We start from the raw sequence: 72,089 nt of genomic DNA on the forward strand, positions 1-72,089 counted from the left end.
ATCAGGGCGCAGAGAGAGACAAGAATATTTTCAGCATGGTTACAGTACGGTACAAGTATGAACAAAAAGATAGAGTCATTAGTGCTGTACAAATATAATCAAACAAATATAATCAATAGGATGTAGTCAACAATTCCAATGGAAGGTCAGGGGGCCTATACAAAAGGATAGAGTCAACAAATCAGGAAAATCACAAGGTCAAAGAAAGGGTGCATTAGATAATATATACAGGCAGAGATCGACATATGTAAGTGGCAGCAAACCTTAGGAACTATGTACAAGGGCATGGGGTGCCCATGATTTAACAATCATTTTCTTTGATCCAGTTAAGTATGTTGTGTCTGAAGTGTGGATATGTTTGATCTGGCCTTATGGCAGGGGGTAGGGAGTTCCACAACTGAGCGGCTTTCACTGGGATGCTGCATCCTCCAGTTTTAGAGAGTTTGAACCTAGGTACTGTTAAGGTGTTAGAGTTGGCCATTCTTGATGGACGGTTAGATGAGTGTCTCTTAAATCTTTCTATCAGATAGCGTGGGGTGGCATGGTTTAGGCATTTGTGTGTAAGTGAGGCCGTTTTTAGAAGGATTTTGTCCTTAGTGGTGAGCCAGTTGTACATTCTCCTTGTCTCTGAGATATGATTTTTTTTTGCTATACCCAGGGCTGCTCTGAGGGAATTGTTTTGGAGAAGGGAATAGTTTCTTACCTGTAACTCCATTTCTCCAGCATTGGTATCTTTCATGGATTCACATGCTTTGAATATTCCCCGTCGTCAGGCTGGGAATCCCCGGTTAATATTCCCCGTCGTCAGGCTGGGAATCCCCGGTACATTATATAGACCCTTTCCCGTAGGAAAACTTTTTCGACGCTTATGCGTCCTATCCACCTCGTTTTGTATCATGCGTGCCCGTGCCGTCAGGACGTCATGATATAAATACAGGCCCCGCCCCCGCGCTCCCTCAGATTTCGGCCCCCAAAGTAGTGGGGGAACCGGTTTGCATGATCAGGGGAGGCAGGTGGGCGCATGTGAATCCATGAAAGATACCAATGCTGGAGAAATGGAGTTACAGGTAAGAAACTATTCCCTTCTCCAGCATTGGATCTTTCATGGATTCACATGCTTTGAATAGATTACATAGCAGTACTACCCCCAAGAGGAGGTGTGCATGCAAACCCCTATACATTCTTCGCAAAAGGCCGTTCCCTAAGATTATGTATACATCAGTAATAGTTTACATAGGGAAAAACGGACCACATACAGTCATAAATTCCACAGGATGCCACCCCGCAGCCAGGGCTTACCTTACTGGAATAGGTGTCGAAGCACCGCCTGTCCCATCCGGGTGTCTTCGGCATGTTGCTGCGACAGGCAGTAATGGCGGGTAAAGGTGTGTGTAGTCGCCCAGGTAGCCGCCATGCAGATGTCCCCTAGAGGGACTCCGGCCCACAGTGCCGTCGACGATGCCGCTGCTCTAGTTGAATGAGCTCTTGGCCGTCGTAGAAGAGGCTTCCCTGCCTTGGAATGGCAGTACGAGATGGTAGATGACACCCATCTTGAAAGTCCTTGCTTTGAAATGGCTTTTCCTCTAGCACCCAACCCATAGGCCACAAACAGCTGTCTCGTTTCTCTGAACGGTTGCGTACGATGAAGATAAAACTTGAGAGCCCTTTTTACATCCAATGTGTGTAGCATGCGCTCCGCTCCCGAGCATGGCTCCGGAAAAAACGTAGGCAACACGATAGAAGAGTGTTTATGAAACACCGAAGGAGCTTTTGGTATGAACTGTGGGTTAGTGGCTAGGACTACCTTGGTCTTGAAAAATCGTAAGTATGGTGGGTCCACCATTAGAGCCTGAACTTCTGAGATACGTCGGGCTGAAGTGATGGCCACCAGGAAGGCCAATTTCCACGACAGAAACTTCAGAGACGATGATGACATTGGCTCAAACGGAGGTTTCATAAGAGACGTTAAGATCAGATTGAGGCTCCACTCCGGTGGAAATTTCTTCTCTGGAGGGAAACTCCGAAAGAGGCCTTTAAGGAAGTGCTTAATCAGGCGGTCGCTGAACAATGGTGCCGAGTGCCGTCGACGAGTAAACCTGGAAATGGCTGCTAGGTGTACTTTTATTGACGACACCGACAGGCCCATTTGAGCTAATAACAGCAAGTATGGAAGGAGCTGTTCCGGCCTAATCGATTGCGGGGCCAAACCTGGTTGATCCTCACACCATTGACAGAACCTTTTCCATTTGTACGCGTATGAGGCGTTTGTGGAAGGTGCTCTTGCCGCTTGCAGGATACGTCGACAGTCCTCCGGAATCGTTAGCCGACCAAATTCGGCGAAGTCAGGAGCCAGGCCGTCAACTTGAGGCTGTCCGGGTCGTGATGCCAAACGACACCCTCCTGTCGAGACAGAAGGTCGGGGGTCTTCTGGAATCTCATCGGTTCCGCCGCCGCTAAGTGTAGTAGGTCTGAAAACCACACTTGTCTGGCCCAGTATGGGGCCACCAGAATTACCCGACATGGGTACCTGAGGATCCATTGCAACGTCCTCCTGACAAGGGGAAAAGGAGGAAATGCGTACAGGAATTTGTTCGTCCATGGGAATGAGAACGCATCCCCCAGTGAGCCCTGCTGAGGCCATCTGCTTGCGTACTGATGGCATTTCTTGTTGTTCTTCGTTGCAAACAGGTCTATGGAAGGGTGTCCCCATTCCTTGAATACTTGTTGAAGTTGTTGGTCGTTCAGCACCCATTCGTGAACTTCGTTCATTTCTCTGCTGAGGGCATCGGCTTCCACGTTTTTCACTCCTGGTAGGTGAAATGCTAAGATTTGTATGTTGTGTTGAAGGGCCCAATGCCAGATTTTCTGTGCCTCTGTCGATAGGGACCTGGAACGTGTCCCTCCTTGTTTCCTCAAGTAGAACATCGTAGTGGTGTTGTCCGTCATGACACGCACCACCGAGTCCCTCAGTTGCGGAAGAAAAGACTTCAGAGCCCATCGCACTGCTCTCAGTTCTAGCAGGTTGATATGCAGGGAGGACTCCTGCAAAGACCACTGGCCTTGTACCTGTAACATATCCAGATGAGCTCCCCATCCGCTCAGCGATGCATCCGTCACCACCGTCTTTTGGAACTCTGGTTCCAGTAGAGGCATCCCTCTCGTTAGGTGAGTAGACACTTTCCACCAGCCGAGTGCTTGAACTAGTTGTTCGTCGACGACCAGTCTGTCGGACCAGCGACCTCTGCTCTGTGCCCAACGGTCCGCTAGAAATTCCTGGCAAGGCCTCATAAACAGACGGCAGTTGTTTATTAACGGAATGCAGGACGACATGGTCCCTAGCAGGGACATGTACTTGCGCACAGAGACTCTGGTACCGCCGCTCCATTCCGACGCCTTGTTTTGAAGTTTCTGAATTCTTTCGCTGGATGGTTTCACCAAGCTTGTGTGCGTATGAAACTCCGCTCCTAGAAAGACCAAGGTCCTCGAAGGCTCTACTGAGGACTTGTTGAAGTTTATTGCGAAGCCCAGTTCCTGTAAGATGGACATTGTGGCTCGTAGACTGTCTCGTGTTTGTTCCTTGGATGACCCTCTGATTAGCCAGTCGTCTAGATATGGATAGACATGATGACCATCCTTCCTTAAATGGGCCGCTATAGGGGCCAAGCACTTGGTGAACGTCCTGGGGGAGGACTTGAGCCCGAACGGGAGGACCTTGAACTGAAAATGCTTTCTCCCGACGACGAATCTTAAATATCTCCTGTGTCGTGGGCGTATTGGGATGTGAAAATAAGCATCCTGAAGGTCTAGTGAAGAGAGATAGTCCATGGGTTGCACCGATCTGATAACCTCTTGGAGTTTTAGCATTTTGAATTTTTGGCTCTTTAGCCACTTGTTGAGTACCCTCAGGTCGAGAATGGGCCTCCATTTGCCGTTTGGCTTTTTGACAACAAAGAACCTGGAATAAACTCCTTGGCCTTCCTGTGCCACAGGAACTCTCTCTACCGCCCCTTTTCGCAACATAAGCTCCGCCTCTTGTCGTAGGATTTGGAGGTGGGGCTGTGTCGAGAATAAAGGAGGAAGACGCGGAGGCTTGTCTTTGAATTGCAGCGCATGACCCATGCGAATCGTGTCTAGGACCCATCGATCTTTGGTGATGCATTTCCATCGGTCGAAGTGATGAGAGACTCGACCCCCCAGGACGTTCCGAAGGCCGTCATTGGTTGCTGGTTTGCTTGTTCTTCGTTGACGACGGACCTGAGCCTCGCCGCCTGGAGGCTTGATAGTCCCTGCTTCCACGTGCCGACTGGGACGCTCGTCTGAACCCTTGTGAAGAGTACGAGGGCCTGTTAAATCCACGGTCCCTCGAGGCTCCAAAGCGGGAGTTTCCAGAAGCACCTCTGAAAGGGCGAAAAGAGCGAAAATTTCTACCCGTTTGAAGGGCGCCGAGGGACCTAGCAGTATCCGTGTCTTCTTTCATCCCTTTCAGCGCTTCATCAACCTTTTCGCCAAACAGGTGCTCCCCTTCGCATGGCATGTCCAGGACTTTGTACTGTACTTCAGGACGGAAAGTAGTACATTTGAGCCACGCTTGTCGACGAAGCACTACTCCATGGTTGATTTGTTTGAAACCAGACTCTGCTAGGTCCACTGCGATATTAATAGCGTGGTTCGAGGCCTCCTCGCCGTCCCGCACCAGTAACATAGCTGCTTTTCGGTGTTCGTCTGGCAGGTGTTCTAGGATAGGGGCTAATTTGTGCCACATTTCCCTATCATATCGTGACACGATCGCTAAGGAATTGGCTGCTCTTACTGTCGTCGCTCCGACCGAGAGCACCTTCTTTCCAAATGCGTCCTGCCTCCTAGCCTCGCTTTCCGGTGGCGTTGAACATTTTTGCTGGACCCTGGCCTTCCTAGCTGCTGCCGCCGACACCACCGAGTCAGACAAAGGCTGTGATGTTAGACATTTTGGAGTGGACTCCGGAGCTTTAAACTTTTTCTCGATCCGTCCCTTTATGGCTGGTTCCGAGAACGGATGGCGCATCGTTTTGAGACCTTCTTGCCACACGTGGTCAAGGATTGGGATGGCAAATACCGATTTTCTCCTTTGACCCATATGGTCAAAAAGGAAACAGTCTTTCCTCTGCTCCTCAGGAATCAAGCCGAATTCGGAACACGCTTTCCCCATCATTGCATGGAAGGCTCCCACATCATCAGGGGGAGATGGCTGTGTCTGGCTCCTCGTAGACTCCAATTCTACATCCGAATTCCATGTCGGGTCCCTCGACGGTGACAGGGAGATGTCTGACCCAGAGTCATCATGTATAGAGTCGGACTCCGACAACTCACCCTCCTCCTGAGCTCGAGGACGATCTTTTACCGCCTGGGGAGCCGATGGGTGATTCGTCGACGAGCGAGCCGTACAAGTTTGCTCGTCGACGGAAGGTACAGACAGAAGTGACGATGACGTCCCAGGTTGAGGGAACTGGGTATCCAGCCGCTGTAGTAGCTTCTGAAGAGTATTAAGCACATCCAGAGACAAAACTGTCTGGGGGTTCAGCAACGTGGATGATATAGGTACCATACCCCCGCTCGCACTCGTCGCCGTCGTCGTCGACGTGGAAGGCCGTAAGCCTAAATCCAATGGCTGCAGAACCATGTCACCTTCCCCTTCCGCCGAGCAGGCCGTGTCTGGCTGCAGTAAGACCTCAGGGGGGATCGGGTCATAGACCTCAGGCAGCCAAGCCATAGACTGAGTTTCCGTCGACGAAGGAATCCCAACCGCTGCTGCTTGAACGGTAATAGGCATCGTCAATGACACCGAGGTCGACGAGGAAGTCGTCGTCGTCGAGCCTTTAGACTTCGTTGTCGATTTTGATGCCGACTTCCCGGCTGAAGCTTCTCGACTCACGGAAGACCTGGGACGGTCCCCTGAGGAGGATTTAGACAGCGCCAGCCTCTCCGTCTTAGATGATGAGGAGGAGGAGGGCTTTTTATGAGATGAGGAGGATCCAGCATGTTTCCCCTTATGCTTGTCCTCAGGGCGAATTTCTGCTGGCCGCACCTTCTTCGATGGAGGCTCCGACTTGCTCCTGGAGGCCGTGGAGCCAACTTCCGAAGCCGGGTAGGCACCCGCTCCGTCATTAAGCCAGTCGACCAGCCTTCTTTTACGGTCCTTAAGGGTTTTTTGGGAGAAACCCTGGCATATCTCACATGTATCCGCCGTGTGGTGCGGGTGGAGACAGTAGATACAGTCCATGTGGCCGTCTCCTTCATAAACCTTTTTGAGGCCACAGGTTGCACATGGGCGAAATAACGCCTTTCCAGACATAATTCTCCAGATTTGAACTTCGCTTACGCGAAACAGACAAAAAAACAATCTAGTTATCACTAGTAGTAACACGAAGATCCCACTGCTTTGAAAGACGGTTGAAATCTGAGGGAGCGCGGGGGCGGGGCCTGTATTTATATCATGACGTCCTGACGGCACGGGCACGCATGATACAAAACGAGGTGGATAGGACGCATAAGCGTCGAAAAAGTTTTCCTACGGGAAAGGGTCTATATAATGTACCGGGGATTCCCAGCCTGACGACGGGGAATATTAACCGGGGATTCCCAGCCTGACGACGGGGAATATTCAAAGCATGTGAATCCATGAAAGATCCAATGCTGGAGAATCTGCATTTTATTGGTGGTATACTTATTGGTTCCTAGATATAGGGCGTTGCAGTAGTCCAGTTTCGAAAGGATTAGTGCTCTGGCCAAGGTGATGCAGCTGTACGTGGAGAGGAATGGCTTGGCTGCTCTAATTAGCTTACAAGTGTAAGCAGTGGCGGATGCCATGGAATGTACCTGTTTGGTGAGGGATAAGGTGGAGTCTAAGTAGAAGCCTAATATTTTGACTTCTTTGGCAACTTTTATGGTGTAGCCATCGATGTTGAAACTGGTGTATTTATGGCCGAGTTTATTGAGGTTGTGGGAGGTACTGAGGATTATGAGCTCGGGTTTGTCATCATTCAGGCATAGGCCATGGGAGGCCATTCATGCCTGGATGATGAGGTACACTTTATTCACCAAGGCCAAATCCTTATCATAAACTCCCGTCAGTGGTATGAGGATCTGGGTATCATCACTAGATAATGGGTCACATTAGATAGCTGCATATAGGTACAGTGCAGTCCCAACGCAGAGCTGGGTAGGTCACATTAGGAAGATACATATAGATGCAGTTCAGTCACAGCGCAAGGTTGGATGGGTCATATTGGGCAGTTACATATAGGTACAGTTCAGTCCCAATGCAGAGCTGGGTTGGTCACATTAGATAGCTGCATATAGGTACAGTTCAGTCCCAAAGCAGAGCTGTGTAGGTCAAATTAGGTAGATAAATATAGATGCAGTTCAGTCACAGCGCAAGACTGGGAGGATCACATTAGGTAGTTACATGTAGGTTGGGTTCAGTCTCAACGCAGGACTGGGAGGGTCACTTTTGGTAATTACATAGTATACAGTTCAATAATGACACTCGAATATACCGGCTAGGAAAGCCTCACCTCTAGATACAAGGGGCTACATCAAGCAATTAAGACAAGATGGCAAGTACATGCAAACTGGGAGAGCCTCTCCTCATATTGCAAGGGGCTGTGCAAGGGAGCGTGAAGTCATGTTGGTCCGGTAATGTGGGTTAGCAGGGCTTCTCCTCCTATTAGAGGGGTTTCCTTAAGGCGCAAAAGTAAGGTCATTGTATCAGTAGAATAGGTGATGAGTAGATGCACAGCTGTCACAACCCCTCGCCCCTTTATGTAAGAGGTTGCAGGGAAAATCCCAGACATCGATGATAATCTGCAGAACATCTTTTCAAAGACAGTGAAAAGATTTGGGTATTAAGTCCACAAAGTAACATTTACCTTGTATAGTTCTGAGTAAAACAAGTATTATTATACAAATACAATGTATGTAACTGTGTCATTTATTAAAGCCTTTGTAATTAAATATTTCTATGCAAATGTCACATACTAATAAACAGAGTTTAGCAAAGAATTCAACCATTGAGGTTTCCTTCTCCAACAAGGAGAAATATTGAATCATTATTTGCTCATGGGCTAACCCACTGCCAACAACACCGCTGGATCTGATTGGGCAGCAGCTGCTTTTAGCTGCCCAATCCATGAGCTGGAAGGCGAAGCCGGCCCTCCACTGAAGGCGCGCACTGAGGCCCGCCACTATCCTCGCCAGTGCCTCCATGCTGCTAATTTCTAAAGGTAAGCCCATGCGGGCATCTGTACCTATGCCTGCAACGAATTCCGGCAATGCCTACAACTTATTTACCTTCCGTATCTGAATTATCTGATTTGGCTCAGAAACCACTGCTTTATTCTGCCACCCTCAGAAAGATTGCCATATTTGCTTCTGAGTTTGTGCTCCTGCCTTTTACTGATTTCACACGGAGTGTATCCCTGATTGAGAATGCACTCCAAAATAGCCGACGGGATTGCACTGGAGTGCTAACCCACTGCCAACAACACTGCTGCATCTGATTGGGCAGCAGCTGCTTTTAGCTGCCCAATCGACGAACCGGCAGGCGAAGCCGGCCCTCCACCAAAGGCGCGCATTGAGGCCCGCCACTATCCTCGCTCTCCTTCACCTGGAAGGAGCCTCCTGCATCACGGAGCATTTGGCTGGAGCCAGTGGCTCCATGCTGCTAATTTCTAAAGGTAAGCCCATGCGGGCATCGGCACCCATGCCTGCAACGAATTCCGGCGATGCCTGCAACTTATTTACCTTCCGTATCTGAATTATCTGATTCAGCTCCGAATCCACTGGTTTATTCTGCCATCTTCAGAAAGATTGCCATATTTGCTTCTGAGTTCGTGCTCCTGCCTTTTACTGATTTCACACGGAGTGTACCCCTGATTGAGAATGCACTCCAAAATGGCCGACGGGGTCGCACTGGAGTGCTAACCCAATGCCAACAACACTGCTGCATCTGATTGGGCAGCATCTGCTTTTAGCTGCCCAATCCACGAGCTGGCAGGCGAAGCCGGCCCACCACCGAAGGCCCGCACTTAATGCCCGCTCTACACCTGTTTGTCCTTTGAGTGCCGGTGCCGCCTCTACATATCGACCTTCTCAGCCGCCTGCTGCCCTACAATTGAACCAACCAATGCCTATCACGTCGCCTGACATCCGACCACAAGCAAACTTCAATCATCACGTAAGACTGATTTATAGACTGTCCTTCGTAACGCTTGCCCGTACACTCTTTACGCTGTCCCATATGACTAACTGCCCATCTCCCATACTACTCATACCTTGTATAAGGTCTTCAGCGTACCGCAGGCAAACCAAACCATACCACTCATCTAGCACACAGATCTCACTTTAACCCATACCCATACTATTGCACAGGCTGTGTTAAACGACCATCCCGAGTACCGGGAGCGACGGCATAATCAGCCTACGTCTATGGCCAACAAACCATGCCGTACAGTCAAATAATTTGACCTATGTACTCATTTCTAGCTCTATTGAACACTTGCCAATGCCACTTGATTGTGATTGAGATTATACCTGTACCACGTTCAATCTGTAGTAACAAGCGAATGTACTTGTCCATTGCATGATCACCTACAGCTATATCGAGATTGTACCTGTATATCATTCCTTGTTTAACTTGCAGTAACAATCGAATGTACCCTACCATTGCATGATCGTCCACAGCTACATATCTGTTTTGCAATTCTGCTATACAATAGTTTTAACTTAAAATTGCAACATATGCATGAACTGTTCCAATAGCATATCTGGGCCCATTAGCTGCTTTATGCAATACTATGCGGATTAGGACAATAAGTTATTACATTCTCCTTTCCTAACCGTTGCCTCACAGTTCAGTTATCTCACCTGTTCCGCCAACTATCTCAAGGAAATGTTGCCTTATACCTCACTCCTTATGACTGTAATATTAGCCCTGCTTATTAACTTCTACATGGAGCTCCTACCATATCCCACTATAAATATTGGCAATTCAGCACAAAGGTGGAGCTCCAATATTGACCTGTCGCTTATGTGGGGAAGAAAATGAAACATTGAAACACCTCATTTTGTATTGCACACAATTGCGACAGGAACGATCTAATCATCTGAGAAAATATATTGAGGCAAGGCCAACTCTGTCTGCTGAGGATTGGTGGGACATGATGCATCAAGACATGGAACGCAGCCTAACAATCGAACTGACTTTCCTTCTTGAAAAGATGATCGAAAAGCTGGAAAAATATGAAAACGACATCAAAGTCGTTATAACCTCAGCTTGATCATTGGAAATCTAAGAGTGCTTTGGACTGCAACGCTTCCTACTTAGTCTTATGCTTCTCGCACATGTCTTCCTCTAGCCCCTTGACCATCTTAGCCCTTATCTTTCGATTGGAGCTCCTTCTGTAAATCTGTCCTTTTCAAGAATGAACTTTCTAATGTACTCTGAGATCCTCTTCCTTTTCTTTTTTCTTTTTTTCCTTCTCTCTCTTATTCTCTTTCTATTTTCTTCTCTCTCGTTATTTTTAAAGGTTTGTAACAAACCAATAAAAAAAAAATATCCCACTATATCTATGAATCAGCCATCCACAGCAGGCGCATACATACACCTCACCAATGGACTAGCCCACCTTCAGTGCGGTAGGCATCACCCAATTCCCTGCCCAATGCCATTCCTCAAAAAAGTTGCACCCTTCCATCCATCTCCAGACACATCAAACTTCCACATCTATCACGAAGGCCTATATTAATGCTGACACGCCAAAGACGGACACCTCCGATACCTTACTGCCCACAAGCGGTTACAAACAGTCCTTCTCTACTAGAACTGAACCTACCTGTCCCAATACACCTTCAGCTACAACCCCTACTAACTCGACTCCATTGAGTACCTGGTCCTCACAACCTATCACTGGCCTATTGAGAAGAAACCGCTTATCCTCTCGCGCAATGCATAAGTGATACAAGAATTTCATATCCACGAAGGACCCCTTGTCCCACCATCACCCTTATACTAGACACATACATAATAATACAGTCATCTCCCCTGCCCCTACCATCCAAAGCCCTCCTACACCATGGCTAACACAACCTATCACAGGCCTACAGAGAAGATACAGACTATCCTCTGGTCTACACAAGACCTCATTGAATAAACCTTACTTGCAAGATGCCCGCCAATCTCTGGCTAACCCCGCCACTTGCCAATTACCTGAGGTTAATATAACTAATGACTCCAGCCATATCACTATTACTACCACTGAGCCAAATAGCCGGCACACAGTTTCACTAAAAGGGGCCCTCACTAATGATAGATCCATCACAGCACACGCTCTGGACATTGCGAACACCTTAAAAATGAACAACCTAGACTTCCTAGCAGTTACAGAAACCTGGCTCCACTCAGCTTCTGGCCCCCTCCTATCCCTAACTATACCAGAAGGATATACCATCTACAGGAAAGATAGAGCGACTGCAAGAGTAGGAGGAGGTGCACTACTAGCTAAAGAAGCCTTAGACATCAGAATAGCCCCCGAAATACCTTTCACATCTGGTGAAGCTATGACAGTAAAAATCTTACTTACACCAGTATGCACACTTACTATCCACATCATCTACAGACCCCCTGGGGCAATCTCTAACCTTTGAAGATGATATCACGACACTTGTAACCCATAACCTGAAGCTATTATCATGGGTGACTTCAATTTAGGACTGTACGATCCCGTAGATCTAAATGCTAATCTCCTAGCGAACATATTAGAAGCTCAAGCACAAAGAATTACAACATCAACGCATGATAAAGTGCGTACCCTGGACCGGCTAGCGGATACTAATTGCCCTACTATCATCCAGTCAAATACCCCCTCATCATGGTCTGATCACAATATTATCTCCTTCACCACCACTATCATCACTAAAGACCAGAAAAACCACCAGCCAATCATGATGACCCCCACTAGAAATCTGAAAAATATTAACCGAGACAATCTGCTACCTCTACTTACCTCCATCCTGCATACACAAGACTCGGACTGTAACCCGTCAACACTGGTATGTCATTACAATAAAACTATGACAGCAGCTATAGAGAAACTCGCCCGACTTAAAAGTAAAAAGTCTAAACCACCGATACACATCAATCCCTGGTTCACCCCTGAACTCATAGCCCTGCGGGCTCAAAAAAGATCAGCCAAAAACAAATGGACCAAAACGCCATCTCAAGAAAATAAAACTATGTTCAAAGCCATAGCTAAGAACTACAAACTTGAAACCATCAAATCTAAAAGTGAAGTCTGCAATCACAGAATTCTAAATGCCCAATCTAACAGTAGAGAGCTATTCACAATTCTCAGGGAACTGGAATCCCCAGCAGCCACGACCGATCACACGATCAAAGATGCACAATGGTGTTCCAACATCCAGAACGCCCTGGCAGATAAAATCTCTCTTCTACAATCCAAAATTGAACAAAAAAATCCAAACTTTATCTTAACCTAACTTTACCATCCCCAGACCTTCCGGCAGACACCCCAAAGATTACTAAATTCTCCTTTAATCCACTTACTCTGTTAGATACCATAAACATCATTAAAAGTCTAAAACCTTCCAGATGTAAAGGGGACACATGTCCTGCAACTCTGGTGAACGATTGCACGATGGAATTAGCACCATTCGTCACTAACCTCATTAATAACTCATCTGCCTCTAACACAGTCCGTAATGATCGAAAAACAGCTTGGGTTCTACCCTTGCTCAAAAAACCACCCTTAGACCCTAATATTCTAACTAATTATCGACCTATCACAACTGTCTCCTTCCTACTTAAAATACTAGATCGTGCAGCCTACCTGCAAATTCCAAAATACCTCGAGGACAATACCTCTCAGGCTTAAGACAATCTGGCTTCAGACCAGGTCACAGTACGGAAACGGCCCTACTGGACCTCAAGACGCAAATGGATCACTACAAGGACAATGGAGAATTGTGCATCTTCCTATTAATAGATCTATCCACTGCGTTTGATTTAGTAAACCATGACATCCTATGCCATCACCTGGACACTGCAGCCCAATTTTCAGCTGACTCCATTAATTGGATCAGGTTGTTCTTATCTAACCGGACAACGAGAGTCTTCTCAGAATCCTCAGCAGCCCATCCAGTCCCAGTAACCTGTGGGGTTCCACAAGGTTCATGTGTTTAACCCACCCTCTATAACGCTTTTACTAAACTACTATTCGACAAACTTGATAATATGGGTCTCTCGTATACTAAATATGCTAACGACACCCAGATTCTCCTACCAATTACCGGATGCTTCGACAATTACTCTAAAAACCTAAATGAAATATACTTAGCCATTCAAGCTTGGAGGGCATGTAATGAACTATGTCTTAATGACGATAAGACGGAGCTCATCATATTTGGCACCAAAACTTAATAACCTCTCTCAACTTTACAAATCATTCATCATCAATGGTAACACCATTCCAGTAGCGAGCGAAATAAAACCCCTTGGGGTCTATATTGATTCTGAGCTTACGCTACACAGACAAATCAATGCTGTGGTGTCGTCAGCCACGTACATAGCCAAATTAATAAGAACTAGCCGCCCCTTTCTTACTCCGGAAAACTCCCACTACATTGGCAAGAGCTCTGATATTGTCCAGGATTGATTATTGCAACTCTCTCTTTGCTGGAACAAGCACTAGAAATATTAACAAATTACAAAAACTGCAAAATAATGCCATAAGAGCTGCCCTAAATATCCCAAGACATGACCACATCTCTGCCACTAGAAGAAACATTCACTGGCTTCCCGTCCAGGACAGAATCAATTTCAAAATTCTCATGATGGCACACAAATGTATTGCGAAGAAGGCACCTAATTATCTCAGTGACCTCATCTGTAAAGTTAGCTCCACTAGACCAACCCGAACTGCATACACTAACATGCTTTCCATACCCAGATTTAAGAGACAGAAAGCAGGAGGTTCTAGCTTCCCAGTAATAGTACCCAAACTGTGGAATGCCCTCCCACACCACCTGAGAAATGACACCTCATTCTGGTCATTTAGAAAAAAGTTTAAAACTTTCCTCTTCAGAGGCGACCTTCAACAATAACCTACCGTAATCATGTACCTACCACAAGGTAGACTTTCAACAACTTTGACAAAGATAAAATTGTAACATCCTGGGTAATGAATATTAACAATTTGTGTAACGAATGCCACGTATATATTGTCAACTGTAATAATAAGTAGTGTATTAACTATGTTCAAGCATCGCAAACCCGTAACCATATTATTATGTTTACTGAAAAGTTCCTTGCTAGTGCCTAGATGCCTCTGGGGTAGGTGCGCTGTACAAATGCATAAATAAATATATAAATAAATAGTATAGTCAGACATTGGGCCAGATTGTCAAAAAGTAGCGAAATTGAAAGGAGTGCAGCAAATGAACTCAATTTAATTTTGCTGCTTTCAGAATTGCTCAGATCACCTTATTCCCAAGTGATCTGAGCATTTTTGTTGAGCCCCCTTGCATACATTAGCGTGCTCCCAACACTAATGTTTGACAGGTTCACAGCAACCATGTGATTGCTGCATGCGCATTTCACCAAGACAGGTCATTAAAGGGCCCATCTCTGCGAAATGCGCAGAGGAAAAAAAAGCATTTCTATTCCTGTTTGGGGGATGGAAATTTATATTTGTGGGTATTGTACAGGTTGGTGTTCAAACAGTGAAAGGGATCATATGATGGTCCGTCCAGATGGTTGGTATCAGTGGAGCAGTAGTGGAGAGTCCATCCCTGAAGAATATTTCATCGAAGGTGTGTCCAGCTCTGTGGGTGGGTCTCTTCACCATTTGTTTGAGATGAAGAATTTCCAGGAGTGCGCTGATGTTGGGTTTGGTTTGGTTTTACTTTCAAACCAAATGTAGAAATCTCCCAGAAGGATTATGGTGTCATGATTTATGAGAAGGGATGTGATCTAGCAGTTCAGGTTAGACTGCCCCTTTTGGGGTGGGACCAAGCCTGATTTCCATATGGTCTTTCCCCTTCTGTAATGGCTTGGCAGGTGAAGAACGATGGTCTGGAGGGTTGCCCTGAGCAATGCCAGTGGTTCAGATTCAGTCTAAACCTTCCAGCCATCACCTCTTTGTCTTTGTTTTTGCTTTTTCTTTGTTTTTGCTTTGTTTTCTTTGTTTTTGTTATGATTTATGGCTATGCTGACTATGGCATCAGTGAATTTTGGGTGACGAAGTTAGGGTTGTAGGTGGGCAGTCGCTAGATAAGAAGGAAGAGTAGGGAAGAGTATGTTGGATTGTTCGCTGAGTTTGAGGTTGACTAAGAGTGATTCTCAGTTTTCTATGTCTGTTGAAGGTAAATATGTGGAGCTGATTTGGTTTTTGTTTGCTATGGCAATTCTTACCCCTCATCTGCCTTCTCTGTTTGATTGTATTAGTTTATAGTTACCGGGTATGGCTCCATGAGCGATTACTTTATAGTTGTCTGATTGCCATGTTTCTGTGAGGAAGAGGGTGTCAATGCTGCCTTCACTAATGAGGGCGTACATTTCTGTTTGGGGTTTTGCCATAGATTGTACGTTAAGTAGGCTGCAGTGTAGCATGTGTGCTTTGAGGGACTCTTTGTTGGATGCTTTTCCTGGGGGTTGGTTGTTTCTTTGTGTTTGTTAGATCCTCTGTGCCTTTGTTGAGGATTTCCAGGGCTGTCACATTTAAAATAAGCAATCATGACAGAGTGAGAAATGACTCTGCCTCCCCACTGTGCCTTCTTCCAAAGGCAGAGGAGGATGACCCTCATTTCAGGGCATTTAAATAACGTGAAATTCCCTGTTATTTGCACAAATGCGCAAAAGGGGGGAAAAGGGCATCTAAATGAGTGCATCTAGGTTGCACTCATTCAGATGACACTTGTGAATTGTGCTTCTCCTTTTTTTTGGCTCAAGTGAGGGGATGCGCTAGCACATCTCACATGGTACAAAAGGTTTTGAGAATCTGACTGATGAGCCGGAGGAAATGAGGACATCTCAGAGTCAATTGAATAGTGTAACACTGTCAAGCCCTGTGCTTCCACGAAGACTGAGCTGCTGAGCTACAGAAATGATGTTATAAAGGGGTCTTGAGGGGAGGGTCTTCCTCTTGACTGACAAGCTAGCACCCCAATGAGAGAAAGAGTGAGAGAAGAGTAAAGGTGCTTTGCTTGAATACTGGACTCACTGAGATTTTGTTTTGAATTGCTAGGCGTTGGAGAGAGGCGAGGAAGAAAAAGCCCTGTTGCCAGAAGAGCCGGTTTATGAGTGGGCCTTTTAATTAATCCAGTTCCCTGTTAAGACGAGGTGCGTTCCGGTTGAACGCCTCGTGAAGAATACTCTATAAAGTTGAAGAGAAGAACCGTAAGATAAGGAAGAGGTGTCGTGAAAACCACGAAGCTGTGGTTCGCCAACGGTCATTTCCGGGCAATCAGCTGTCCACTCGAGTGGAGAGAAGGTCTGTGTGACGTCGGTGGAGGGGCAAGCTGAAGGCCGAAGTAATGTTGGCAGCAGAAGTTAACCGAGCAGCTGATACATCGGCTGTGGCTCTCGCTGGAGTCACGTCTGCCTTGTGCGCTCCGATCAGCTAGGAGAGAGCGGCTACGAAGGGCCGCGCTGATCGGAGCCCCCACCTTTCTGAGGGTGGAGCCATCCTGTCAGCGAGGAGACGAGCCCCTGCGAGCTTCGAAGGAGGCCGCTAAGAAAAGCGTGTGAGCGAGGAGCAGTGCCGGTGAAGGCGGAGGAGTGTCGGAAGGGTGTGCGGTTTGCGGAGGAGCTGAAAGAAGACGCAAGTAATATAGCAAGGTGAGAGATTCACGTGACGGATGTCTGGAATACCGCAGGCAGGCCTCTACATGAGAAATGTAAAGTGTGACTGTTGATTCATAAGAAAAGAACTAACAAACAGAGTGAACACTGAATGACAAGTTACGTGAAGAGAAGACCTTAAAGAAACAGTTATTTAATAGAGAGGGTAAAGCCCATGTATACCATGCTGATGCCCAGACTGTTTAAGTCACCAGGGGAGATTGAAAGGTGACAAGTCAACTGATCCAGCCACAGCCTATAGAGCCAAGTATTCTCCAGTCCGACAAGACAGGGACTCTTGTTTCTGCTGCCAAGACCTAACCTGGAACTATCTAGATTTAGGAAGTTGACCAAATGAACTGAAACCCAAAGGTCGCCAAATCTGTTAAATGTTACTGTTATGAATCCCAAAAGAAGTTAATTAATAAAAAGACAGTTCTGGAAACAGTAAAGTGTCCAGTCTACCACTATCTGCTCTATCACATTTGGTGGCAGCGGTGGGATAGAGCGGAACACGATGGAAGAACTGATAAAAACTCTAAGTGAGGGCCAACAGCTACTCCAACAGGCATTACAACTTCAAAGCCAGCAGGCCCAAGCTGACAGACAAGCCTTCCAACAGGCTCTGTAACATCAACAGACTCAACTATTAGAAGTCACAAACATCAGGAACCACACTCCAGTACCAACCTCTGTCCTTCAGAAGTTTTCCACCGGAGAAGATCCTGCCCACTTCTTCGTCAATTTTGAAAGGGTCGCCAGGAATGCACAGTGGCCAGCCGAGAGGTGGTGCCACTACATCGCACCACTTACGACCGGTGAGATGCAAAGTGCCTATCAGGTGGCTAACCCAACGGGAGACACCAGTTACCAGGATATGAAGCGGGCAGTACTGGAAAGGTTGGGTCACGACGAAGAAGCCTACAGGATCAAATTTAGAGACACTAAACTTCTGTCAGAGGAAACTCCCAGGCAACTCTTCTACCGAATAAAAGAGTTAGAGGAAAACTGGCTACAAACCAACTCTGCAACAACCCACGAGATGGCTGAGAAAGTGATATTGGAACAGTTTGTGGACGCTTTACCCTTGCCCATGCAAAGGTTGGTCAGACAACACCATAGACCCACCTTGGTCGAGCCATAGACCCACCTTGGTCGAGGCCATCAATATCGCCTCGGCGTATCAAAAGGCCGGTCAGTTGAAGTTGATGTCGTACCCTAGCATTTCTAAAACGGGGGGAAGCACAAATACCATAGGCAAGCCTCTACATGCGAGATGTAAAGTGTGACTGTTGATTCATAAGAAAGGAACTAACAAACAGAGTGAACACTGAATGACAAGTTACGTGAAGAGAAGACCTTAAAGAGACATGGTAAAGCCCATGTATACCATGCTGATGCCCAGACTGTTTAAGTCACCAGGGGAGATTGAAAGGTGACAAGTCAACTGATCCAGCCACAGCCTATAGAGCCAAGTATTCTCCAGTCCGACAAGACAGGGACTCTTGTTTCTGCTACCAAGACCTAACCTGGAACTATCCAGATTTAGGAAGTTGACCAAATGAACTGAAACCCAAAGGTCGCCAAATCTGTTAAATGTTACTGATATGAATCCCAAAAGAAGTTTAATTAATAAAAAGACAGTTCTGCAAACAGTAAAGTGTCCAGTCTATCACTATCTGCTCTCACACTGACCCATTGAACTTTTCTAATGATCCACCCTGGCCTTGCGCCATCTATAAGCCACAACTATTACATTAGAGTACATCTAGAGAGAAATGGCATATGCAGAGGGACACAAAGTTTGTAGGTGCTGTTTGGTTATTTGCCCACCCATTGACTGCCCATGGCCACGCTAATCTCTATGGCCATTTCCGCTGAGTTCCTGCCCCTCCCCACCCGAATCAACTCCTGATGGTAACTCTTTGAGCTTGCTTTAATCAAGCCTTACCATCAAAACCTTGCACTCAAATAGCCTGTCAATGTGCATTCAAAGCAGTATTCTGAGAGTTAATTATTTAATTGGAGCTTTAAACGTGCAACTAATGCAATAAAAATGTCTTCATCAAGTCTGCCTTCAGCCACTTGATTTGTAAGCACTATGGATGTCCTTCATTGAAGTCCTATGAAAAACAAGCATTGGCAAAGCCACCAATTTTGGCTTCTGTATACGTATTTGGCATGTGTCAAGCACTGCTATTAGATGCCCAGGTATTATCACAATTTTGCACCTGCTGTCATCAATGGCCAGTTAATAACACTACAGCAGTGCCTGGCAAGTGCCTTTACAATGCCTACACAAATAACCAAACTGTTGGCATTTGCCAATGCTTGATTTTCATTTTGGCTCTAGTTAGCAAAGCAGAACATCTTTAAAAAGTGTTTAAAATAAAATTTGAATGCATTTCTTTTTGATTAATTAGGTACATTGAAAGGACATACATTCTGAGATGTGGTCAACATTAAGAATCTCCTTTAATTGCCAAGTATGAAGCAGGCACAGCATGTGCCCAAGTACGCTTTGGCAATAAACATGCCAGAATTACATAGGCAGCACTGGCCATCACGTAGTATACACCCTACTGCCCAACCACACCACACAGCCCTGAGTATAAATGCAACGCAGCACTGTGCATACACACCACCACACTGCACTGTATGCCCACACCACCCAACCTTGCACATATACATCACCACACTGTGCACACACACAGCATTCCAACACAACACTTCCCACTGCCCCAGCATAGCAATGCACATACTTCACCCTACTGTGCATACAGTACCTGAGCACTGCACTGCACACTCCAGCTGTCCCCAGCACCACACACATACATCCAACTGCACCACAAACATACAGCCCCTACAGAATATGCAGAAGTGCAGTGCTATACATGCATACTGAACTCTGGGCTTACAGTGCTAGTGCTCATAATGATATCTTGCTCTACTGTGAAAACTACACATAATTTAATGGGTTCCATGTCACTTCATCGCAGGATGTTTTTTCGTGGAGTTTGTTACCGCGGATTTATTTTCGAAAAAACTCATAGAATTTTTTAGGGGGTTACCCCCATCCCCTTTAATTTTTTTTATATCCCCGTACACCCACACCCAATTTATATAATGTTTTAACCCCCCCAAAAATGCGATAAAAAACTCAGCGAAAAAACATCCGGCGATGAAATGACCTCGTACCAATTTATTGTGGCATCACTGTGCTAGTTTGGCATATTTTTTTCTGCCATTGCATATGATAAATTGGCATATTGGTATCTAGCCTTTTTGTGCTAAGTAGATATAATGTAACCTTGCATTAACATCATAATTGAGTAAAACAGAATATTGCACTGCTATGCTAAATGGGCATAATGTAGCTATTAACCTCTTTGCTAAATGGACATAATGGAATCTGGCACTGCCTTCTAACTGGGCATCGTGGACACTGGCTATACTATGCTAATTTTGCATAGCCTTGATAATCAATTGAGTACCTATGCATTGGATGGTAATTGTGCCTGAACCTTATGACTGATGCCAATACCTGGTGATGGTAGAAGTACCTTGGATTCTGATCTGAAAACATTGCAATTGTAAGTACTTGGGCTTTTGATTGCATTACTTGGTTCAGGGTAGAAATATATGGTGCATGGTGTGAGTACCAGAGCACATCATGCCCATACCTGACAAACGGTAGTACTTTAAGGGGCCTATGATGGAATAGCTGGTAATTTTTATTGGTACCTGGAGATTAACACCAATGCATAGAAAATGCTTATACGTCAGGCTAACACTATTTGCTTTGCCAGTGCTTGCTCTAAGTGGAGTCTAAAATGTTGCAGTAGGCATGGTAATAGCCAAATGAGTAATTTCAACTATCAACCTTTTTTTGGACATTATCTATACTGCTCTCTCCCTCTTAAATGCTCCTCCTCCCTGATCATCTTCTTTCCACGACTCTCAGCAACTATCCACTTGTCCATTACTCCCTTCTTTCACTCTCCCCCATTTCCCCTTCTGAACTCTTCCATGCCACTCTTTCACTAACCAGGGAGAAGCACTGAAATGATAGTTAAATACACAGAAATCAAATATGCCCTCCTCTCTGCACAATTCACCATCTTATCAAGCATCCACAAGTATTTTTCAGTCCCAAAACGGGTACATATTTTTCTAAGGAATCTTCCCAGACAAAGAGCTTTCTTTGCATAGGTGAAGCCTAACTGTTCCAGTTTCTTTCTCTAAGGCTGAGAGAAACGATGGTGTTTTGCGACGACTGAAAACCTGACTGTGTTCAAGTACATCTCATAAAAAAACTGAATTACATTGTTCTGCAATACATAAAGATTTTATGCATCTGGTAGAAATACAAGCAATAGCAACATAATTTGCTTGGGAATCTAAAGGATGTAAAAATGCACAAAAAAAGAAATATCAAAGCCCCCTTACAACAGTTACACTGAGAGCTTGCTTAGTTAAAATCCCTGCTGTAACATCGCAAATGCTTGAAAGTTAGTTTTAGTAGTCCACAAATATTTTATTTCTAACACTGTTTTGCTGAAAATGTGTTTATAATGAGCTTTTGTGCTGTTGGTGAGAAAGCTGCAACTTATTGGAAGTGTGACTGTGTTTTTAAAACTGTCATTATTTCTTTTTCTTTTTTTAAGACCAAAGAACACATATTTTACGTGCTTTAAGCACTGGTACTCAACCCTCTGGTGGTTTGAATTGGGTTATGTTGTGTCTTTAGCAAAGTCCCAAAGGTGTCCCCTGCTGCCCACCCCCAGATTGTGTGTGCCTCCTACGCCCCTGTTCTGGTCCCATCCCCCTGTGGGGACACCCATACAGTATGGCAGAAAAGGAATGGAATGTTGGAGTATGTTTAATACTTCCTGGCTGCCATTGTTTTGATGTTTAGTGTAGTTTTTGACATGTGCTATTTTATAGTATTTATTCTGAATAGTTTTTATTAAAAAAATACTTGAAAGTTCAATGTTTTACTTCAGTAAACTTGAATGCAGTACATATACTGACATCACACTGACAAATTACCTGGTTGCCTGCTTACCACCATTTTTACCACAGGAAATCTTTAGAAGTAGAAGTGTTGTTAAGAATTTAATTGATAATTAGATCTTATTGAAACTCTGAGCACAAAGGCAGGCAGAGTTAGATTATGATAGAAAATAGATGGGTGTAGGGTGTTTTCGGCAGCATCTCTCTCTCTCTCTGGGATTTTCCCATACTCTCTTTCTGCTGGGCTCCTCTTAGCTGTGCTTGCTGCTTACCTTCTCCCTCTTCCTGGATCCAGTGCCATATCTTCGAACTGCCACAAGGAGCTTCCGACTTCCCTAACAATGCTACTCCTTGGCTTCGACTTCTTGGACATTCTAAACTACGAACTCTGCTGCTTGCCTCTCGCCATTGCTCCTATCAGCGATTGTCCTGTCATCTGGAATGGAAGGGTCGACGCTACACCACAGGGTTTTTTCCCTTTTGGGGTTTTCCCTGAATTCTGGCTTGGTTCCAGAAAGGGAGTCACGGGGCAGCTGTTTAAACAGCAGTCAATGTGGCTTCCCTCTGTGACAAGCATATCCATCTAAAGAAGGGGAGAGACTACCTTGCACGACGACGCCTACAAGAGACCGACAACTCAGACAGCTCAGGTGAGGAGAGTGTGCTTACAGGGGAGAAAGAGATTGGGTTGCACCCTTCGCCACAGTTACCTTGTTTTCCCAAAGTCCTGGGAAGCCCCGACTCTGTCCCTTCCCCTGACTGGCTGTTGGGTGGAAGTTCCATATATGGTATTGTGGGGCAGTCCAGGCCAGACTGGCTGGAGCCTTCCCAATGACTGTATGTTGTGGGTACGCCCTTGGGGTGGGACCTGGGTGAATGGAGTGTGTGACCAATATACATTTCATGTTATGGGTGTCTGGTTTCTGGTGTGTGACACAATGGGGGTCATTCCGAGTTTGGAGGTAGCCATGGTGCTATTAGCACCATGGCTGCCTCCAAACCCGGGTCCGGGTCCGGTGTCTCTGAATGGGGACTTACCGGGTCATTCCAACCTTGGAGGACCCGGTAAATCCCCATTCAGAAAACCATTCCCCATTCCCATTTGAGCCCCCATAGGGCTCAAATGGGAATGGGGAAGGAGCTAATAACGGGCCTGCAAATTGCGGGCTCGTTATTAGCTCCAAGGTCCCTTAACGGGTCCCACTAAGAATGGCTGGTCAGACCAGCCGTTCCTGGTGGGACCCTTTAAGGGACCTCGGAATAGGGTGGTAAGGGGTTACTGGCACCTGCATCCTTAACGGTGCCGGTAACCCCTTACCGCCCAACTCGGAATGACCCCCAATGACTGAGACAGCCCTGCCCAAAACTTGGATGAATGCAGTGTGGTGTGCCCAAAGGTTGGGTGCCTGCCCCAATCCACATTCCTTGTTGTGAGTGTCTGGATGGAGAATAATGGCCTGAATGCACTGTGAGTGTAACGCTCACCTGATTCCCGCAGAGGCGCCGGTCTTGACTGGGTGAATGCCGTATCTTCAAAGGTGATGTGTAACACACGGTTGGCTCTTTGGGCTGGACCTCTGTGCACTGTATGTCTGACTCGAAGAGTAAGATGTCTGCAGATAGAAAATATGGGATTAATGAACTGGGGTTATTGGGTGCCTCTCTCCTCTTCCCTTTCTCTTCTCCTGTAGAACCCCAAAGGTTAACACCCTCACCTTAGGTAAGTGAACGCCGAGCTCTCCATCTGCCTCGGGGCAGGGTGCCGTAACCAGTTTCTTCACTGGATAAGGGTGCAGGCCTCTTGATCTCAGAGGACTGCTGTCCGTCGTTAACTGCACGAACGGTAAGTTCTGGGCACTTCAAATGTCTTAAAAGTCTTTTGTAATGATATCTCTTGTTTTGCAGGGTTCCGGCGATGGCGGGCTGATGAGAGTTGAGGATCGAACCCGCGTGAGGAATAGAAGCGCCTGGAAGCACGTAAGTAAGCGCTTGTAGCCTGCTTCACGATGCGCACTAACTGTCCCTTTTATCTTGCAGGTACAAGTTCGGAGCTTTAGAGAAGCTGAAGGGTGCTGGAATACCCACTGGATTCGGCGTGGGAAGGAGTAATGGCACGTGAGTAATAAAGTTGCCCAATGTCTTTAAACGCACCTTCTTTTGTCTTTCAGATGCGGGATGCAGCGCCGAAGGCCTCCGGAGCGTGCGAAGAGCTGGTAAGCTTTTGTCTTTCAGATGCCGGAATGCAGTGCGAAGACCTCGAGCATGCGAAGAGTAGGTAAGCCTTTGTCTCTCAGATGCCGGAATGCAGCGCGAGGCGTTGGTGACAGCCGATGGACCAGGTAAGAGATGCGCTGCCACTGAAGACCGTAGTGCTAACCTGTTCTTTCTTTGTCTTTACAGGTGCTGCTGAAGACTGGATTCCAGGATGGTAAGCCTTTGTTCCCTTAGGCCCAGGATCAGAAGCAGAAGACACGATGAGCGTTCTGCTGCAGAGAATGCAGAATAACGCAAAGCAAGATTCATCCATCGGGTGTGGTTTAAATAGCCTCCTGTAGTGCTTAGGTGTCTCCTTCCACAGCCACGCCTAGGTAAGAAAAGAGTTCCTGCTTTCCAGAAGAGTTCCAGTGTTCTGAACCTAGGGAGTGGCTCCTGCCCCACCCAACAGGAAAAGTAGTCCCAAAGAGAAGAGGATGAGGGGTTCAACTGGCAGGTAAGTAAGCAGCATGGTCTGCTGCAGGTAAGTCCACCCAAGCATTATGAGCCCGGCGCTTCCAGCGCTGGGACTGGGCATCTTTATGAGCCTGGTGCCACTGGCGCCAGGACAGGGTCCAAAAGGTCCCAATTGGGACTGGCTGGCACTCGGAACCGGGGTTATGGGTCTGCTTCCAAGGGAGTCAGGCAAGTCCTGATCTTTTGGAAGCAGAGATCATGACAGTGAGCCTGATTGGCTGCCTGCCTGCGGAATGCCCTTCTGAATGATTGGCTGCCTGAGCCTGGCTCAGCAGTGTGAATGGGAGACAGAACAGTATATCTGGGGACCTCTCACTTACTGGAATTGTTCAGAAGCTGAAGTCGAAACTTGATGCATACCCAAGCTGGAAGAAGGTGGCTCTGCTGCTGCTTTCCTTCGATGCAATCCAAAAGCTGTTGTGTCTCCAAGAACGGATCTAAGAGAAGACCTGGCTAGGAGACCTCTTCCTGAGCTATGACGGAACATTGTGCACCAGCAAACCTTCACCAAAGCTCCTTGGAAGCCAGTTCTCGAAAGGCTGCCGACCGGAGACCGGGACCGCCGACGAATCCGGAAATAAAAGCGCCAGGACATCGAGGCCTTTGACGACCATCACTGTCGACCGAGGTTCGGAGGACCACTGTAACCTCGTCGACCAGAGCCGCAATGCTCCATTGCCTAAGGACTTCCTTGCTCATCATTGTCGACCGCTTTGTCCCGCCCAAGAAAGTCAAGGTCGCTGATGAAATGAAGAGAATCCGCCGTTGGGTTTCCCGCCACCCGAAGTCCACAGAAACCGTGATGAAAATACAAAAGCCAGCATGGTCGAGTCCCGATGGTCAACGCCGACGACCCAACACCTTTACTGGGCCTTGCTGGCCCTTACCTGGACCTATGTTCTTCATTGACTCTTTGCAGCAACTAACTCTTGTCATCGAGGTGCACCACACGCCTCATCTTCATAGGACGTCCACGACCGATCGTCGACGAGCACCGCAAGGACCGAATCTGCTGCCTCGATGACATTGTTCACCTTTTGCTCGAGGAATCCCGACGATCCATGGCTCCTGCCTTAAAGGGAGCTCACTCAAGAAGGATCCGTCGGTGACCCATCGAAGAACTCTGCTAAACCAGGTACATTGGGGTAGTAGAACCTTTTTAGAAGGAACCAATACTATCTTAAACAATATATGAACTGGGCCTGGTGATACACTTTACTTACAGGTTGCCCAGGTGGGGGGGATCCTCACAAAGAACTGTGTCTTGGGTAGGGACCCAGTATTTTTTATATATATATATATATATATATATAACAACAGATGTCCACAATCCTGTGGAACTCTCCCGTCCCCTGCACGCCCCCATTGTATTGTATAGACAATCAATTTGTAATTAGCAGTTTTTTCTAATAACTTGGTGTTGCTTTGACAGTTCTGGATCAATATAAACAATGTACTGCTTAGTGACATTATGACATCAGAGTGTGAGCAGGATGTCCACTTTATAAACATTTATAGGGTATAAAAACATTCCTGACAGTGATAAAGATCACAGCTTGAGAGCCTAACCTTATAAACTTGTTATATCGTTGAAACGTTTGCTACACATGAGGAACATAATTGGATATATATATATATATATATATATTCTATTTTCTGTAATGTTTACTTGTTTAAATAACTCAATGCTATTTTTGAAAGTTTTGGATACATGTAATCAATGTAACATTCAGTATCTGTAAGATTGTGAGCATGACCTCCATTTCATATACACCAATAACCCATAGTGTACACGTACATTATAACCATTAAGAGATTAGATCACCGATACAGAACAATAAGGTTTGAGATATGATGATACCCAAAGATGAGATAGCACTTATCACGAGAAGAATATACATACATGTCTCTTGCTTAAATTTGACTACACATAGAAAAGTTACTTATGTGACAGAAGTAGAAACATGGAATCAAAATGAATTGGAAATTATACTGATCACTCATCTGTTTGATATGGGAGACAGTATTTTATGACATCCGGGAAGCAATGAATGCACATAGGAAGATTAACAACTTGGATAAGCATACTTTCAGCATGACGCCGCTATTTTTGATGACGCGACTCTAATAATATTACAATGATATCATCGTGCAGTTGCGTAATGATGTCACTGTGTTTGTAAACAAACGATGGCCATCTTGCCGATTCGCGTTTTCATCGCGACAATGGAGCATCTGGAACATGACTACATGCGAGCTCAATACATGTAAAAGGTAGGAAATAAACAAGTAAAAGGCCTAGATAATAATGGACATTGCTTGTCTGTGACCAGATGGTCATTCAGTGAACAGAACACCACCTGTAGATACACAATATATAATTAGAATTAACAACGATCCATCAGTGGGTGACACGCAGTTTTTTGCTCTAATCTGCAGGATTCACCCGAGAGGGACATGTATTATTTTTTTTTTGTAAAGTATTTTATTGTCATTTGCTTATAGGCATACAATTAGGTCTTATCATGTAATTTGCTTTAGGCATAGCAAAATGTCTTTTCCTTTTTTGTAAATAACAACAATTAACAAATAACGAAATAAACAATTAACCAGAACTGTCTTCAGGCTATAGCGTGTTATATCTGTTCTTCATTATGGGCGGAGGGTGTAGAGGACTAGCAGTTCGGGTATTGGGAGGTCCTGTGGGGTTTAGCACTGATGGTTTGATTGAGTATTTCTTCGAATTTATTGGGAGGGGTGTGCGAATCATGGAGGCTTGTGGTCAGCAGCGAAGTGTATATCCCTCAGGAGGGTTTTCCATGATTCGAGTGTGTCATTTGTGCCTTCTTCTCCTACAGTGGCCCCCTCCTGCCAGGCCTTGGTTTCAGCTTCTGTCCATCACTCCAACTCTCTGATCCAGTGTTCGTGTCTCGGGCCCCCTGGTGATTTCCATGCCATTGCGATAGTTCTCTTTGCCAGGATGCAGGATATGTCCATCAGTTTGACAATGTGTTTATACTTGCTTATTCTGGGATGTGTGTCTAGTAGGCACTCTTTCGGGACCCAGTTGTATCTGGTTATCCCGGATTCTCTGCAGGTTTGTTTTACCTTGGCCCAAAATGTAGTCGCCCTGCTACAGGTCCAGAGCATGCGGATCATATCCGCGTGGTCATTAGCACACCAAGGGCACTTTGAGGAGGCCTGTTTGTTAAAGCTGGCCACTCTCTGTGGGGTCATGTAGGTCCTATGTAGGACGCTTAGTTGTATTTGCCTAAATCTAGTGTTCCTGGACACTTCTTTGGGGTAAGTAATGCTCTCTACCACTCTTCCTCGGTCAGCTTAATTTCCAAGTCCGTTTCCCATTTTTCCTTCAGTGCTGGCTTCTGGGTTTGGGTTTGTCCGTCAGTCGGCTGTGCAGCCGGGCCACCGGTTTCCAGCCATCTGTGAAGTCGTGCACCTCCTGTAGGAGAGGGTCTGGGGTGGGCTCCTCAGGCCATTCGTTCCATTTCTTCTTGGCAATATGTTTGACTCGTTGGTACCACAAGAACTGGCCACTCGGGAGTCCTTCCAGTGCTTGTAGCGATTCAAAGTCCCTGAATTTGCCATCTGAAACATGTCTCCCCATGTGTAGATCCCGACACTTTCCCAGCTTCTCATCACTGGGAGGTCTGTCTGAGTTTTGCACGCGTCTGCCAGTATGGGGATGTTGGGCGAATAGGGGTGTTTCAAGTGCATCGTAGAATAGGTTTTGGACCATATCTGCCTGCCTAGTTTTGCGATCATAGGGGCATCTTGCGTTTGGATCCTTGGGTTCCATAGTACCTCCTTAGGGAACAGCGAGGAAGGTGTTTGTCGCAGTAATTCAATCTCGGCGGTTGGTTCGTCTGGGAGCAATCTCGTCACGTGGCTGTGCTGCGCAGCCAAGTAGTACATCTGGAGATCGGGGAGTTGAATCCCTCCTTCTTTGCATGGTAGTGTAAGGATTGCTATGGGAAGTTTGTGCCTGGATGGTCCCCATAGAAAGTCCTTAATTTCCTGAAGAAGGGCGGTCTAATGTAGTGGCAGATGTTTACAAAGTAGTACAGGAGTCATGGGAGGACTATCATTTTGACAATAGATGCTCTGCCCATCATCGAGGGTGGGAGCTTTGACCAAAATTTCATGGATTTACGCAGCCCTCTCATTACAACTTCTGTGTTACATTCATGCGTAAGCTCTGGAGTGTGCTTTATATTGACCCCTAAGTATCAGAACATTTCGGGCTGCCACTTTATCTCAGGTAGGTCAGTTTCCTCCAAGTCCCTGAGTCTGGCCAGTGGAAATGCACAGGATTTCTGCTTGCTGAATCGGATCCCCTAGTAGCGTGCATAGTTGTCGAGAATGTCTAATGCAACCTGTGCGTTGATTTGTGGGTCTTTCAGGTATAGAAGTACGTCATCAGCGTACAATGATATTATAGAGTGCTCGTTGCCCAGTTTTATACCTGCATCAAAGTACTGCTTTCTAAAGTAAATAGCTATCGGCTCGAGACCTAATATGTATAACATCGATGATAGCGGGCATCCTTGCCTGGTTCCTCTCTGTATCGCCCAGGGTTTTGACACCGTGCCACCAGTTTTCACTCTGGCTACAGGCGCGTTGTATAGTACCTTGACCCATCTCACGAAGCCTTCTCCGAAACCAAATTCTCGCAGGACTTCGACCAGCCACTCCCAAAATATGGAATCGAAGGCCTTGATGGCATCTAGCGAGAGCACTGCCAGGTCTTCATTTCTTGTGAGGGATTCCGCCATGATGTGTTGAAGCCTCCTCAGATTGGCTGGGGTGCTGCGTCCTGGAACTAAACCATTCTGGTCTACATGGATTAGGGTTCCCACCACCCTCGCAAGCCTTTTGGCCAGGATAGTAGTTAGGATCTTACTATCATAATTCAACATCGCTAATGGGCGATAGGAATCACAATCGCTGGCTGGTTTGTTTGGTTTAAGCATAGGGATTATGATCATTTCCTTCATGGTGTTGGGCAGGATCCCAGTCTTGTGTGCCTCCAGGAAAACCTTGTGCAATATTGGGGTTAGGGTTGCTTCATAGGCTTTATAGAATTCAGGTGGCAGGCCGTCGCTGCCGGGGGCTTTACACGTGGCAAATGATCTGATTGCTTCCGTCACGTCTTCCGAAGTTATCCCTTCATCTAGTGCCTCCCTTTGTTCGGCGGTCAGTTTCGGAAGCCCTATTTCTTCTAGGGTGGCCTTGATTTCCTCCCTAGGTACCTGTTTGTTGTGGGCGTATAATTTGGAGTAGAATTCTGCTAATGTGTTATTGATCTCTTGTTGCGTCCTGTACGTTATTCCACTTTCGTCTGTGATTTTGGTTGGGAGGTGTCTTGGGTGTTCCCGCTTACACAGCCAGGCCAGCAGTCTACCTGGCTTGTCAGCTTCTTTGTGTGCCCTGGCGGTGTATGTTGCAAAGTCAAACTTGGCTCGTCTTTCCCAGGCCAATTGGCATTCTTCTCTGATTTCCTTTAGCTTCACCTCCGCCTCTACTGTGGCGTTGGTGTTGGCTTCCAGGTGTTATTTCCACTTCCTTTTCCTCTAGTTCTCTTTTCAGTTGCTTCTGGTAGCCTCCCACTCCTGCTATAGCTTCTCCTCGTGTCACCACTTTCATAGCTTCCCATAGTGTGCCCCAGCTTGCCACAGTGCCTTTGTTGGTATCTATGTATTCCTCCAGCTTGGTACCGAGATCCTCTCTGAACTCGTAGTCGGTGAGTGCTGTGGTGGGCATTCTCCACATCGGGATCGGCGGCTTAGGCCCCTTGAGTTTCCACTGTATGAGTAGGGGTGAGTGATCAGAGATCGATCTGCCTAGGTATGCTGTGGACTCTGCTAGCAGAAGTTGTTCTCTGTCGATGAACAGGTAGTCTATCCTCGTGTGTATCTTATGCAGGGATGAGTAATAGGAGTAACTTCTCTCCGTGGGGTGGTGCTCTCTCCAGATGTCTATCAAGTTCAAGTGCTCAATTGTGGTGTTCAGCGCTTGTGTGGCGGTGTTTTTTGGTTGTTGTGGGGGCTCAGATCTGTCTGTGGTTCCGTTTCTGACACAATTGAAGTTGCCTCCTCATATGAAAGTTCCTTCTCGGTGGTGTGCTATTTTAGCATATAGTGTGTTGAGATGGGTGGGTATTCCATGCTGTGGAAAGTAGGAGTTCACCAAGCATATTTTAGTGTGTTCAATTGTTCCCCACATTATTAGGTACCTGCCTTCATTGTCGGCCTCTAATCCCAATAGTTGGAATGGCACATTGGGGTTCACCCATGTAAAGACTCGTTGTGCGTATTTGGAGTAAGGCGCCCCTCTTCCAAGTCCACCCAATCGATCGGATAGTTTGGACGTGGTTTCTTCCATGAGGTGGGTCTCTTGGAGCATTGCAATCGAGACTTTCTTTCTGCAGAGATAGGATTGAATCCAATTCCTACGTAGATACGAGCCCATCCCCCTCACATTCCATGTCATCACCTTAAGTTGTCTTGCCATTTTGTAGGTGCAATGGGTTTATTATTTTGGTCCCCGTCGGTGTTTCGGGATGGTCTCCGCCTCCAGCTGGAGGGTCTCTCATTTAGGTTCCCAAGTCTTTTTGGTTTTGGGTCTTGAGGTTGTCCTACCATGCGCCTCTCTGATTTTTGTGGTTCAAAGACTGTGTAACAAACAAAACAGTTAACATAACTGGAACTGGTGCGCCCATCGACTGCATTTTTCTTGCGGTGCTCATGGGCTCTCGCGCCGTCTGGACCCATCTCAGGTATCGGGTACGAGCGGGGTCGTACAGGCAACTGGCCTGTACTGGTCTCTTCGTGGGGGTTGTGCTGTCTGCTTGGTGGGAGGCCGAGCGAGGGGCGTATCCATTTAGCAATCTTGTTTTGAAAATGGCGTTCGTGGTTTGTGGTTGCAATTTGTTTGCAATGGGAGTGTGGGTTAGAGGGTGGATGCTCATCTCCTATGTTGCTTTGTGTTTTCACCTCAGCCTTCTTGGGGAGGAGTATCTTTGCCGTCTGCCAGGTTATTATGTTCCATCCACATAGTGGCGGCTGCCGGAGTCTCTAGGAATATTGCACAACCTTTGAAAATGACTTTCAATCTCGATGGGTAAAGTAGCATATACTTCAAATTTAGTTGTCGGAGCCTTGCTTTAATTGGCACAAATGAGTTTCTTGCCCTTTGAACATTTGGAGTGTAATCAGGGTAAATGGCAATTTTGGAGTTGTCACGTTCTACGATTACTCCCTCCCTGGAATATTTCAGAATGGCTTCTCTGTCCTGAAAATTAAGTATCTTGGCGATTATGGGGCGAGGGTGTGAGCCTGGTGGCGGTTTCTTCTGGAGGGACCTATGTGCCCTTTCCACTGCGAAGCCTTGTGTTAGTTTCTCTGCGCCTATCTCCTGTTGTAGCAGGGCCTCTATGTAGGCAGTTGGGTTCGAGCCTTCGGTTCCTTCTGGCACCCCTAGTATTCTGACATTGCCCCGTCTGGCACGCCATTCTGCCTCCTCGGATCGTGCCTCAAGTGTGGCCACTTTCTTCTCTAGGTCTGCCACTCTAGCCTTCAGGTCTGTGATGTCTTCTGCTGTTTCTTGTAGAGTTGTCTGAGCGTTAGTCACTCTCTACGTTAGGTTCCGGGCATCCTGGCGCATAAGTTGCATGTCAGCCTTGACTTCATCGATTTTTGTGTCTATAAATGTTCATAATGCTGCTATAGCATCCAGCACTTGGCTGTCTTTAGATTCCCCATCTTGTAACTGCGAAAGTTCGGGAGTTGAGGAGGGGGATTGAGTTGGGGCCTGTGTCTTGGTAGTGACATATGTGTCCATGGTGGATGACTTCCCCTTACTTCTGGAGGACATGGTGGGCTTTCAGCGGTTTGATGCACAGTTTGGTTCGGAAGCAGTGTGCTCTGGTTTTCAGTACTATCCTATGCTCAGGATTTCAGGTCTTGGCGTATGTCTCTGGCCTAATTTGGTGGAGGCCTTTGCTTGTATAGGGGCCAACCTTACTGCCCTCCGGTCCGGTGGTTCGGTGTTTTGGGTGTTAGTGTCTCACCCAGCGCCTCAGTGTGCTGCGTGGAGCTCCCTTTGTGAGGACCTGGTGCTCGCCTGTGGCCGCTCAGGGCCTAATGTCTATGTTTTCTGGTTAATTCTGGAGGGGGTCTCTACAGCACAGATGGTGCGTGCCTAGGCTTTAACTGGTATGGTTGTCCCAGCGCCTCTGCCGTCCGTGTGCCCGCCCCGCAGCCCTTCTGACCTTGGGTGTGCTTGTGGTCTCCTCACCAGGGCCGGATGGCTCGCAGACTGTGTAGGAGGGGATGCCTCCATTCGCCTATCGGGGCTAGTTTGTGCCGCAGGATCAGCTTCCCCACAGTTCTGAAGGGTGCGTCCTTCCTCTCCGCGGCGCACCTCGTCTCAGGTGGGGCTCTCGCTTGCGGTCTTCCGCAGCTCTGGAGTGGAGTCGCGGGTGTGTGTTCCTGCTGATATCTGATGCAGGAGTCGGTCTTTCGTCCTCCCGGTAGGGTACTTAGTGCCTCCTCGTTCACCGGCAGAGCTCCTTGAAGTCGTTTGCCGGCGTGAGTCTTTTCCTACTCCAACGGCAGGGTGGACTACCCTCTGGTTTCGGCGGCTCCCCTGGGCCTATTGCTGGTGTCCGCCTCTTGAGGTGGAGGCGGCAGGCGATTCAAGCTTGGACGGCACCGATATTAGGGAACGGCCGCCATCTTGGATGCGTCCCGGGGGGGGATCAGTTCAAGTGGGATTGCTCGTCCTCAGCGGGTCCGATTCCTTTGCTAATTTGCAGCACCGTGACAGGCGCCGCTTCCGACACCCCGTAGCTATATTTTTCAGTTGATGATGTTCTTTCGACCATCGAAAAAGGATCAGACTACGGCGCCTTGGCCGGAGCTCGGCGTCTCTGCCTCTTACACCATGAGCTCCAGGCCACGCCCCCCCACCTGAGAGGGACATTTATTAGCAAGGTTTAAAACCAGTGAACAATCATTTAAAAGTTGCATATTAAAAGACCTGAGAAGGTAAGAACTTTGCCAACCCTAAGGATAATGACTTACCATGAATAATGTTCAACCTATTTAGTAGCCGTAATAATAATAATTTTTGTGACATATAGCTTTCTTCCTTATTTACATCATAGGACACATCGGAGAGACATAGCCAATACCAAGTCTCTTGAATAGAGAACACCATTCACCAGGTTTTCCAACCCTGAATGCACAATCTAGGAAGTAGACAAAGAAGTTGAACAGGAAAGTATTTTTCTCATTGGAAACCTTTGGGGTTTCCACATATACCATCAGGTAAATTTATCTCTCTCTATATTTACCAATCTATTGATTTTAGACATTCATTTTAATCATCTGCAATTTCTATAGAAGGTAGAGGAGTGGTCCTACATCTATATTTTGATTTTGTAGGAAACATTTTTTAAGCCCACTGAAATGCCAATTCGTTAGAAGAAATTCTTGAAAAGGATTCCCCCGAGAGGAATGAATACAGGTGAATATGAGATTCAGGATCATGACAGAAAACAAGAAAGATTGTAAGATAAATGATGGTAATCAATACATGAATAACTGAAATCATGATTATCTACTATAGATTGAAATTCTGAAAGAAAGAAGAGAGTAGACAACTCCTGAAGAAGGGGAAGAATACACCCCGAAACGCGTAGAGAAACAAAACAAGGATTGAACATATCACAGGATATTAACCTGTACAATCTAAACAAAGGCAGGATCGTATCATATTCAATGCTTGAAATTGTCTACTCGATTTTGATCATATAAATGTTTTTTTAAAAAGGTTTTGTTTGAAATAAATCAAATGAATAATTAGGTATCAAGTAAAAAACAATTGATCAATTAATATTTGTTGAAGTAAAAACATTTGATCTATTTTACAAAAAATTGTAGTATGAATGATATTATTTAATTCCAATTTGCTTTACTATTGACTAAACAAATTACAAATTGATTGTATATACAATACAATTCGGGTGTGCAGGGGACAGGAGAGTTCCACAGGATTGTGGACATCTGTTGTTTTATATTCATTAGTACAACCTAGTGTCAGGGTTGGGTTTCTCCCCGGCACCCCTCTACCTTTTTATTAATCATTTAATATTTTGAATTAAAAATAGGAGTGCACTAAGTCAACTACACTAGGGACCCAGTATTCTGCAAATTATTTAACCACTTGTTTCCCTCCTATGTCTGTTGTTGGTTCACATTGCTATTTAGACTTGTATGTCATTGCAACTGTCATCAGTTGGTGCATTTTAAAGGAGTCAAGAGTGAACTGTGGTACCACATAGATATTGTATATATGTACCAAATTAGTATTGCCTGAACACAAAGTGTGTTATTGTGTATGTATATATTCTGAACCTTATTTATATAAAGAACTGTGTTATCACTAACAGTGTGTGGACATTCCTTTGTGGGGGTTTGGGGACTACACTGTACTTAAGAACCAGCCTGCATTAACTCGTGAGAGCTAAGCCTTGATTGCTTGTCCATTGCTACCAACAATAGAGAATCTTGGCTGCGTTGCTCTGTGCTTCTACTCTGCCATATAGAGGGCAGGGGTACAGATAACCCCCTCCAGTCTTTACACTGGTGGAAGCGGTGGGATGCTTATGGTTTTAAGAATCAGGGTGTAACCTTTCCACTTACAAAATATCCACACCTTGTTCATTTAAGGTTTAAATGTGTACTAAGATAACTACATTACAAGCAATGGAATCTATTGCAAATGGTAAATTGACTAGGATGAGCGTAGAGGCTCTCCAGAGTACTTGTGAAGCCAGGGAGTTAGACTTTGAAGATAAGTCTAGGGCTGAGCTGATAGCTGCCCTGGTGGAATACCAGACTGATTGTGAAGCTCTTGATCAAGGAGGGGGATGCAACCATTGAAGACCCTACCCCTGGGTTTGTTATTGAATCTGTTTCTAGGAATGCCATCACTCCTACTGCCTCTATTCCAAAACCCAGCACTGTTTCTTCAGGGGATTCCTTGGAACTTGAATTATTGTGGATGAAATTGGCCTTTGAATATAAAAATGATCGAAGTGTTTGAAATGGCTTGCGGAATCCATGATGTTGATAAAAGATATTGGGCTAAGTGTTTGTTAAGTAGAGTGCCTCAGACTGGTTATCACTGTATTCTAAAACTGAGTGTGGAAGGAAGAGGTCAGTATGAGTTTATGAAATCTGCTTTGTTTGGCAAGACACCAACCCAATACCTTAAAAGGTTCAGGGAATACAAGAAAAGAGAGAATGTGTCTTGGGTTGACTGCGTGAGTGCTGCACATATGAATATGATGGGGTGGATTGATGGATACAAGGTGAAAACTTTTGTTCAATTGTCCCACCTTTTTGTTTTTTGAGCATTTTTCTGAGGCCTGTTCACCAGGGCTGCGTTAGTATGTTGCTGAACAGAACATTTTGGATCACTTTAAGCTGGCCAGGCTGGCTGACAAGTGGGTCTCCCCTAAGGAACTTAGTCGGAAGGTCAAAGAAAAGGGGGGCCTCTCAGAAGTCAGAGGAGTCCCAAGAGCATTCACAGTTGAGTAAATCTAAACCTTCCTCTCCGAAGACCCAACAATCTAGTGGAGGATAAATCCTATGTGGGTGGGAGTAATAGTGGTCCTCCTGCTGCAAAGCAGGCTCCCAGTGGATCCAGTACCGTACCTCGCATTCCTGGCACTTGTTGGGATGGTGGGGCTCTGGACCACAAGAAGGGTGACCCCAAGTGTAAAGGTAAGGCACTTGGAGTCCAGGCTGTCATCCTGACCTACCCTTACTTCATGCCTGAGGTGGAGGCCACTGTCTTCCCCTCCTCTACAGGAATCACATTCGGTGCTCCTGCAGAGATTTCCCTAGTGTCCCTTGGGGCCTGGGACCAGTACACAGAAGTACTGGCTACAATCCCACAAAACACCCGCAGATTTTTGAGAAGTGTCCTCCTGAATAGCCAGCCTTCTACTGGTTTGAGAGTGGTGGACAGGACCCTGCTCATGCCAGAGGACAATGTAGGTGCTCCTCTGAGAACTACCAGGTTAGCTGGTGGGCCTCCCAAATTATCGCCTGTTGCCCTAGTCAACATCACGATTGCGGACAAGACAGCAAAGCTTGCCGCCCTGGTTCAGGACAATGTACCTGCTAACATTTTGTTAGATAATAATCTAGTAGAGTTGAGGTTGATCTCTGATGGTCTACCCCTGACTGCTGCTGCAGTCACTCAATCACAGGTCGCACCGGGTCTGACTGCGAATCAGGTAACCAAGCCGAAGGGGAAACCCAAGGCAAGACGGAAGAGCAAGAAGGCCACCTCTGCGAAGGGGATTCCTTCTCTTCCTGCTGCTTCAGCAGCACCCACTGGGATTCATGCTCTGGACGGGTTGGGTCCAGTGGTAACCTGAGACTCAACTCCTGAGGGAGAAGAGACCGAAGACCCTCCTGTGGGAGAGGTGCTCAACCCAGAGGATCACCCCGACCTTCAATGCCTGCTGGCTGAAGGGGGGCCCTCTGGGGGTGACTTCTGTAAGGGTCAGAGAGAGTGCCACTCCCTCGAGGGTCTAAGAAAACAGCACAAGGTGAGGTGCCTAGGTCATTCAAGATTTATTGGGATGGTGAGCTCCTTTATAGGGAGCCCACTAAGCCTGAACCTGGTGCCCTCAAGAGGTTGGTGGTACCTCAGGTTTACAGGCCCTTTTTGTTGCAGTTGGCGCATGAGGTGCCCTTAGCTGGTCCACTTTGGACCAAGAAGACTAAGCAAAGGCTCTCTGCCCATTTCTACTGGCCCGGAAGGGAGTAGAAGTGGAGTCCCACTGCCGCACCTGTCCCACTTGTCAGTTGTCTGGCAAGACTAGAGGCAGTGTCATTGCCCCCCTGCAGCCTTTGCCAGTGGTTGGCACACCATTTGAGAGGGTTGGTATCAACATTGTCGGTCCCCTTGACCCTCCCACTTCAGGTGTACATCGTTTCATCCTGGTCTTGGTTGATCATGCCATCAGGTACCCTGAGGCTATACCCCTGAGGATCATTACTGCCAAGGTGGTTGCCAGGGCTCTCCTGGGCATTTTTACCAGAGCAACAGAGGTCCTGCAGGGCTTTGCTCCGGCAGTATGCCCCTCTGTTCTCATTGAGACCAGGCCTCACCCCATGGTGCAGGTATGAAATTGATACTGGTGACAGTGTACCTTTCAAAAGCAGGTGCTACCGAATGTCAGACACAGTTAAGAACCACATCCAGGCTGAGGTCGTCAAGATGTTGGATCTGGGTGTTATTGAACCCTCAACCAGTCCCGGTCCAGTCGAGTGGTCCTTGTCCCCAAGGCAAGTTCCCAGGCAGGTACCAAGGATCGGTGGTTCTGTGTGGACTACAGAGGGGTCAATTCCATCACCAAAACTGACGCGCACCCATTGCCCAGGGCTGATGAGCTTGTGGACACCATAGGTGCTGCCAAATTTTTGAGCACCTTTGACCTTCCCTCAGGCTATTGGCAAATATCTCTGATGGACCATGACAAGGAAAAGACTGCGTTCTCAACAACTGAGGGGCTCTACCAGTTTAGAGTCATGCCTTTTGGGTTGAAAAACGGACCTGCCACCTTGCAAAGATTAGTCAACCATGCGCTCAGTGGGCTGGAGGCCTTTTGTGTGGCCTACTTAGACGACATTGCTGTATACAGTTCCACCAGGGAAGAGCATTTGACTCATTTGGATAAGGTGTTGCAGGCCTTCAAAAGGGCTAACCTCACTGTCAAGGCCACCAAGTGCCAGATAGCTCAGAGGAAAGTAACTTATCTTGGTCATGAGGTAGGCGCGGTCGAATCCAATCTCTCCACAGTAAGGTACAGGATATACATGACTGGGAGACTCCCACTACTCAAACCCAGGTGAGTTCCTTTTTGGGCCTCACTGGGTATTACCGCAACTTCATGGTGGACTATGGAACCATAGCTGCCCCTCTGACAGCTCTGACGTCGCCCAAGCAACCGAGCAAGGTTAATTAGACGGAAGACAGTCAGAAGGCCTTTGTTGGCTTGAAGGAAAGTCTGTGTAGGGCACCTGTGTTGTGTGCGCCTGACTACAGCAAACCTTGTATCATTGACTGATGCCTGTGACACTGGAATTGGAGCTGTCTTGTCCCAGTTAGATGACAAAGAGAGGGAACATCCTATCATATTCATCAGTAGGCAACTCAAAGGTAGAGAGCCTAGGTGGGTTACGGTTGAAAAGGAATGTTTTAGTATAGTTTGGAGCCTTAGGCATTTTAGGCCCTACCTTACGGGGTCTACCTTCAAGGTCCAAACCGACCATAAGCCCTTAAAATGGCTTATGCAGATGAAGGGGGAAAACCTGAAGCTGCTCCGGTGGTCCATTAGCCTGCAAGGGCTAGACTTCACCACTGAGCATAGATCAGGGAGGAGTCATGATAATCCAGATTACCTTTCCAGAAGGAATGTTGACCGTCTGGATGAGGGTGTCAATCTCGTGAGAGATTAGACTACCCTAACCTCAGTCTTGGGGGGTGCGACTGTGATGCTGGAAATGCATTGAAGGGACAGGGCCTCCATGTCCTTGTCCTGTATTCCTTTTTCATGTGTGTTCTGTGTTATTGGGGACTCCTGGCAGTGCAGCTCTTCCTCTTTTTGGTTTGGTGAACAGACCCTGGGGATAACCTATGGCACTGATAGGTGGGAACCCACCCTGTACCCCTAGTATATGTTTTTGGGCACCTGTGTGTGGCCCACAGAGCAGGGTATGGGTTGGTGGCAGCTCCATGCTGAATTTGACAGGTCCTCTAAGTATCCTCCATTTTGGGATACCCAGGCCCTGCATTGGAATCAGTTGATTCCTGATAGGAGACAAGATGGCCTCTGTGGCCTCTTGCTTTCTATTGCCTGTTACCTTGTTTTCCCAAAGTCCTGGGAAGCCCTGACTCTGTCCCTTCCACTGACTGGCTGTTGGGTGGAAGTTCCATATATGGTTTTGTGGGGAAGTCCAGGCCGGACTGGCTGGAGCCCTCCCAATGACTGTATGTTGTGGGTACGCCCTTGGGGTGGGACCTGGGTGAATGGAGTGTGTGACCAATATACATTTCATGTTATGGGTGTCTGGTTTCTGGTGTGTGACACAATGACTGAGACAGCCCTGCCCGAAACTGGTATGAATGCAGTGTGGTGTGCTGAAAGGCTGGTTGCTTGTCCCAATCCACATTCTGTGGTGTGAGTGTCTGAATGGAAAATTAATGGCCTGAATGCATTGTGAGCCTGATTGGCTGCCTGCCTGCTGAATGCCCTTCTGAATGATTGGCTGCTTGAGCCTGGCTCAGCAGTGTGAATGAGAGACAGAGCAGTATATATGGGGACCTCTCACTTACTGGAATTGTTCAGAAGCTGAAGTTAAAACTTGATACTTACCTTGAGGTCCAGCTGGAATAAGGCTGCTGCTGCTTTCCTTCAACACAATCCAAAAGCTGTTGTGTCTCAAAGAACTGATCGAAGAGAGGACCTGGCTAGGAGACCTCTTACAGAGCTACGAGCCTACAACGGAACATCGTGCACCAGTTAACCTTCACCAAGGCTCCCTGGAAGTCAGTCCTCGAAAGGCTGCCAACCGGAGACGGGGACCGCTGAGGAATCCGGAAATAAAAGTGCCATCACCGTCGACCGATGTTCGGAGGACCGCTGTAACCTCGTCAACCGGAGCCGCAACGCTCCACTGCCTGAGACACTTTGAAATCAAGGACTCCCTTGCTCATCACTGTTGACGGATTTGTCCCGGCAGAGAAAGTCAAGGATGCTGACGAACCGAGGAGAATCTGCCAGTGGGTTTCCCGCCACCCGAAGTCCACAGGGATGCTGACGAAGATCCAAAAGCCAGCTGTGGTCAAGTCCCGATCGTCAATGCCGACGACCCAACCCCCTTGCTGGGCCTACGTTCTTCATTGACTTTTTGCGGCAACAAACTCTTGTCATCGAGGTGCACTGCACGCCTCATCTTCGCAGGTCGTCCACGACCGATCGTCGACTAGCCCCGCAAGGACCGAAGCTGCTGCCTCGACGACACTGTTCACCTTTTCCTCGAGGAATCCTGACGATCCGTGGCTCCTGCCTTAAAGTGAGTTCACTCAAGAAAGATCGTCGATGACCCATCGAAGAACTCTGCTAAACCAGGTACATTCGGGTAGTTGAACCTTTTTAGAAGGAACCAAGACTATCTTAAACAATATATGGACTGGGTGTTACAGTCACCTTGTCTCCGCAGGGAGTGCGGGCGTCGACTGGTCAACTCAGGGGATGGGTCGGCTGCACTGCTTACTGGTCCGTTACCAGGCAGGGTGAGCCTGTAATGAGAGGATCACGATGAGTGTGAGTCACTACACCCAGCCCTGAGCCCTCCACCTTCCCCGTGTCTGACCCCAATATGTGAGACCTGGTTTTGCCAGAACTCCCCTCACCTTCTATTGTGTCTTGGCAAGCTCACCGTCCTGCTTGCTTTGGCAGGGGCGCACTGGATCCAGTTACTTCACTGGTCCTCTGATATGCCTATAGACTTCGAGCCCAGTCATGCTGTGGCTCTGTTCCCATTTCCTGATTACTGTTCAAGCGTTCTTTCCTCATTGGGTTGCTGTTTCTTCCTCCGTTTGTATGCTCTTGCTTATTGTCTTTCCACTTCCAAGTTCCCTTTCTGTATGTGTCTGTTAATGTCTTTTAACGTTCTTATTTATCTCCGCAGGTCCTTTCGGTGTTCGGACCGTGTGCAGATCCATCTCCGACACGTTTGATGGGTGCTGAGGCAATCGGATGCCTGGTAAGTATGCTTTCGTTCTTTTGGGTGCGGGGCGTTTCGTGACTTCGGGACGTGGCTTGGAAAGCGTTCCCGTCCTCTTGTAGTCACTAACCTGCTTTGTTCGGTTCTCCTCTCCTGATGCCGGGTGCAGGACTGAGCAATACGGAGCTGGTGCCGGATGAATAACGGAGCGATGCGGCGCGGGAGGGAGACAGTCCAGCTGCGGATTGCGGCGGTTAGCTGTCTTTCAGGTGCATACGGCAGCGGTTGTGGAAGCTGGGGTCTGGATGCTAATGCTTTCTTCTCTGCAAATTGCCGGTGAGTGCTCGTTGCCTCAAGACAGATCAACGTGAAGCACAGTGTTAAGGCGGGGCATGGCTTATATAGCTGGCCACACCCAAGTAACCCAGCCACACCGAAACACTGGCCTGCATATTACAGAAGGTTTTGGCCCTTTTCCGGCCATGTTGGAATATCAGGAAGTTACTGTGCTATGATCCTGTGCTCTTCTCATGAGCCTGGTGCCAGAGACGCCAGGACTGGGCCCAAGTGGGCCCTCTTAGCTTTTTGGAGGAGTTGATGTTCTGGCTGCGTCCCCCATCTTGCGCCATTGCCACTACTGTCGTCTTGGGGAAACAGCTGACTGTGACACTGGGCTTGTTGATACTTTATTTACAGGTTGACCAGGTGCGGGGTTCCTCACACATAACTGTGTCTTGGGTAGGGACCCAGTATTCTGACAATTGTTTAACCCCTTGTTTCTCTCCTATGTCTCGTGTTGGTTCACATTGCTATTTAGACTTGTATGGCATTGCAACTGTCAGCAGTTAGTGCATTTTAAAGGAGTCAAGAGTGAATTGCGGTACCACATAGATATTGTATATATTTACCATATTAGTATTGCCTGAGCACAAAGTGTGTTATTGTGTATGTATATATTCTGAACCTTATTTATATAAAGAACTATGTTATCACTAACGTAGTGTGTGGACATTCCTTTGTGGGGGCTTGGGGACTACACTGTAATTATGAACCACCCCGCATCACCTCCTGAGAGCTAAGCCTTGATTGCTCGTCCATTGCTACCAACAATAGAGAATCTTGTCTGGGGTGCTCTGTGCTTCTACTGTGCCACATAGAGGGCAGGAGTACAGATAACCCACCTCCAGTCTTTACACTCTGCATGTAGAATTTGAGCGTCCTCGAAATGTCCAACAAATGTAGTGTCCGTTAAGCTGTAGTTGCCTGGTTGCTGAAAAAGGTATGCAATACTATCCGCTCAGACAATGTAATTTCTTTTTCTTTCTCCAAACTTTGTTTATTGATGGTCATGCCGATGTTCACAGAGTACAACAATATTCTCTACAGTGCAATGTAGTTCCAACAGTATACATACATATAGGGAAAAAGAGATTATGGTGAAGAGGCAGGGGAAAAGTCATTATCGGATAACATCTCACATAAATAACTTCTAAAAGGGGCCCATTTATCTTTAGGGCGGTTTGTTACCGGCATGGATAATACAAATTGCTCTTCACTAGACAATGGGCCTCATTACAGGCTACCTCCATACCGGCAAGAAAATCTGGCACCCGCAAATGGACAATTACTGGGGTATTCTGGCCCCGCCGGACCCAGTAATTGCCCCTTCGTGGGTGCCGGTGCTGGTAGATCCCCATTCCCATTTAAGTCCCATAGGGCTCAATGGGAATGGGGATGCCTGTAGCACCGGCATGGTTCATTACCATGCAGGTGCTACAGGCTTGCTGTGCTCGCGGTGCCTTTCATTTTGCCAGGCCAGGCTCCCACGACCACAACTCAAGAGTTTGTCGGTCCGGTAACAACGGTACCGGCAAGCTTACCGGTACCATTGTATCCTGACCGGCAACCTAGTAATGAGGACCAATGTCATTTATTACACCACCTTGGAATTAACTTTGAGTGTGGACTAAGAATGACACAATCCTTCTGAAAGATTGTGAAAGTTGCATCGATGGATAGTGCCCGCAGTTTCCCAATGCGCCTGGCTGAGGTGATAGCCACCAGAAAGGCTACCTTCCATGATAGAGAACGTAGGTGGCACTTACAAATGGGCTCATAAGGTGCTCTCATCAGTTTTGTGAAAACAGTATTGAGAGACTAGGATGGAATGGGCCTTTGTATCCTGGGGAAGGTGCGCATAATCCTTTAAGGAAAACTTTAACTGCTGCTTTGGAGACCAGAAATGCTTGATGAGACCTTGTGGTGTATGCCGAAATGGCAGAGAGGTGCACCTTGATAGATGACTGGGCTAGGCCACTGTTGGTTAAGTGGAGGAGATGGAGTAAAATCTGTTCCACCGAAGCTGTTAGCGGGTGTGTGCCTGATATTGCGCACCATAACTTGAAACGCTTCCACTTTTTGATGTACGTGCGACGCGTGGATTGCGCTCTAGCCGCCTACAGAATGCCCCTGCACTCTGAGTCTAGCGTGAGGTTATGAAATCTTTGCTGCTGCGGTACCAGCCATTGAAAGACAGACTAGCACGATCGTGGTCAAGCAGCTTGCCTCCGTGCAGGGGCAGTCGATACGGATGGGTCCGGAGACGGATGGGGGTCTCCTGTGACTTTAGCAGAAGCGTAGTGATTCACACCTGACAGGCCCATGCCGGGGTTCCAGGATCATGCTGCATGGTTGCTCCTTCATCCTCCTCAGTACACATGGTATCATCGGGGTCAGGGGAAAGCTGTAAAGGAACTTCCCCATTCAATCCAACAAGAACACGTCCCAGAGAGAGAGAGAGTCTCTGGGTACCTGGAGGCAAACTGGCTACACTTCTTGTTGTCGAATGGTGCAAAAAGATCAATTTTGGGTTTCCCCCCACCTGGAAAACAGCCAGTTGAGCTCCTGTTTGTTCAGTTCCCATTCATGGGATTGTGAATACTCCATGCTGAGTTTGTCTGCTAGGATGTTGTCCTTTCCCGGGAGGTGCTCTGCCCTCAGCCGGATGTTGTCTTTATGTGAAGGTGGGAATCTTCCTTGGACCTCTGCTCTGCTCGCTTGCAGGCTCCTCAAATAAGCACCCCACCCTGATAGAAAGGCATCCGTCTGGAGCAGTAATGTTGAGGTGGGTGTCTGGAATGGCACACCTTGAATCAAGTTGGCTTCCCTGGCCCACCAGCACAATGCCTCATGGAATGCTGGTGTGAGGCGCAAGATGTCCTCCAATGCGCCGTTGCACTGGACCCATTGCTGGTCTAGTTCTTCCTGAATGGGCCTCATCTTCAGTCTGCGATTTGGTATGAGGAAGACACAAGAGAACATTATGCCCAGGAGGGATTTGTATTGTTGCACCGTGGGCATTGCATTTTCTTGAAACCAAGCAACTAGCTCTAGTCTAGCTGCCACTCTCTCTGGTGATGGCCGTACTCTTGGAATGCACATATCCAGGTCTTCTATCAGGAAGATTGAGGTCTGTGCTATCACAGGTGATGACTTGTCCCTGTTGATAGTTAAACCCAGGTTATGAAGCAGGGTTGTAGTCTGCACCAGTGCTCTTGAAGCCGCTTCCAGGGAACGTCCCTTTATGAGCCAGTCATCCAAGTAGGGGAAGACCTCTACTTCTGATCTCCTGAGATGGGCGGCCACCAGCGCCAGACATTTTGAAAACATCCTAAGTGCTGATTTGCTTGGTGCTGATTTGAGTCTGAAGGGGAGTACCTTGAACTGGAAATGGCCTTTTCTGATCGAAAATCGAACAAACTGCCTGTGTGCAGGGTGGATCCGCATATGAAAGTAAGCATCCTCAATGTCTAGGGTGGCTAGAAAACCACCCTCGTTTAGCCACAGGAGGACCATCTGGAGTGATGTCACCTTGAATTTGAGGCGGCATACAAAATTGCTTAAATCTAGTATTGGACGCCACTGTCCATTGTTTTTTTCTTGATCAGGAAGAAGTGTGGAAAAAAAACGTTTTCTTGGTGCTGGAACGGAACTCGCTCCATTGCCTTTTGCAGTAGCTTGTCCACTTCCGCCATTAGCTGTTGTATTAGATGGGCCGTCCTTGGTTGTGGAGGCCTAGATGGGGGTCGATGGAGAAAGTGGATGGTATGGCCTCTTAGCACCACCTGTAGCACCCACTTGTCTGATGTGACAACATTCCATTGTTGTAGGTGCTGGCTTAGCCGCCCTCCCACTAGGGTGCGATGTTGGAGGCACAGTGTCCTGCGGTCAATCTTTCTTGGCCTGGGCCCTGCCCTGGCTCAATTCCCTTCTGCCTCTTTGGGTCTGATACCTGGAAGAGGTCCGGTAGTATCTGCCACTTGTATGGTAGGAGCCTGAGGGCAAGCCCTGTGTTTGGAAGGACCTGCCACAGGATCTGTATTTAGCACCTGGGCCTTGAAAAATGTGAAAGGAGCGATGATCTTTATCCTTGTCCCTGAGGGAACTGATGGCCCTTGCCTTATCAGTGTCCAAATTGATGCCTTTCAGATGGTCATCGATCTTTTTCCCAAATAGCTCTTGGCCAACGAATGACATGTCCAATATGTCCGCTTGGACCTCAGGCCTAAAATGTGTGGCCTTCGTCCACACTTGGCACTGGAGAACCGTGCCTTGAGCCATCTGCCGAAATCCACACTGGTCCACATCCACTGTGGCATAAATCATATGGTCGGAAGCGCTTTCACCGTCAGTTACTAGATGCTTCCTCTTGATATTCACTGGCAGGTGCTTGACTAGTCGGGACATTTTGAGCCATAGCTCTCTATCGAATCTGGCGGTCATAGCAATTGCATTGCTAGCCCTCACCGCTAGCAATGCTGTTGCACACACCTTCCGCCCCCTTGTCTAAGGTTTGTGTCCATCCTTGTCCGGCGGGGCTGTCAGAGGAGATGCTGGGGTCTGCAGTTTCTTTCTAGCCCCCACTGAAATCACACAGTCTGGTTTTGGGTGCCCTCGCAGACACATAGGAGCTGAGTCAGGGCCTTGTATTTCTTTTCTGGTCATTCCACTAGTGCAGGTGTGGAGAGCAGAGTGGCCAGTATCGTCTCGCCCGGCCTCCCAGATTGTGTCCAGGATTGGTATTGTTGGTAACTGTGCAGCGCTCTTTGTCTCTGTGTTCATAAAGAACTGAGCTTTTCTCCTCAGTGGCAATTTGGGTCTGACAAATGTCAGCCGACAATAATTGAATTAAATATATCATTTGGCAGAGAAGCCCCATATGGAGAATCATGTCTCCTTTGCCTCTTAAATATATTGGTGTCCCACTCATCTCGCTCTTCTTCAGGTGCATCTCTGGGCAGCTCCCCCCCTCCGGCTCATCCTCCGGAGTGTCAGGATCAGAAAAACCCTGAAAGGGTTGTCTCTGTCATCAGGATCCATCAGGTCTTTTTACCACTCTGAGACTGTAACAGTAGATGGGGCCCTGGCCACCCGGATCCTCTGCAGTGAGGAATGAGGCAGGGACGGAAAACGTCTCTTTTTCTGTGGAGCTGGTGGTAATCTGCCTCTAGGATACCCATTGTGGTGTGAGGGCTGTCTGCGTCAACTGCTGACTGATGGTGATGCATGCTAAGTGTGAACTGCAGAGGATCTGCTTCGGGAAGGTCAACGTGATGCTGGTGATTTGTTACTGTGAGGGATAGATTCTTCCCACCTATGCAATGGGTAGAGAACCTAGCCCTCTGTCTCCTCTGGAATTCATCAATTATTCTTTGCATGGACTGCATTAAGTCTGGGTCAAATGGATCTGACGTGTCTCCCATGACAGGCTGCCAAGTGAGGACTCTTCTCTTTTGGCTGCAGTAGCTGTGGCTCCTCCCCCTCTGAATACTCTTCTTGTAGGATACGATCTTGCAGTTCCACTATTTCTGTGATAGGAGACAGCTGTGCATCTGCTCACATGCTCCCTATATCCTGTTGAATAGGCACTTTTCCAGCAAGAATCAGCTGAACTGCTGGCTCATTGATGATGCCCGTGGCAGTTGATTCCTTTATGGTTATGGGCAGTGAAATTTGAGTCGACAGTGCTTTTTTCTGTAGTTTCGTGGTGTCTGTCGATGGTGTTTTGTTGACGAGTCCTTCGACAACAAGGTATTTGTCGAAGAAGCAACTCTTTTCTTAGTCGACAAGCGTTTCCCTGTAGACGTGCCAGGCGTTTTGGAGGGTCTAAGACCACTCGTAGATGGCGATGGAGCCCTTTCCGTGGAAGGTGCCCCTGTGGACGACTGCTAGGCAAAGGTGTAGAAATTAAGGATTTACCTTTTTTGAGGTAATCACCTTTCTGTAGGGTCTTGGAGATCTCTTCAGATTTAGAGGTCTTTTCACTCCGTTTCTTTGATTTTGACAGTGGTGACTCCACTCTGTCCACTGAAGAAGCTCTCCTTTTAGGAGATTGCTTCTCAGTATGCCTTAGGGATGTAGAAGGTACAGTTTTAGATGACTCCTCGTCGGAGGACATCTCCCTGCTCTCAAGATTCAAAAGAAGCCTTCTGTGTCTGTCATTTTCCTATGGAAAAGTTTATTTTAATGATAAATTAAAATTACTGAGGACGGTGGAATATTCAAGCATGTGGATCTACGAACGATCCATGGCAGGAGAATATGTGATGCTTTTTTGGGTATTTTCCTCCGTTTTACATGTTGCGTGTTTGCGTGAGGCTCACTTTCAGCAGACCTGGCTCTTGAGCTACTTTTCTGTGAACTCACACAGCGGTTCTCAGGGTAGGACCAGGGACGTCAATTCACCAAAATGCCAGGGGTAGAAGTGGCATCACACACCCAATGACATCACAAGAAGTGATGTCATGCCACCATTGACCCCGATGAATTAACATGAAACAACAATGCATTACTTTTACTCCCAATGGCATTACCTGAAGTGACTGACGGGTGTAAAAAATGTACACAAGCTTACATTTCATAAAATACCAAACCGGTACTAACGCAGACATACAACATTTGTAGATACTAACCACATTTTAACTAGGGTGCTGTCTTGATATGACATGAAGGGGGTCATGTTATGACAGGGGTAGCCCTGTCTGAACCAACAAAGGACAGGGGCACTGCCATGCTTATGCCATTACGGTATTATGTGGCCATTTACTATCATCTTATACCAATTATAGGTGCACATGTCCGGTCTAGTAATAATGTGCTGTGGTAGGTCTGAAGAAGGAGACATATCAGTTTTTGGCATTCATTGGAAATAATACATAAAAAAGGTCTCACTGTCCCTAATCTGTGGATCTGCCTGCCAAACAAAACTAACCAGGGTGCTTGTCGTCTGTTATGAAGTCCAAAGCAAATAGTCTGCCCTCCATCCGACACTAAGCTGCACTGACCCTAATACTAAGATAAAACAACTAAAGCTCAGGAGAATGGGTCCCTTCTCCTGGATAGGCTTCCCCGCCTTAATATATAATTCTTGGATAGTTTTTGGCTATCTCCTGTATTCGATTGTTCAGTTCCTTTAGGGGACTGTTCCAAGTCTTTGGTTCCCCTTTCTCATGGCTTTGTAAACTTCTCAACGTTTTTGGCCTTTGTTTTTCTATTATTATGCTTTTCTCAAGTGTCTCTGAAAGTCCTTCTTTCTCGGATATGTTTACGGAAATAGAATCCCTCTTGACATGGTTCTTGTTCTGCGAATTCTGATGGTTCTTTATAGCTCCTCCATAGTAAGATATCCGATATCAGCATTCTCGGTTTACTGAGTTTTTCTTTGGGGCAAGTATAGTAGGCCCAACAGTTATTCTTATTCTCTTGGGCTCTTTGTGTATTACTGAGACGAGTAAGATGAGTTCCGTACTGATTCTCACTCTCTTGGTTCTCTCTTGTGTCACTGTGACGAGTAGGATGAGTCCCGTAATAAGTCTCACCCTCTCTGCTCTTTCTCATATTACTGGGACAAGTAGGATGAGTCCCAGGATAGGTTTAACTCACTCGTTTTGTTCTCATATCACTGTGACGAGTACGATGAGTCCCATGAGAATTCTTACCCTCTTCATTCTTTCTCGTGTCACTGGGACGAATAGGATGAGTCCCTTGATGGGTTTCACTCTCCTGGTTCTTTCTTGTATCACTGGAATGAGTGGGATAAGTCCCATGATGGGTTTTCTCTCTCTCTGTACTATCTTGTATCACTGGGACGGGTATGATACTGGCACTCGCGATACCTGTGTTCCCATCCCAGGTCTCCCGCCGACCCCGTTACATTTTTTCCCCTCGGGTTGGCATCGCAGGGCCTGCATGCATGATAGGAACTTCTCCTTGTTTGGTCTGGACCACTTCTGCTTTTGCATTGACTCTCTGTGCTTCTTGTCCGCAGCTTCGCGGTGCCAGCATTGCAGTGGTCTTGCGTCGCTGCAAGACTGCCCAGTCCACCACTCATGGGTCACGCCACCACTCACGACTGGCTCTCTCTTGGGGCTTTTTTCCCCTGCTCTTCTCTGCTTCCAGATCTCTTGGTGCCTCTCGTGCACGCAAGCTGGTTGCTCCATCTGCAGAGGATCTCCGGTCTCTGTCGGCTTCCACAACACTGCTGATTTGAAACTCCGGGTTTCACTTCTCTCTGGCAGTGGTCCTTCTTTCCTTTTTATGATATATTGTTGGGTCCTCCCCAGCAGAGGATTATAGTCCTTCTCTTCCAGTTAAGAACTCTCTATTACTCACTCATTCCTCCGCGTCACAGTATTGTCAGTTTCTAACCACTGAGTGATTGGTATTACAAGCTCACTCTTCTTCTTCATGATAATTTTACCACATATTTCTTCAGATTGGATCTTGGATTTTATGGCACAATAACAAACAGTGACGTGGCCTGCTGGGTCTTTCTGAAGCCCCTATGTTACTGTTGGTCCAAGAAATAGGGCCTTAGGGAGTTCCTTTGCAGAATGGGAGTCCTTATCCACAAGAGCGGAGTCCCTCTGGTGAGGTCCCTCTTTCTGCAACCCCTAGGGAGGGAATCACATAACTGCCTCACTTCTGTGGCCTCACAAGGAAAGTCTCCACCCTTGGGAGAAGCGACTGAATCCCGTGATTCGTCACGGTGCCAAGTAAAGCCCCACATTCCCAGGTGCTGCCACATTACAATACAGGATGCCAAATGTAGACTCTATTTGCAGATATTGCCATCTTATGTCTGCTTTAGCCTTAGAGTCTCGGTACAGTGAAAATATAGTAGTTATAGCTTTATATATCCAGTTGCTTCTATCATATGCCAAGTCAATCCTCAAATTCCCAGTAATGCCACCCAGTGTCACTTAATGGTCATCATATGTAAGGATAGTCTCCCATGTCCAATTGCAGCCATTGTATGTGAAGTGCAGCCTCAAATGCCCCACTAATGCCATCGAAGGCCATTTATGCATGGTATGCGGTACCATATGTGCAGCTTCACCCGTAATTGATTCCATCATGTGCTATGCTCAGCCTCAAATGATCCAAAAATCACCACATATTAACTTAAGGACCCGTCTCTGTGAAAAGCTTTTCCATCCTCGTTTGGCGAATGGAAATGCAAGTGTGACAGCTGTGGTTTAAAATGCAGCTGTCACACTTGATGTCAGGGTCTGAAATTACCCTGTCAGGATTTGCATCTTTCCTGCGCCTCTTCACAACAGTCATAGAGGGATGACTCTCATACATAAATCACTCAAATAAAATTATTGTTACCCCACTAGCAAAATGTATACTCATTTGTTGAACTCAGGATGAAAGATTAAATAGACTTTGCTAGGATTCAAACCTGTGACCTGCAGAACACACATAGATCCCAGCAGGGAGCACTTGACCCGCTGAGCTATTTTACCAGCTTTTCTCCCTAAATGTTCACACTAAAGCATTTGGTAAATTATTGGCTCTGGGGTTGCATTTCTCATTAACATAACACTTATTACTACAGTGCTTAGAAGTAGGGGGAATATTTTATGGCTCAGTATTAAAGGTGATAATACTAGTGTTACATTATGTTTTAAAAAAGACCAGAGAGGGACAGGAGAGGGTGGTTGGTAGATATAATAATACAGGTTTATTTTTAACTGCACAATTGATTAAACCGCCTACTGTGTCGCAACTGGATAGCTCAGCGAGATAAGAGCTTTTCTCTGACATCTGCCAGCCGGCACTTTTGAATTTCATATTTCAGCAGGAACAAGTCAGCCCTTAATCCTTCTGAAGTTGATAAATGAAGTAAAAATACATTTCATAGTAATAACACATGTCTGAACAGTGCTTAGAAGCAGGAGGAGCCAGGAGTCAGAAATGAAGCGATATACATACAAATATTATAAAATACCAACTATTTTACCTCGATACAGGAAAATCTAGGTCACAGTAACATCAAAGCCTGGAGTATTTTTGCTCAAAATGATACGCCTAAAAAAACATAAAACATTAACGTTGATTCTACATAAGAAGCTCTGGGGGCTCTGGGGCATGCAGTATGCTTGGCCTATACATACACATACTAATCTCTATCTGCAGCTTTGTGTATATAGGGCATTAGAGAAAACCAAACTTCACAGTAATTTCTGAAATTAAAGAGAGCTCTAACAATCTACTTTATTTTCATGTTGACACTGCCTCTGCAATCCTTAACAAGGGGTCAGAAACAAGGCCAGAGTTCACAAGGAGTCCACCAGAGGTCACAGCTATGACCACCGCTGGTGGCCCCTAAATGATGTCCATGGCAGGACCTACAATTTGTAGGGTCCTGGGTGGAAAAAGATGTGTGGGCCCCCTTATTTGCATGTTTAGTGACATTGCAGAAAATGAGTCTTTAATGTTCAAGAGGATTATGGGAAAGTACAATAAAACAAGTAAGCCAAGAGACAAATAAACAGATGTTCACTCTATGAATTGTCACTGGTAATATAACATATGTGGCACTATCAGGATTCAAGACCAGTCTGAAACTAAGGCCCTTGAATGCATATTTCCCAGCTGTAGTTAGCCGAAATATTGTTTGCGACAGGTCATTTTGCAACGTTGGTTTGAAAACCCCATCTGATTGTGGAATGTGAAATAAGAAAATAGTGATTATGGTTTGCCAACTGAAGTAAACTGTTTTTACAGCAGTTTCAAGGTTGCTCTTATTTTTATGGGGTATATAATTGGCCATATTGTCCAAACTAGCAATATGCCTTCAGTTCAGATGATCTTTATTTCTACTGTCAAAAGAAATCTACATGCAATGTTTTTATCATTTTTAAAATTCAGGATGATCGACATACCCAAAGAAGGCCCCCTGCTGTGATCTCAGGTTCCAAGTATGTTAGGGTCAGGTTTTGTTGTGGGGCAGACAGGGAAAAGGGACTTTACCGCAGGATTACCTTATTGTGCGATTGAAGCAAAGCCTTTTTATTTACTAGGAAGGTCTTGTGGCAGTGAGAGTAAGCAATTTTGCAGGTCTTCAAATATTAAAAAAATCAACAAGTCTCACATCCCCCAAACACTGGGGACTGGGTTAACATACGCACAGCAACTGAATATATCTTAAAGTGACATATGTACATTTCATTTAATTAGCCTTTCCTAGTAGAAGAAAATGTGCAAGATAACTCTTAACTCTTGGTTTACACCCCACCTAAAAAACCTAAGACTACAGAAAAGAAAATGTGAAACGGTATGGAACATACATCCCACCGCAGAAAATAAAACCAATCTAATAAATATCTCAATGCAATATAAAAAGGATATCATCCTGGCCAAACAAGAAACGTATAACAATAGTATTACCCAAGCCAACTCCAGTATGAAGGAGCTCTTCTCTATTCTAAAAGAATTGGAAACCCCTATTGCAGTACAGGATGACTCTATTAAAGATAAAACCTGGTGCACAGACATACAGTTGGCACTAACCAACAAAGTGGCCAACCTCCAAACCAAAATTGCTCTAAAGAAAGCTTCATTATCAGCCCAAACCCAAATTCCCATGAACAAAACAACTATATCTAAAGCCAAAGAACTCTCCCAATTCAACTTCTCTAAGGTCTCAGTGATCGAGGTAGTAAACCATCCAATTGCAAAGGCGACCAATGTCCAGCACAATTGATCAAGGACGCTGCTAGAGATCTAGCTCCCTTCATCACCAAACGTATCAATGCCTCCTTTACTACGGGCACAATTCCGCGCAACCTAAAGGAATCCTGGGTACTCCCCCTTCTGAAAAAACAAACACTGGACCCTAACATTCCCACAAACTACAGGCCTATCACCACGGGGCCTTTCTTACTAAAAAATACTAGATAAGGTAGCTTACACCCAAATTCAGAACTTCCTTGAGGTGAACCATCTCCTTGGCGCCCGCCAATCTGGTTTCCGACCCCAACATGGCACAGAGACTGCCCTCATCGACTTAAAGGCCCAAATAGACTCACTCAAAGACGAGGGCAAACTAGCACTCCTCCTCCTACTAGACCTCTCAGCCGCCTTTGACTTGGTGGACCATAGTCCTGTGTAATCACTTGGACTCTGCGGCCCACTTTTCAGGGGAGGCTATAGTCTGGATACAGTCATTCCTTAGTGACAGGACCATGAGGGGGTTCTCCCCCTCTGCGGCAGCAGACCCAATACCCATCACATGTGGAGTGCCCCAGGGATCTTGTGTCTCGCCAACACTCTACAATATCTTCACCAAGCCACTCTTTGACGATCTTGACAATCTGGGTATCACCTATACCAATTACGGAGACGATACCCAGATTCTCCTACCTCTTACTGGGGATTATGGGGAAGATCTGGCTTTGGTGAACAGAGTCTATACCATTGTTCTGGCATGGATGGCCAACCATGGCCTATGCTTGAACGATGACAAAACGGAGCTCATCATCCTGGGCACCGCAGTTCGCATCTCTAAACTCAACCCAAACTACTCAGCATTTATCATCGATGGGAACATTATCAAGGTTGCCAGTGAAGTAAAAACCCTAGGTTTCTATCTCGACTCGACCTTATCCCTTACTAAACAGGTAAATTCACTGGCCTCATCCACGGCCTATACATGTAAATTAATATGAGCCGGGAAACAATTCCTATCAGGTGACAGCTGCCTAATCTTAGCCAGAGCCCTTATCCTATCAAAATTAGATTATTGTAACTGCCTCTACATAGGGGCAACCAAACAAACCATCAACAGAATACAGGTGCTCCAAAACAATGCACTCAGAGCAGTCCTAAATATTCCCAGAAGAGCACATATCTCTGAAATAAGACAGAAGCACAAATGGCTCTCTACCCAAGAGAAAATCAACCCGAAATGTGCCTCCCTCATCCACAAATGCTTAAACAACAATGCCCCTCGCTACCTAACAGAACGATTTACTAGAAAAAACTCCACTAGACCAACAAGAATAGTCAGCCCCAACTGCCTTCTAGTGCCCAGATTTAAACTGACCACTATTGGAGGGTCCAGCTTCCCAGTTAGGGCAGCTCAACTGTGGAACTCCCTACCCCACGCACTTAGATCTGACCAAACGTTCAACAAATTCAGAAAGAACACAATAAAATGGCTCACTGAAAATGTTATGTGACCCGCATTCTGCCAACGTACCGACCGCATGTATTGTTCCTGATATAGATTTGCTAGTATGTAAACGTCAGCTATATGATGACTTGTTTGCTGCATGCCGTCTGTTCATGTACTCTAATGCCCTACCATGACCCTGTGGAGTCAAGGAAAGTGTTTTTACCATGTTCTGCAAACTTGTACCTTCTGTAACCAAGCTGTAAGCCCTCTTGTAATATGCGCCCTGCTACCTCGGGGTCCGGTGAGCAATATAAATAAATAAACAAACAAACAAACAAATGCTCATTAGCCTTTCAAAAAAGTATCATCAACACCCGAAAAAATAACCAGCGAGGGGAGATGTTTCTATAATGTTGCTGGCAAAGTATAAAAGAAATATTCCCTGAAAACCAAAATACTAGTTTGAGACGTGCTTTGATGACACTTTCATGTGGCCCTGTGGGTATTTGCCATGGAAATGCAACAAACAGGGTGCAAATCCGGGTGGCTCACCCCTTTTGCAAACAAACTTTTTTTGCATGCCAGCCTCAATAACATCCAAGGGGGATTCTCTAGGTCCTCTGAAAGAAATTGGGGCGATCCGGACAGCCTACATATACCCTTGACTTGTGCCCAAAACCCAGCACGAGGCCATGACCAGGGGGAACACCCTCTCCAGTACAGCAGCCTCTCTTCATGCATGCCTGGCCCTGGTAAATCATTATGACCTGCTTGCCCTCTCCTCCTTTCCCATCCTGACCCCTATATTTGGCCTTCCGCAATTCTTTGTTTAATGAAGATGTCTTAAAAAGTGCACACCTCATAATAAAGTACTCTACAAATATATAAATCCTTATAGAGATACATTAACCAAAAAGAATATGATTATGGCTTTATTTTCCCACATCTTAAATGGAAGTCTACAAATAGCTGTGATGAATCCTGTGGAGTCATCACTAAACCCCAGCCTAAAGTCTCCTCCCATGCGGCCAGTGGAAGGCAGTCGCTACCTGATCCTAACCCTGGGGTGGTAACATGAGGGAGGATCACATGGGAGGAGATGGCGTTCAAGGGGCAGTAGTGAATTTGCTAGGAAAGGCGCAGTATTCATCCTATTCCAAATACCTAATGGCAAGCTGTTGTGGCCTTAAAGGACGACAGGATGCTGTAAGGGGTTCCAACTGCCTTTATTGTAAGACAAACGGGTGGACCTTAAACTGCCTTAACTCGGGGTAAACATTTACTCACAGTTCGGTTCAGTTCAACTTCATGGCTTCCCAGTTAACTCACTGTGGGAAGGGTGTGCACAATGATGGCACGCTGCAAGCTTCTAGGGCCCCCATGTAGCCTCCTGTGGCTGTGGACTTATGCCCTAGAAGCTGTGACTGGAGGCTGCTCAAAACCCCCTGTTATTGCCTTCTTATCAGGAGCAGCGCTGTGGCATGACCTGCTTGGTCTGCCGCTGCATCAACACTGGCAGGAACGTTTTCCCGCGGAGCGTGGGCTCGCGAGATCCCGTTATGCCGAGATCTCACGAGAACACGCTCCCGCGATCACGTGATGTCCCCACACACATCCTTTGCTGGGAAAAGGATGGATGGTCATTCCATGACAAAGTTCGCAAACTTGCTGGGCTTCCTTCTCTCTCTCTGAGGTCTGCTTAGATCTGTATCTGGGGCAGGATTGCTGGAGTACTCTTGAGGAGGTGCGGGTGATTCGAGTACTCCTTGTCTTGTTCTTCGCTGTGCCTCCCTGGGTGTAGTTGGAGAGTTGGGGCTTGAGAACTCGTTGCCATGGTGTGGCTCCAAGGCATCTCTTTCTGAGAGGCGAGGGTTTTCGAATGTCCCCTGGCGGTCTTGATCTTCTCCGGTATCCCAGTGTGGTTGTTCCATGTCTTCCTTCCTGCGGTACATGGCCACTCTCTCTAGATTCCATTTCCTTCCGTCGCTGGTGCAAATGTGGTTTGACCCTGTCTCCATGACTTCTATGGGACTGTTGTATTTGGAGCCAGTCGAAGTGCCTTTGTGGGGAAGGCGTATTTTCACCAGGTCACCTCTGTTAACTGCTGTGTGTCGAGCGACTCGACGCAAGTCCCCTTGGGTCTTCATGGCTTCTTTGTTGCGCTGCATGCGAAACGCTACGTCATCCATGTCCACGTCTTCGTCAGCCCTCACTTGATGGAGCCAGGGTGGTACCAGTGAGGATGTTGCCCTTCTCCCCCTCTGCAGATGGAATGGCGAAACACCTCTGACAGCGTTGGGGGTGAGGCAGTGGGCTGCTACAGCTTCCTTGACTGTCTTGTACGGGTCTAGGCCCGAGGCATGAGCCAGGTGTAGCGCCCCTTTGATGAAGCGGTTTGCCATTGGCCTGTGGGTGGTATAGGCTTGCTCTCCGCTGTCGAATGTTGTTGAGCTTGAGAAATTTCTCCATTTCTCGGGAGACTAGCTGGACTCCGTTGTCTGTGACGAGTTCTTCTGGTAGACCTTCCCGCTGGAATACGGCGGTGAGTGCTTCAATGACTGTGCTTGTGGTGATGTCTGAGGTGAAGTCAGCTTCCACCCATTTGGAGAAGTAGTCGACCATGACTATCCCGTATTTGTGTTCTGGGGGCATGTTGTCCAGGGGCCCAATGAAATCTAAACCTAGTTTTCGCCACACCCCTTTGGGGACTTCGGTGGCCAGCATGGGGGCTTGCCTCACGGCTAGGCGCTTGTCACTGTTGGTGCACTCATGGCACCTTTCGACCATTTGTCTTATGTCCTGGTCCATGCCTGGCCACCAGTAGGTGTCGCGTATCCTGCGTCGGGTCATGTTGCATCCCAGGTGGCCTGAGTGTGCTCTGCACAGTATCACCTTGCGGATTCCGCTGGGCGGGATGATTTGATCGCCTCTGAGGATGAGACCGTTCATGGTGGTGATTTCCTCGTTCACTTTCCAGTAGGGACGAAGGCCTTCGGGGATCGCTCTCTCGTTGGACCATCCTTCGCAAACCCAGGTACTAACGTGCCGTAGGGCATCGTCCTGTTCGAACTCCTCCTGCCAGTGGCGCTCACTCAGGTCCATGTACTCGCCGTTCCTTAAGTCACTGATGGAGGCTACGACACACTCATCTTCCAAGAAAGTGTACCGGGGGCGCTTTGGTTCAGGAGTCTGGACATGCAGTCCGCTTGTGCGTTTTTCCAACCCGCAATGTGGGCTATCTCGTATGTATATTCTTGAAGCTTTGCAGCGATCCTCTCCAGCCTCGGGCTGGCAGTCTTGGTGCCGCCTGGGCTCAACATGTGAACGAGGGGTTTGTGGTCGGTGATCAGCTTGAATCTCGTCCCCCATACGTACGATCTGAAGTAGTCGACGGCCCATGCGCATGCCAACATTTCTTTCTCAACCGTGGAGTAATTCTTCTCCGATGATGACAGCGCTTTGGATGCAAACGCCACAATATTCTCAGTGTCTCCCTTCTTCTGGGTCAAGGTGGCCCCCAGGCCATACGCGCTAGCGTCTGTGGTAATGCAGGTGTCCCATTCACGGTTGTATGGTTTCAGGCACGGCGCGTGTAGAATTCTCTTTTTGATTTCACAGAAAGCTTCGTTCTGTTCCGGGCCCCAAGAGTAGGCTGCCCCCTTCTTCAGAAGCTCCCTCATGGGAGATGTGGTCTCGGAGAATCTAGGGACGAATTTGGCATAGTACTCCGCTAGGCCCAGGAATGAGCGTAGCTCCTCTTTGGACATTGGAGCCGGGGCTTCTGTTATGGCCTGCATGGGGTTCTTCTTGGGACTGACGCCGTCACTTGAGATGCAGTACCCAAGGTATTCTACCTTGTTCACTCCGAAGATGCATTTTTCATGGCATAGGTGAATGCCCTCCCCTTGAAGCCTGCTCAAGACTGTCCTGAGTGCCCCGTCATGGGTCTCGTTGTCTTTGGCATACACGAGGATATCATCTTGAAAGAAGGAAACATTCGTGAGTCCTTTAAGTAAGGAGTTCATTATCCTCTGAAATGCGGATGCTGCCGACGACAACCCAAATGGCATGCGGGTATATTGGAAGGTGCCGAAAGGAGTGATGAACGCTGTAAGGGGGCGAGAGGATTTGTGCAGGGGAATCTGGTGATAGGCATCACGCATGTCCAGCTTAGAGAAGATTGCCGCCTCTTTCATCATGAGGACGATTTTGTTGATGCTGGGGAGTGGAAAGCTATCCGTGGTTACCTCTAGATTGAGGCTTCTTAGGTCGATGCAGATCCTGAGGTCATTGCTGGATTTCTTTTTGACCAAAACTACTGGACTCAGCCACTCTGAGGATTCCACGGTCTCGATGGTTCCTTCTTCGACCATCTTCGGAAGGTGGGCATCGAATGCGGGTCTCGCTGTGGCAGTTACTGCCCTGACTTTGTGTTTCACCGGGATCGCGTTGGGTTTCAGGCGAATCTTGTGGACAAAGTTTCTCACCTTCCCTGGGTTCTCGGAAAACAGGTTCGGGAACATTTCCTTGAAATTTTGCGCTGCTCCTGAGGAGACCATGAGTACCTGTTCCAGAGTGCTGGGATCTAGTTTCATGCTGAGTTTGTGTTGATCGTCCCATCCCAGCACGGCTGGGCCTTTGGGTGAGAAATACACTTTGGTGGTGGTAGACCTCCCTTTGAAATTGATCCGGGCTTTGATGTAGCCTAAAAGGTCGACAGTTGCACCACCGAACACCGTCGGTTTTTGCCTGGTCGTTCTGATCTCTACTTTTGCTTGTCCCATCATCTCCTTATATGTGTTGATGGGGAGGATAGTGAGGTCAGACCCCGAGTCTGCCATGACGCGCGTTTCCATTCCGTCAACCTTAATGGTGCAGTGGGGCTTTTCCCTCCTGGCATGGGGGGCGTTGACCATGACGACCATGGGTCTGTCCTGTAGGTCGTCATCATCGCTTGAAGTGCAGTCACCATCGACACGGGAAACAGTTTTCTCCCGCCACGTGCATGCCGGAGCCACGTGACCAATGCATCCGCACTTAGTGCACTCCTTATTCCTGGCGAGGCAGTCGCGATCATTCGCCATGTGCTTGGTGCTGGCACATCTATAGCATTTGGGTGCCTCCTTTTGCCTGGGACCTTTGTCTCTGGGGCCGTCGCGGGACTGCTTGTCTCTGTGCCCTCTCCATTGTAGTGCCGCAAGTTCGGGCACGGGCAGGTGACTTCCCGCCTCTTTGCGTCTGCTGGAGGTTTCTTCCTCCGCCCTGGCAATTTGGATGGCCTTGTCAAGGGTGACCTCCTTTTCTTGTATGAACTTGTCCTGCACTTTCCTAGAGTTAGTGTGAACGACTAGCATGTCGCAGATGACCTGTTCTGCATTTTCGCCAAAGGCGCAAAGAGAAGCCAGCTCCCTCATCCTGGTGGTGTAGTCGTCCACGGGTTCGCTCCCCTCTTGTTTGCGGGTGTAGAACCTCAGCCTGTGCAGTACAACATTCTCCTTATTGGTGAACCTCTTCACAATGCGACGAGTCGCTTCCTTGTAGACGTCGTCGTCATCATCGGCCGCAGGTATTGCCTTCAAACTGGCAAAAATGCGCTGACCTTCAACCCCCAATGCATTTAACAGCATCGCCCTCTTCCTGACGGGGGCATACCACGTGCTGCCCACTGCTTCCAGATAGGTGGAGAAAAGGGGCTCCCACTGCATCCATGGAATTGCTGGTGTCCCTGGTGAAGGGAGAAAGGCAGGGGGCGGTGTGGCGCCTTGCATTATGGGCCTGTGGGTATTTTGATATCTTCGTCGCCAATTATGTTGTGGCCTTAAAGGACGACAGGATGCTGTAAGGGGTTCCAACTGCCTTTATTGTAAGACAAACGGGTGGACCTTAAACTGCCTTAACTCGGGGCAAACATTTACTCACAGTTCGGTTCAGTTCAACTTCATGGCTTCCCAGTTAACTCACTGTGGGAAGGGTGTGCACAATGATGGCACGCTGCAAGCTTCTAGGGCCCCCATGTAGCCTCCTGTGGCTGTGGACTTATGCCCTAGAAGCTGTGACTGGAGGCTGCTCAAAACCTCCTGTTATTGCCTCCTTATCAGGAGCAGCGCTGTGACATGACCTGCTTGGTCTGCCGCTGCATCAACACTGGCGGGAATGTTTTCCCGTGGAGCGTGGGCTTGCGAGATCCCGTTATGCCGAGATCTCGCGAGAACACGCTCCCGCGATCACGTGATGTCCCCACACAAGCTGTCAGAGTACAATTCCCTCTATTAGAACTACTCAAAACAAAGACTATGAAAAGTCTGCTAAACAGCATAAAACTGGTGTATTAGCGATTCAGGAAGTAAATATAACAACCTCTAATTGTTATGATTCCGCCTTATCTAGAGTTCACAAACCCAAGGGTAAATCACCAACTCTTTTCACCTCCCCTAAAGTTGACAACTCTCAATTCACAAATCTGTTTAAAAAAACTAAATGTAAAAACACCAAAAACATGGACTTCAGAACCCATAATGCCTGTGGTACTGGGACGAGGAAGAGGGACTCAGAGTTAATGAAGATGGCAAGTACTATGGATTTTGAAGAGCAGTCTAGTCGTTACGATTGGAAGCACCTGAGTGGGACAGTTAAATGCCAGAATAAACTTCAGGTGCAGGATGAGGAGAGGAGGAAGAGACAGAAGCAGTAGCAGGTGGCAGGAACAGAGGAAGAGGTGGTAGCAGAAAGAGCAGGAGATGCAGTTCAGGCAGAGGAGGCACCAGCTGAGGCCTACCAATGGGATGTCATGTGGTCATTCAGAGTAAGCGTGGCTGGAAGCAGCTTTGGAGAAAGTCACGCTGTGTGGGAGACGAGCTCCCAACACGCTGTGAATCGCTCCGGTAGGCAAGCAGAGCCAGAGGTTTCCCGGAGCTATCAGAGTTCACTGAAGGACTGCTCCAATCTCGGCAATCAAACTGGAGCTGGCAGCTGCACAGGCAGACCCGACAAGAGCTATTGCAGCACCCACAAGTAAAAGGGAGATGCCGTGGAAGAACAGTGAGTTGGCCTGAGACGCCAGGTGACCCTGGGGCGCTCCAAAAAAAGCGTCTTAGGTGAAAACAATAATTTTGAATACCGAACAGATGAAATAAGGCAGACAGGGCGCAACTTCCCTGATAAGGGATACCAATTGCGGAATAATTGTAACCTGCATTGTCAGCAGCCAGGTTACAGGAACACACCTCTCCTTATATGAGATGCCAATGGGGAGAAGCTTGCAACGTGCAGTGCCAAATGCCAAGAGGCTACAGAAGAGTGCTACAGAGACAACAAGGGTGCTGGTTCCCTTTTATGAAATATCCACCTGGGAAGAGCTGTAACCCATATTGTCAAGAGACTTTAATGAAAAGTAGTTATTGTTCAAACCTCCTCACATGGGATGCCGGTGTGGAGAATTTACGAACAAACATTACCACTAAACACAATTGTAGTTGTGGGAGTTTTTTTTTTTTAATACAACATTTTATTGGTATTTTAACTTATGGCAGTACATCAGACATTTCGTAAATTCCAGAATACATTACATCACATATTGGTTTTAATGGTTTGGTGGCTTGTTGGTGGGGGGAGATCGATTCTGGGTTGGGCATCGACTCAGTCCGTGGTGAGGGAAGAGGGTGGTGGTCGCGATGCTGCTGTAATATTTCGTGATCTCTTGATCATCCCATCCAGCGGGTGAGTGGGGGTCTAGGGGAGAGGGTTGGGAACTGTTCTGCAAAGTCCATGAACGGGGCCCAAGTTCCCTGCTCGTAGGGCGGTAATCTTCTCTGCTACTATTGTGTCCCAACATTTTGCCCACAATAGCCGGATTGATGAGCCCGTAGGATTCTTCTAGAGCCGTACTAGTGCGATTTTTGCTGCTGTTGTGAGGTGTGTACATAGACGAGCTATGTGTCCTGTGAGGGAGAATTCTCTGTCTCCTGTGTCCCTCAGCAAGACGATCCCTAGGTCCCAGGGGATCGCGAGGCCTGTGATTGCTTTTATGTGATCTAGAACTTCTCTCCAGTAGGTAATTGGTAGCGGGCATGTCCATAATAGGTGGAACAGGGTTCCTCCGGCCCTACAGCCCCTCCAGCAGCCCGATGGGATGCTTGGGTTAGCTTCATGCAGCTGCGTGGGGGTGATATAGTATCTATAGCAGATCTTATATCCGCATTCTCTGTTGGTGATACATTGAGTGCTTTTGTGGGTTCTCGCCCAGATCTTGTTCTAGGTGCTCATCTATTGGTCGTCCCAGGTCTTTCTCCCAGTTGAGCATATATCTTTCTTTGATTGTGGGGTTGTGCTTATCCAGAAGCCGATATAGTGTGGAGACCTTCCCTTTGGGTGGGGCCGTTATTAGTGTCCGCTCTAGCGCTGTTAGGTCTCTGGAGCCCTTTTCCTAGACTGCTCTTTGTGATAGCCAGTGCCGTTTCAGGGAATATCTGAACCGTTCTTCTTCTGGAACTTTGAATTTGGTCTTGCACTCCTTGAACATAAGTGGATTGCCTCCCACTAGTAAGTCCGAAATTGTTCAGAGGCCCCCTTCTTGCCATGTGGCAAAGCTCAGAGGCTGGAGGCCTTGTGAGAAGTCTGGGTTGCCCCATATCGGTGTTAGGGGGCCTAGGGATTCTGTGCATTCCCATTTTCGTGCTGCAGCTTTCCAGTTCGACACTGTGTTGTGCGTTGCTTTTAGGGGTCCTGTGTTCGGCTGGTTTTTTTTGGGCACCCGTATGTATGGGAGGTCGATTAGGGGGGATTTGCACCATGCTTCTTCTATCTGTTTCCAGCATGGTGGGTCTGTCATTTGTGTCCATGTGAATGCATGGATTAGTTGGGCAGCTCACTTGTACCTGGTTATCTCTGGTGTTCCGAGGCCACCCGCATTGTGGCCTTGAGTCATGATTCGTTTCGCTATTCGGGCCCCCCCCCCCAGATGAATTTCAGTATGGATCGCTGTAGCCCGTTCAGCTCACTCTCTGGGATGTGTACCGGTAGTGCCATGCAGTGGTAGATTAGCCTGGGGACCAGGTTCATTTTATTTTTGTTGCTGCCATTCTGCCCAACCATGAGATTTCCTGCTTGTTCCAGTGGTGTAAGTCCTTTTTCAGTTCTCTAAATAGTTGTGGGAAGTTGCTCTGGTATATCTGGGTACGGCTTTTGGGGATACGTACCCCCAGATATTGGATTGCTTCTTTGGCCCAAGGGATAGGGAAATTGGGGGAGATTTCCTCCTTCTACTTCTTTGTGATGTTGATTGCTACTGCAGCTGATTTATCGTACTTCACCCTGAATCCCAACGCTCTTCCAAACGCTTCGAGCTCCTCTCGTAGGAGACCTAGGGAGGAGGCTGGGTGTGCTATTGTTAGTAGAACATCGTCGGCATATAATGCCGCTTTATATTCCCTGCCCCCCACTAGGATTCCATGTATGTCTGGGTTTTGCCTGATCCTACCCGCAAAGGCCTCCATAGATAGTGCGAACACCATGGGGGAGAGTGGGCACCCTTGGCGGGTTCCCCGGGTAATGGCTATGCTTTCCAATCTGTTCCCATTTACTCGCAGCTGGGTTGTTGGAGATTGGTAGTTTGCCATTATCCATGTTGTGAAGGTATGGCCAAAACCCATGTGTTTGAGTGTGTTCTTAATGTAATCCCAACCTACCAGGTCGAACGCCTTGAGCGCGTCTAGGGTTATGACCAGAAGTTCTTCCTTCTGCCGTCTAGCACTTTCTATAAGGTCTAGCGTTCTTCTGATATTATCGAACGTACCTCTACCAGGAATGAATCCAGTTTGGTCCCTGTCTATTAGATCTGGGAGCACCTTCCCTAGTCTGGCGGCCAGGACTTTGGAGTATATCTTCCTGTCTAGGTTCATGAGCGTTATCGGTCTGTAGGAAGTCACCTGCTTCAGGTCTTTCCCCGTATTGTCACCAGTATAGTGAGTGATTCCCCCATATATTTAGTGATCTTCCAGGATTCTAGGAATGAGTTAAATACTTGGGTGAGTTGTGGGGCTAGTATCTGCGAGAATGATTTATAGAATTTCGCCAATAGCCCATCGAGGCCTGGAGCAGTGTTCTTCAGGGACTTGGTACCTTCCCCGACTTCCTCTATCGTTATTGGGGTTTCAAGGGATTCGAGCTGGGGTTTGATGTTGGGCGCTGTGAATGGTTGTAGGTAGTGCTTGCTCTGGTGTTGGTCCTCGGGTTGGGTAGGTGGGCCAGTCATAATTGTTTTGCGATGGGCTATAAAGGCGTTCATTTTTCCCGTGTCTGTGTATCGGGTTATGCTGTCTTCCCCAGAGATGCAGATTATGTTGTTCTTTTTGTGTATCCGTTGCAGTTTATGGGCGAGTAGTCGGTTAGCCTTGTTACCTTTGCTATAATAAAACTGCTTCGTATAAGCGAGGGCTTTGGCCGATCGATCCGCCCAATGTATTTCTTGTGCAACTCTCGCTCTCCTCAGCTCTCTCTAGCTTCCTAGTATGGTGGATTTTAAGTCTCTTCTCTCTCTATCTCAGAGACTTTTAGCTCCAGGGCGGTTGCTTGGATCTTGGAGATTCGGTAGTGTTCGGCCGCTACGCTGATTAGTGTTTGCCTTGTCTTGGCTGTGTGCTTCAGACTCCAATGGGCATATCAGGAGTTGTATTTTCCTGGAAATAATTAGTCAGCGAGTGTCTTACCTCTGTTTTAATCAGATCGTCTAGGAGGATGGATTCGTTTAGCTTCCAGTACCTTGGAGGAGGTGCTGGTATCCCATTTATAGCTAGGTCTGCTGATACCGGGGCATGGTTTGAAATCATCCGGGAGTGAATTTGTATGTCCTCTAGGCATCGGAATAGGGCCACCCTGATTATTAATAAGTCAATTCGGGAGTGCCCTTCGTGGGCGTTGGAGTAGAAGTTGTAGTCCCTCGTCCCACTGTTCAGGAGCCTCCATGTATCTATTATTTCCGTTTCTCGCATTAGTCTGGTGAGGGTTAGGGCTCGGGTATAATCCATGTTGGATGGTGGGAGGGTTTTGTCTGCTAAGGGATCCGGGACCATGTTAAAGTCCCCTCCTATGATCAGGTGCCCTTTGGTGAATGTTACCAGTGTTGGGATTAGGTTCTGTAAGAATTTAGCTTGGTCTTTGTTGGGACAGTAAATCCCTGCCATGGTGATAGCTTGCTCTAATATATATCCCTTTACCAGGAGGTACATACCTGTTGGGTCTCTTTTTACTGTGAGGTCCCGCAGTGGGAAATTGTTGCTCAATAGGATTGCTACCCCCCACTTCTTTTCCCCCGAGGTGGCAAAGTTGGCCTGTTTAAATCGTCAAAACCTCAGACGTTGCTCATCTGTGGCCAGTAGGTGGGTCTCTTGGAGGATTACAATATCGCCCGCTAGATTGTTGAGCTTGCGCTCTACTGATTTGCGCTTCCTCAGAGAGTTGAGGCTGCCTATGTTTCATGTGAGGATGCAGACGTTTCTATCCTCCAACAGCCCTGTTAGGGTCATGCTGTGGCACCACTATGGGCTCCTTTGTTTTGGGTTTACGTGCCCATGTCCGGAGATAACCCCCCCCCCCCTTGGTGAGTATGTATGTGATGTGACTGTGTTCGTCTGAAGTTTAGTGCCAAATTCCTTCTTAGTGGCCAACGTGCCCCAAACCTCCCCCTGCCCCCCCCAACTCTTTCCTCCCTCCCCCCATCTCCTTGGACCAAGTCCAGCCTCATCCAACAGGGTAGGTTAGCTGGACCACATCTTCGAGCTAATAGGGGCCAACTGGGCCCAAACGCCATCAACAGGATGGCCAGGGAGCGCGAGGCCCCTTAGGGTGAGATAGGATGCCCTGCGTTAGGCTTTGGAGTAAGGGATTGTTGGGACTATGTGTCAGCGGCGATACCCTGGGTCAGTGGTGCATCTATACCTATTTCAGGGTCCCCCAGTGGGGTTCCCATGGTTATGTTGCGGTCGTACCTTATATGGGTTGGACGCTGCGGCAAAAGACTGGGTTCTGGCTGTTATTATCGTTCTTTTATCAGTCTGGTTCCTTGGTCTTCCGTGGGCCCCTAAGTCTGCGCTTTCTCGCGGCCCTCAACCATGCTCTATTCAAAGGTGGTTTTGCCTTGTCTTGGCTGTGTGCTTCAGACTCGGAGGCTCCACTTTCTGGCTATGACATCGGGAGGGAGAGGGGAAGATTGCCTCTGGGCTGTGCGATGGACCCGGTCGAGCTCCAGGGGGGAGCTGTCTGGGAGGGTCAGGATGAATCTAAACAATTCCCTTGTAAAGTTCTCCAGTTCTGCATCCGCGATTTGTTCTGGGTATTCCCCGTAGGCGGATATTGTTCCCCCGGAACTATTTTCCACGTCCTCTTGCTTTAGCTCCAGTAAGTCGCATTTCACATCTAGTGCTACTATTCTGTTCAGGTTTCTTTCCAGGTCGAAGGCATGGTCGCACACAGTGTTTTCTAGGTCTCCTGTGCAGTGGTCGAAGTGTACGAAAAGAAGTAGTGGAACTATGTTCCCTGCTGGCGTGCACCCAGTCCCCACAAACCCCATTACCAGTCCCCTTCCACACACAATAGACCCCACAAACACTTGCACCTGCTGTTTAAGGGAACGTTCAGTGCACTGCACTGAAAGTGCAAGTTTCAACTTCTTCCTACACTTTTATTTTAAAACGAAACCATTCCGGAATGGTTTCTTTTTAAAATAAAAGTATAGGAGCTGTAAAAGGTAATTTAAAAAAGTAGAGGAGCACCGCTCCCGACCACTCCCGCTAACTTCGACCACTGCTCCTGTGCGTTGTTCCAACTCTGCCACCCTTTCGTCGAGCGTCGTAATTTTCTTTGTGACCTCTTCGGTCCCCCTTTGCATCTCCTTTGTTATTGCTGCTAGTAGGTCTTTTAGGTCTGATTTGGTTGCGGATTGGGCTGCTTCTGGGCCCTCCGGTGTGGTGGCCAACTCCGCGGCGGGGTCCGATCTATGTTCGGCTTTCTTTAGCTTCTCAGTTGCAGGGTTGCCCATCAATGCCGCAATATCCGTTTGTTTTGTTGCTTTACCGCTTTTCACCATGATTGTTATGTTGGTTCTGGCGCAGCCCTTGAGGTGTGTGTCCGCCGATCGGGGCTGGGTGCGAGGGCTTCTGCTGCCGCTAGGATGTTGCGATGGTGTCTGTCCTTTAGGTCTTAGTGCTTGGCTGGGCCCCCGGTACTGCTGCGGGCTGTCGCTTCCTTCCCCAGCCGTGCCCCTGAATCTGGGGTTGAATTGGTTACAGTGCTGGCTCTTTGGCTGTATCCTAGATCAGCTAGTAGGTGGTTTTATGGGGGTTGTAGCCTGCACTGCGTGGGCAGAGGTGGGAGGAGCGGAACAGTGGCGAGTGCCTTTGTGCTTTGAGGAGCCCGGGGGTTGTGCTTCACTGGAGGATTGATGGCTATTCCCCCTTTGGCAAAAATCCAGCTGTGGGGGTTCTCCAGCTCCGCTTCTCTGTGCATGGCCTGATTCAGGGAGTTGCCCGATAGGGCGCACTCTAGGGGCTGTGTGATGACTCCTTGGGCGGCTCCCGTGGTGGGTGTCCTCATGCTTTGGGGGGCCCAGAGGCTTTGCTTTGCTGGTGGATTGGTTGCTGTTCCCCCTGGTGGGTAATCTGGATGTAGGGATCCTTCAATTCCCCTCCTCTGTGTATGGTTTGCTGTGGAGTCCTGCTTTATGGGGTGCTCTCCCGGGTTGTGCTGATATTTCTTGGGTGGCACTTAAGCTAGGCTGCAGGTCGGGGACTGCCGTGATTGGAAGTGTCTCCCTGGGCCTAGTGCCGTGTCAGCTCCGCAGGGGCCTCCTGCTGTGGCGCTCCTGGCAGGTGAGGGAGCTTATCGCTAGCTTGTGCTGTGCTTCTTGATGCTGCCCGGCTGCTGGAATTCCGCAGTCTGTTGCGCCGTCAGTCCCTCTGCTTATTGCTTCGTCAGCTCTCCTTACGGGAGCTGACGGATGCTGATGCTGTCACGGTCGGCTGTCGCAGCGGCACTGTGTTATCTGCAGCTCGGGTCGGTGCGTCCCTCGGGATACTGGTATCACGCTCGAGTCCCGCGGTCGGTGTTGGCGATTGGTGCTGGGCTGCAGCTCTCGCTAGCACATCGGTCCTCAGGCACATTGGGGTTACTTCATCGGCATCGCGCTCCCTAGCATCAACAAAGCTAGGCGCTCAGGTCAGTGGCGCTGCTGCTGCTCCTCTGTGTCTTCCTGCTCCACCCTGGGCTCCGTATGATAGAGTTCGCCATTTTCGTTTTAGAGATGGTGGCTGAGCGCGGCATCAACTCGGTAATATCTGAGGGTCGGAGCCTCTGTGTGTGGGTCAAAGCAAAGCGTTAGGTGCAGAACACTTCCGCTCCACATGCTGCTAATTTGGCATTGCAACGGAGGAAATTCACTTCGTAAGAATGCTCGAATGGTGGGTTCAGCCAGAAGCTCTGAGGGAGCCATGCTATCCGTGTTGGCTCCAATCCACGCCCCAGTTGTAGGAGTTTTTATCCTGGCATGCGAATACACCAGACAAGGGAGCAGTGGTAGTTAGCCCTGGCAGGCAAGTGGACCAGGAACGAAGATCGTTTTAAACACTGTGGTTGTGGTCAAATTGGTATTTCCATCACCATTCCTGATTAACTGTTGCATTGTTATGCTATCCTGACAAAAGAGTTTCCTTTGAAGAAGAAGTGTGATGTGCTAATAATTATTTGGCCTATGTGACGAGACAGTTGTCTTGATTTATGAAGTGGTGTTTCAAGGGAGAGACGTTTATTTTGCCAAGCAGGAGACTGAAAAATAACAGTTGTTTTGATTTGTGATCAAGCATTTGTAAGAGACATTTCTTGCCAAGTGGAAGGAGCTTGTGAATGAAGACTTGTTGCGCTACGTTGAATGGAACTTTGATACTACACAGAAATGTATTGGAACTGAACCTTGCTCAGAGTATTCCTGACTTGTTCCAGGGGAAGGGAGTTCAAACCTGGTCACAAGGAGTACTTTCTATAACCTTTCAGTTTGAAGGGACATACTATTTTGTGGAACTAAAACTAGCCAGAAGTGCCTGGAAGTGCTGTTTGGGCTGAGACGCTGCGCCCTGACTAGCCTCCCTCGCCCGCTCATTGAGGACTTGCACTGGAACGTTGGATTCCCTTAACTCGCCGTCGGCAAGAGGAAGCACGGCGTTGTGAAACGCATCCGTAACGCTAGAAGAAGCAAGAACTGCCAATCATTACTGAGACCGCCCTCCTCCTCCACGCCCGCCCAGCGAACTTCCTACAACTAGGCACGGGTCTGCGCACCCGTGCGCGCACCCCGGAAGTGCCTGGAAGTGCTGTTTGGGCTGAGACGCTGTGACGCTGTGCCCTGACTAGCCTCCCTCGCCCGGTCATTGAGGACTTGCACTGGAACGTTGCATTCCCTTAACTCGCCGTCAGCAAGAGGAAGCACAGCGTTGTGAAACGCGTCTAACGCTAGAAGAAGCAAGTAAATACTTCCTCTGTATTTGAACTCTGTGAAGGGACTCTACCACAACTAACTTTACTTCACTTTCTCACTGCCCTGTGGCCCAGAATCCGGATAGTATCTTGTTTAGTGAAGACGCGTAGCGTTTTCGTTATTTGACACTGTCTCTCTGATCACGTATTCATACGCCCCCTCCGCTTTTTTCCAATAGGATCTGCCAATCATTACTGGGACCACCCCCTTCCTCCACGCCCGCCCAGCAAACTTCATACAACTAGGCACGAGTCTGCGCACCCCGGAAGTGCCTGGAAGTGCTGTTAGGGCTGAGCCGCTGTGCCCTGACTAGCCTCCCTCGCCTGCTCATTGAGGACTTGCACTGGAACGTTGGATTCCCTTAACTCGTCGTCGGCAAGAGGAAGCACGGCGTTGTGAAACGTGTCCGTAACGCTAGAAGAAGGAAGTAAATACTTCCTCTGTATTTGAACTCTGTGAAGGCACCCGCGCGCGCACCCCGGAAGTGCCTGGAAATGCTGTTTGGGCTGTTCTGGCGTAGAGGGTGGTGAGGTGGTCTCGAGCCCTTTGTCCCTCCTTTTGTTCCTTTCTCCTCAGCTCAATTGTTGAAAACAACTGCATATGTAAAATGAAGATGCATGCGTGCCATTGATAAGGTGAGCTAATGGTCTGTGTGTGATATGCAATAACTGTTAAATGAGGGAAGATAGCCAATAGCACACTAGAATATTATAACACGTGACGGATATATGTCCTTGTGACAGCAAGGCAGCTGAATAATATCCGCATTACACGTAACTTTAATTGATAGGAAAGCATGGCCAGCTGGCTAAGAAGCATGAAGGTGTGTGAAAAAATATCAAAACCCGCACCTCCCGCCGCAGAAGCAAACAAACAAATCCCACTAGAACAAAACAATGGTAATGCAATGGAGGGTAACCATCTAATAGTAAATGCACAAGTACACACACCCTGCACACATCCACATGGAATAGTTCCGTTCCCTTTGAAGGAGATGTATGAGGGAGAACATTCCATACAACTCAGCTTTCTGAGTATGCGAGAAGAGCCGCCCAGCAGTGGGACAGGTGGTCTTTTGAAAAAAGGGCATATCTGACGAATCCATGCTTGCCCCAACCATAATGGCAGAGTTGGGGAAAAGAGTGCGCATGTCATTGGGGCCTTCGACTCCCGCAAATCCAAGACATGGAACCATTGAAGAAGTACATCTATTTGGAGCAAGCTGCATCAACACAGACCACCCCCAAGTCCCTATATCAGGACTTCATGATTCAGATTCAATCCCAATGCAAACATCTCTACCTGTCAATAATAATCTTCAAAATTATGAGCTTAATCAAAGCACTGCTGAAGGAGCAAGAGCTTGCTCCAGTCCGGTAGACTCTAAACAAATTCTCTTGGCAGCAAATGAAGCCTCCCAAATTCCTATTATGGGGATGACATCTGCACTCAATGATTTTGAGAATTCAGAGACAACATTCCCTGTAATAAACAGAATATTGAATCTGCTTGATAAGGGGCATGAGTTCAATCTGGAAATCAGAGAACTCAAACAAACGGCCAAAGAAACCCTCAGTAAAACAAGCAAAATAGAGGGTTTTCTCATGGGACTAAAAGAAGGTGGTGAATTGAAGG

At 47.5% G+C, this 72,089-nt stretch overlaps 1 long non-coding RNA gene across 1 annotated transcript; it reads left to right on the forward strand.

The window, feature by feature from the left end:
* The first annotated feature begins 8,996 nt into the window (after window positions 1-8,996).
* Window positions 8,997-42,468, forward strand: LOC138513678 (uncharacterized). The gene is made up of 3 exons (XR_011281793.1): window positions 8,997-9,211; window positions 41,437-41,511; window positions 41,642-42,468. It is a non-coding gene; the product is annotated as an uncharacterized lncRNA (long non-coding RNA).
* Window positions 42,469-72,089: the final 29,621 nt, after the last annotated feature.

The sequence above is a fragment of the Ambystoma mexicanum genome, chromosome 12 (assembly GCF_040938575.1).
Source record: "Ambystoma mexicanum isolate Mex_15411 chromosome 12, UKY_AmexF1_1, whole genome shotgun sequence".
NCBI classification, from domain to species: Eukaryota; Metazoa; Chordata; class Amphibia; order Caudata; family Ambystomatidae; genus Ambystoma; species Ambystoma mexicanum.